Source organism: Zea mays, chromosome 3 (assembly GCF_902167145.1).
Source record: "Zea mays cultivar B73 chromosome 3, Zm-B73-REFERENCE-NAM-5.0, whole genome shotgun sequence".
Lineage (NCBI taxonomy): Eukaryota > Viridiplantae > Streptophyta > Magnoliopsida > Poales > Poaceae > Zea > Zea mays.
The window spans coordinates 110,645,666-110,717,754 of NC_050098.1; the positions used below are offsets into that span (position 1 = coordinate 110,645,666).

At 44.8% G+C, this 72,089-nt stretch overlaps 1 protein-coding gene and 1 pseudogene across 3 annotated transcripts; one reads left to right on the forward strand and one right to left on the reverse strand.

The window, feature by feature from the left end:
• Positions 1 to 26,394: 26,394 nt before the first annotated feature.
• On the forward strand, positions 26,395 to 31,142 carry LOC103650276 (probable serine/threonine protein kinase IRE). Of its 3 annotated transcripts, none has more exons than XR_002268055.3 (12): positions 26,395 to 26,542; positions 26,810 to 26,873; positions 26,949 to 29,168; positions 29,263 to 29,355; positions 29,462 to 29,666; positions 29,748 to 29,833; positions 29,899 to 29,987; positions 30,066 to 30,121; positions 30,202 to 30,258; positions 30,339 to 30,512; positions 30,602 to 30,679; positions 30,789 to 31,142. XR_002268055.3 is itself a non-coding variant. In XM_008675885.2 (12 exons), the coding sequence occupies exons 2-12, from the start codon at positions 26,868 to 26,870 to the stop codon at positions 30,867 to 30,869; spliced, it is 3,141 nt and encodes a 1,046-aa protein (XP_008674107.1). In that variant the 5' UTR covers positions 26,395 to 26,542; positions 26,810 to 26,867; the 3' UTR covers positions 30,870 to 31,142. The 3 variants fall into 3 exon arrangements, 1 of the variants encoding a protein (XP_008674107.1); XR_002268054.3 differs by having other exon boundaries at positions 30,070 to 30,121; positions 30,197 to 30,258; XM_008675885.2 differs by having other exon boundaries at positions 30,070 to 30,121.
• A 12,174-nt stretch (positions 31,143 to 43,316) lies between these two features.
• On the reverse strand, positions 43,317 to 56,869 carry LOC103650277 (uncharacterized; annotated as a pseudogene).
• Between the last annotated feature and the right edge of the window lie 15,220 nt (positions 56,870 to 72,089).

Here is a 72,089-nt window from a genome sequence, read left to right on the forward strand (position 1 = left end):
CAGTTTTGGACTGGGATCTTTATAGAAAAGTTGAAGAGTACATATTGGTGTACAAGTTTACTTAACAATGATTAACTTTGTACCATATAAAATAAATAGTTAAGTACCCTTAAAGTTGCCTTGACAGTCTGCAATTTCTGGGTTCAGTTTCAGAAAACTGAAATGTGGTTTCTGTGTGATCTGCCTTACTTTGGAGATCTATAACTCGAAACCTGTAAGGTATTGACTCTGGAAGTCTACAACAAATTAAAAGACCAATGTTTAGGGAATAAGTTTGATGTGGAGAGGTAGCTCTGTCGTTATAAAGAAATTGGAGAAACGGACGGGACAAGGTGGCTGCTGCTGTCGACTGAACTAGATCAGGCAGTCTGAAAATATCTCAGGAAAAAGATCTGCATCCACTAGCTGTTCCAGATGACTTTGAATAAGTGCAAAACAACAAGAATTTCGTTCTGGTAAAAGGGGGGTCACATTGGATATTTTTACTGCCTAAGGGGAGGAAATGTGGCAGACTTGAAACCTATCTAGAAGGTGGTGACGCAGCTACTTGTGATTTGGTGTCAAAGCCACATTAAACCACCATACGGTGTCCCTCTATTCATGGATCCTGGGTGGAAGATAGCAGTGCAACCACGTGCCATAACCCTGTCTCTGTTGGAATTCCAGAGCCCTCCTTAACCGGCTTTCAGTGAACCCCGTCGTACACACTATGTCTTGCTTGAAGTATTGGGTCCGAAACCATTCCTGCCTCTCTCCCATTACTTCGATTCTGGTCATTTAAAACTGAATAACTGGTGTTCTATGGCCATTCAAACTCTCCACTAAGCATCATCATGGGTGTCTAAGTCCTATCTCGTGGGTTGCCTTGGACGTGGTGACCACGCCGAGCCTTTTCACCCATTCACCGCGGCCAACTGCTTCAAGGGTAAATCTCTTTTACGCTATTTGTGTTCTATAGCCATTAAGTATTTGTGAAGCTCTCTGGCCGGGCCGTTTAAAGTTTCTTGTGGTCTAGTGCTCAGAATGCTATAGAATCTTTGGTGAATGCTATTGTCAGGCATGTCCGCGTCGACCAGCGAAGCCAGTGTTTCCCAAACCAATCAGTGTAAGAATCACATGTTAGATGTATTTTTGATGCTAGTCGTGGCATCGGATTGAACGCTACTGCGTTATGGGAGCGTGCCCGACCTCGCCGGAGTTCAGCTATCCGCCATCGTCGAGGCCAGAGCCGATTTAAAGTGTCTTAGTCTAATTAGTTGAGGAAAGAAGGTGCTTTTTGTCTCGGAGATCATGTTTGTGTGCTCGGTCTCGCCGAAGATGGTCTCCGGTGGCGAGCCCGAAGCACGAAACTAGGTGCTCGACCTATTGCTCGCCGGAGCTGGGTCGGGGCTGAGCTTTTGGGAAAGAGCGAAAGGAGAGGGGGTTTGCGCAAAAATTCCAGCGCGGGGCCGGTTTCCCCTGTGTTTGTGGGCCGAGCGGTTGATTTCAGCCCAATCGCTCTTAGAATTTTGTCTTTTTCTTTTAGCTGCCAACTTGTAAAATGCACAAAACAATGTAGAAAAATGAAAAATTGTGAAACCAATTTTATTGAATCTGCAAAATTCTGTAGTTTCTGCTGGGAGCAGTTTTAGGATTTTTGCAGCAATAATTAATTTTTTGGGTAATTAAAAATGCCTCTGGAATGCCTAAATGAATTTTAGAAATAAAACCAGCACACCAAAAATTATGAAAATTTGCAGAAACATTATATACCCTTACAATAGCTCCTGGTAGAAATTTGAGTCTGTTTAAGTTTAATTCACTTAGAGAACCAGAAACTAGTTTAGTAAACTTTAATCTATTTAGTTCTCTAATTGTTTGAAGTAAGTTTAATTTGATAAGTTTGGGCCACTGCTAAGAAACCTAGAACCATGTGTATAATCACTGTATGCTTAGTTGAAAGTATTTAAAATTTTCTACCTCTCCCCAAGCGAGAGTTTGTATAGCATATCATTACATAAGCATTCATGTACATCGAATTGACTTGTAGAGCACCTTGAAGAAGAATTTGAAGTGGAAGTGGAAGGGGAGCCTATTCCTCCATCGGTACCTTCTCCAACTGAGGTTGTCAGTGAAGGTCCTCCAGAAGGTGCCCCATTTGGATTTGCTGCTAACTGTAATATCCTGGTAGAAGAACACGACTCTCCTCATCACCAAGGCAAGCACCGGTGCATTTGCCACCTCCTTGTTGTTTTAAAACTTTTATCACTTATATGCTGCATTAGGTGATAGGAGTTGAGTGATGAAACAATTGATGCATTACCATTCCTTGGAATTTGATTATCCTCCTTGCTACCAGTTTTATAAAGAGAACTAATGAGGCTTAGCCCTGCCTAGAGAATTAAAACTTGTTTCTGTTTAAAAGAAGGAAAGAATGTTGTGTAACACTGGGTATGGGTTTGTTTTATGAAAAAGGACTTGTAATGGTGAGAGCATCATCTGCAGTGATGAATTCATCATTCAAGTATAGTACCTCTGTCAAGTACATAGTTTTGGGAAGGAAAATAATAAGATGAGACAAGACGTTGAGCAGGAAAGGTCGCCCGTCTCTGTCGATTAAGGACCGTTTCAATTGTTGGCTTGCTGATCTAGGACCCTTTAACTGGACACATGCCTCATCATGGGTAAGCTTAGCCTCAGTCGGACCAATACCAGAATAGCTCGCACGCACTGGGAGTGGAGAGATGGCGAGAGTAACGTGTGCCCACCTGGCAAGTGGCTGGATGGTGGGGTACTGTGCTCTCGGGTCGCGTGAACCCGTTCTGGTCTTGAGAAACCCGGTGGCAAGTTGACATATGCAAGGGTTAAGTGCTACATATGTCGTGTGGCTGGAGATCCCCAGCTGGGTATTAATCGATTCGGATCGCCGAACTTCTCGGATATGACAACTGGATCTTCGACCTTCATCGTAGATAACAAGTGAAACTAAAGTTGTTAAAATGAAGCTAGTGTAGGACAAGTGAATGCTCTAGATTAGGCAAATCTAGATTCAGGAAAAGTACTTAACTTGTGAAGTAAAAGTTTGGCTTAAGGATCCATAACTAGTAAGCTTTTCTACAAAACTGAGTCTATGAAATTTGATAAGCCTTACCTTGATTCCCAACAACTAGCATATCCTTGAGAGTCTTTTTTTAGTCGGGTCAGTCTTGCTGAGTATTTCCATACTCAGGGTTTATCCCATTGTTGATGCAGGAGAAACTATCAACACGTATGAGTTTTGTTAAACTCATAATGGTGACTTTTACTTGTGTGCATTATGTGTGTGCTGCGGGAAGATGGTTTCTTTCCAGTTGATGTAATAAGTTAGCACTTTAACTCTATCTCGGGCATGTAATAATAAATACTTCGTGGTTTGTAAACTTATTAGCTTGTTAATGTATATTATCTTATTGTAAAGACTTCCGCTCAACTCCTGTTTTTAAAGTTTATGTTCTTGACTGGTTATTGTAATATTTGCAACTTTGCGTGAATGGTCCTTGGAAATGAACGAGTTCATCGAAACTCGGCACCTCGAGTAAGTTATCTGATCCACTTACATATCTATCCGAGGCCTTGAGGGCAAGGATTGGTGTACGTGGGCCCGATAACTTGGTTGGGTTGTGATAGGATTGTGATATCCTGGTCCCTGAGATGGTGATATCCTGGCCCAAGGCTTAATAGAAGTAATAGAGTATCCATACCAACAAGGTGCATCTTCTTTTTTGGAAGCCTATCTCGGAAGAACCTCCAAGTTAAGTGTGCTTGGCTCGGAGCAATTTGAGATGGGTGACCGACCAGGATGTTTTCTCGGGTGCGCATGAGTGAGGACAAAGTGCGCACAAAAGACTCGTGTTGGTCTATGGGAACGATATATGATCCTAGAGAGCTTCCAGGAGTATGTACCGCCGGTCCAGGGATTGGACAAGGTGTTACAAGTGGTATCAGAGCCGACCCTTGAGGTTTCACGGGCGTGTGTGGGCTAGGGGGTTCGGGTATATGGCGCATGGCGCATGTGGGTCCGAAGTGGTCACATGGCATGACATATGACAAAACTAGACACACAGACGTGGCTAAGAGGGGAGGTTCCTAGATTGGGGTTGACCGACGAGGACGTCGGTCTTCTTGAGGGTGGATTGTGATATCCTAGCCCCTGAGATGGTGATATCCTGGCCCTAGGCTTAATAGAATTAATAGAGTATCCATACCAATAAGGTGCATCTTCTTTTTTGGAAGTCTATCTCGAAAGAACCTCCAAGTTAAGCAATTTGGGATGGGTGACCGACCGGGAAGTTTTCTCGGGTGCGCATGAGTGAGGACAAAGTACGCACAAAAGACTCGTGTTGGTCTGTGGGAATGATATATGATCCTAGAGAGCTGCCAGGAGTATGTACCGTCGGTCCAGGGATTGGACAGGGTGTTACATTGATCGAGGGTTGAATGGCATAAATTAGATCTGGCATACCCCCCCCTCGCCCGGATGGATCCGCGTCGTTGGATCTCGTTCAGGCACATCTGGGGTGGTGTGCGACATTTTAAATCTATGTCGTCGATCGTGGACCGAAGGGCTACCATAGCATACTGATTCAGATAGTCTTGAACTAATCCGAGTCATCCAAAGTGGATCGGGCAGCTGAGAATAAACAATACCCCTTCGGCCGCGACTCTTTTGCTAAAGACACCCTAGGGAACCAACTAATAAACTCGCAGTCCACCGCACTGAGTTTAGGGAGTTTTGCAGGAATGCCCCCGAACTTTCTGTTTTTATGTGCGTAGTCCAGCAGACAGGGAAATTGAGAAAAACAATATAGAAATTGTTTTTTAATACAAAAATAATTTCAGAAACTTGTGAAATTCATTTTTAACTCCGAATGAATTCATTCCAGTGGCATTAATTTTGTTTTAATATTGTCTATCACCTAGAACCTCTGTTTAGTCATGAAACTTGAATTAGAATTATTCATTTGACATACTCTATTCTAAGTACTAAATAACTTCATAAATTCATAACTAAAGAACTGTAACTCCGAAATTAGTGATTCTTGTTCCTATGATCTCGTTACGACGTATAGAATATTATCATGCATTATGTTCTGTTGTTTGGTGTGATGTTAATTTTTTCTATACCATGTTTGTTTGTATTGCTGCGAGTAGACGAGCAAGCTACTGAGGATCGAGGGGTTCAGCAGGTGGAGACTGCTGAGCAGGAGCTCGTTGAAGGCAAGTTGTGCCCTTGATCACCTCTTTTTACCGAGTCATGTTCTTATTAATCATAATGATCTGCATATGTTGATTTTGATGGGACCCAATAGGTTACCCTAGTTTGGCTATCTTTATACCTTGTTTTACCACTGGATTTTTGGGTAGTACCTGCTATTGCTTTTATGTGGTTTTGGGTATGGAGATATAAATTATTCATGATCACATTTTTATTATCAGCTTATTATTTACTGTTCATGATAAGATCATTATGTTAATTGGAACATGGAGAACAACCTGGAAAAACAGTGCTACCACAAGGGTGGTATGGGACGCCCTTGGCTGACTAACTAGGAAAGCTAGTGGAGGACTACCTTACCCGATAGGGGCAAGAATAGTAGGGGAGTGGTCAGTGTAGGGAGGTCCTTGGGTTGATTTTGCTGCGATGGCAGTCAGGCGAGGGATCCCTGCATTAGAGCTTCCTAGAAATTGTAGCGGGTTTTATGAAGCTAGTGGAACTTTGTAAAGGCCTCGTAGTGGTACCCTGCCTCGCTTCCTTGGTAGAGGTGTATGGGGTTTGATCAACCCTGTGGCAAATGGGTAACACGACTTGTGGGTAAAGATGTGCAACCTCTGCAGAGTGTAAAACTAGTATACTAGTCGTGCTCACGGTCATGAGGGGCTCGGACACTCACTTGATTAATTTATGGAATTAAATTCAATTTGTCATTTGCATCGCATTGGGATTTATTATTAATTTGATTTACTATTACTATGGTTTGGTATTTACTTACATTTAGTAACTGCTAATAAAATTTTGACCAACTTATAAAAGCAATGCTCAGCTTTAACCTTTATTTATTGATCAGCCTTACACTTCACATGAGCTCCCACCTTTGGTGAGTTCATGCACATTATTCCCCAAAACTTGTTGAGCTGTGCTCTTTTGTGAGCTCACTCTTGCGATATATAACCCCCCCCACAGGTGAAGAGCAGGTGGTTGAAGAGAAGTCGTCCTACAATGAAGCTTACGAGTTGATCTAGGTAGCGTCTCCCAGTGAGCTTTGTGGCGCTAGGGAAATAATAATTAGTTCGCTTTATTATTATCATTTATTTCTGTAAGACTTCCGCTATGTAATAATTACATTTATGATATTTATGACATTTACCTCTATACACTTTATTATTATATGTGATGTTCTTCCTTGGCGCACATATGAGACGCACCCGACTTTATCCTTTAAATCTGGGTGTAATAATTATGGAGCCCCAAGGGCTAAGGACTAAGACAAACAGGGAGCCAAGTCATCCCTCAAAGACTCCATGGATCAGCTCGATGAACCAAAAGACGTCGCCCACTACAGTAAAATAACAAACATCCGACGGTCAGCTTATCTCCGACGGCTGCCTACGAGGCCGTCGGACATAAGATTATTTCCGACGGCCACCTCTGGCTCTCGGAAATAGTGTGTTATGTCCGACGGCTACGCTGCCAGTCGTCGGACATAAGCTTACGTCCGACGGCCGAGTCCATAACCGTCGGACATAAGGCGTTTTAACGCGGATCCGACCCCGCGCGCCGTTTCATTTTCACGCGCGCTCCATTCTCTCTGCCCGTCGCCGCCGCCGCCGTCTGCAATCAGCCGCGCCGTCGCCGCCCCGTCGCCCACTGCCCTGCCGCCCACTACCCCGCCGCCGCCCACAGCCCCGTCGCCGCCCCGCCCGCCGTCGACGGCCGCCGCCGGTCGCCACGTCGCACACACCGGTGCTGCCCCGTTCGCCGGCCGCCGCCGCCCTGTGCGCCGGCCGCCGGCCCCGTGCGCCCGCCGCCGTCCGGCTCCCCACGCCCGCTGTCCGGTGTCTCCCGCGCTGCTGCTCCTCGCCAACGGCATAGCCACAACTACCGCTAAGTGAGTATCCTTAACATTGTTTATTAGAATTGTGTGTATTAATGTATTTGATTAGAATTGTATGTATGAATGTATTTGATTGTTTAGTTTGTTATGTCCGAAGGCCAAAATTTGATTACGTAATTAAATTAGCTTGTTTTAGTTTATTTAGTTGTGCTTTAGATAATTTAAATTTTTAATTTCCGAGGGTAATTATTATGCCCTCGGAAATAAGGTCATTTTATATGATTTGTCATCCATAACAATGTTATTTCGTATGTAATATTGTATTGTGGTTTATTAGTTTAATTATTTAATAATGCACGATGATTCTAGTTAATCATAGTGTATCGTAGTGTGAACAAACGAAACCTAGGCGTCACCCGTTTCGGCCCAACACACCTTACAAGCGACGCATGTGAGGTATGTTGGGCCGGAATTGTCCCTTTATTGGACATCCTCGGGGTGACCGACAGAGTCCGTGTTTATGACAAAAGCATGTGCTCCTGCTTAGTTTCGGCAGCATAACCCCTCTGTTCTCCAATTGCACCATTTTTAGGCGTGTGATTGGAGAACAGCGGGGTTATGCTGCCGAAATTTCGCACGACCACATGTCTTGTCATAAACACGGGCTCGTCGGTCACTCCTGGGTGGGTTTAGGACCTATCCTTTCCTACAGATGTAGGGGCGTGATTTCTTCGTAAAAACAGATGGTCCGTGCATTACTTATCTAATTAAGTTAACGTCTCGTATCTAGTATGGAGGAGAATCGTCGATGGATGTATGAAGGTTGGAAGAAAAGAGGTGCTCTATCAAGTGAGTGGGTTGCCAAGACTGATGCTTTTCTCGACCATGCTTTTGCTCGGTCAGAGACTGGAACCGATGTTAGGTGCCTTTGTAGCAAGTTTCAAAACATTAATTTCCTTGACAGGAGGACTATGTCGATACATATTTGCAAGAACGGTTATATGCCAGGCTATGAGGTGTGGGTGCACCACGGTGAGGACCCACCTCCTCGTATTGTATCGGAAGTTCAGTCACATGAAGAGGAGGACTACGATAGGATGGAAGAGATGCTTGACGATGTACGCCATGAGCTTCTAACCATCGATTCGGAGAACCCCGATCAACCCACCGAGTTTGAGGATCCAGCTACACCTGAGGTTCAGAAGTTCTTCGAGCTCCTTAAAGCTGCCGAAGAGCCGTTGCATGAGCACACAAAAGTGACCGTCCTTGTATTTGTGACTCGACTTATGGCTACTAAGTCTAAGTTTGCATTCTCAAACAACTGTTACAAGGAGCTTTTGAACTTGATCAGTGATGTACTTCCGGAGAATCACAAGATGCCAAAGGACATGTATCAGTCTAAAAAGTTGTTATCTGGCCTCGGTATGGACTACGAAAAAATCGATGTCTGTGAAAATAATTGTATGCTTTTCTGGAAGGAGACTGCGGGTGAGAAGAAGTGTACTGTATGTGGTGAGCGTAGATTCGTTGAGGTTGAAAATGACGATGGTTTGACCATGACTACGAAGATTGCACGTAAGCAGCTTCGTTACATGACTCTCATACCTCGGTTGAAACGTTTGTTCATCTCCAAGAATACAGCCAGACACATGAGGTGGCACAAAGAACGGGTACGTGAGAATCCAAATGTCATGGTGCACCCAGCTGATACAGATGCATGGAAGGCACTAGATGCTTTTGATTCCTGCTTTGCTGATGAAGTGCGGAATGTCCGCTTCGATTTGGCAACAGATGGTTTCTCGCCATTCAATCTAACTGCAACGTCCTACTCATGTTGGCCCGTCTTTGCTGTTCCATACAACCTTCCACCAGCTCTTTGCATGAAATATGAATTTATTTTCTTGTGTCTTATAATACCTGGTTCAGATCATCCTGGAACAAAGATCGATGTGATGATGAGACCCCTGATTGAAGAATTGAAAATTTTGTGGGAAGGAGTCGAGGCGTACGATTGTTACAAGAAACAGAAGTTCAACCTGAGAGTCGCGTTTTTATGGTCTATTCATGATTTTATGGCTTATGGTATCTTTGCTGGATGGAGTTGTCATGGGATTTTGACATGTCCGATATGCGTTGAAGACACTTTATGCTTTCGACTAAAGTTTGGTGGAAAGATATGTTACTTCGATTGTCATAGATGTTTTTTGCCAGAGGATCACCCGTTCAGGTTCGATAGGAACGCTTTTAAAAAGGACACGATTGTGATGAGGGGACCACCCAAGCATCTAAGTGGTCCAGAGATTCTCGCGAGACTTAATGATTTGAAACTAAACGAACATGGAAATCGTTTTGAAGGTTATGGAACCGAGCATAATTGGACTCACAAATGTGGTCTATGGGATCTCCCTTATATGAAAGCCTTGATTCTAATGCATAACATTGATGTCATGCACCAGGAACGAAATATGGGTGAAAGCATTATCAACACTTGCATGAATATCACTAACAAAACAAAAGACAACCCTAAGGCAAGGAAAGACTTGGCCTTAATCTGTAGAAGACCAACTATGGAGATAGGAGAGAATCAGAAGAAGTCACGTGCTCCTTTCAGTATTAAACCTAAAAGGAAGAAACAATTGATGAAATGGTTGAAAAACTTAAAGTTCCCAGATGGTTACGCCACGGGCTTTAGAAGGTCTGTGAATTTGAAGACGGGCAAATTTTCTGGGTTGAAGAGTCATGACTACCACATAATAATGGAAAGACTCCTTCCTGTTATGTTTCGTGGTTTTGTAAAAAATGATGTCTGGAAAGCATTAGCGGAGCTAAGCTACTTTTATAGACATCTTTGTGCCAAAGAAATAAAGAAAGAGATGATGGAGAAGCTTGAGCAACAAATACCGATTTTGGTATGCAAACTTGAAAAAAATATTTCCACCAGGTTTCTTCAATCCGATGCAACATCTACTTGTTCACCTACCATATGAAGCTAAGGTAGGAGGTCCTGTGCAATATAGATGGATGTATCACATCGAAAGGACACTAAAGAAGCTATGTGCAATGGTTGGTAATAAGAGACGAGTTGAAGGGTGCATCGCTGAAGAATTCAAATACAAAGAGATAGCATCGTTCACGGACCTGTACTTTGCAGAGGAACACAATATCAATGCACATACGTTGCGGTATCATGTCGACGAGCCCCCTATTAGTGATATTGAAATTTTTCAATGGAGGGGCAAAACTGTAGGACCCAACACAACATACTGTTTCACCAACGACGAATGGAAGACTGCTTTACTCTTCATGTATAACAACATGGAAGAGATGAGTCAGTTTCTCCTGTAAGTGTAAACTTTATTTTAGTCATTGCCGCTAGAATTTTTGTTGTGATACTAAAAGGTTTGTTTCCTTGTACTAACAGGGAATTTGATTCTCAAAATTGCATCTCTGGCTGTGAACGTGACCAGATTCGTCGAGAGGGAAAAGATGGGGGACTTAATTTCTTGTGTTGGTTTCGAGATTATGTAGATAAAAATGACAATATACACCCGGACCTTCGACAATTATCCCTAGGAGCAGTAACTGGCAGACGTTATGGTCGGTATGATGTCAATGGTTTTAGATTTCGTTCCACAAGGTTCGAAGATGATCATCCTCTAGCAGCCACAACAAACTCCGGAGTTGTAACTAGAGCTGTCGATGATGAAGGGAAGGTGACTAATTATTATGGAGTCATTAATGATATAATCGAGTACAAGTTTTTTGGAGATAAACAACTCAAAGTGGTGTTCTTCGATTGTGATTGGTTTTCTCCAAATACTACGCGAGAAAATCAATATGGCATGGTGGAAGTCAAACACAACGATAGATTAAAATGCCACGACACTATAATCCTTGCCCACCAATGCGAGCAGGTGTATTATATGACATATCCATCTAAGAAAAACGGTTTGGTTGATTGGAGGGTAGTGTACAAAGTTAATCCTCGTGAATGACTATATGCTCCTGGTGATGCTGGTTATGTTGAAAGTCAAATCGAGCAGGAAGTGGGGGTGCTGAGATTTTCCAAGACGAAGAACTTACAAGCACGTTTAATGTACAAACTAAAATGTTGGAAGAATCTTTATTAGGCGATCAAAATGATGTAGAGGTTCCTCCAAAAAGAAAACAAGTTGTTGGGGGCCTTCGGCTTCCGAAGGTCCTCAAAAACGTAATTTGACTATGTTTTCCAAGAGAAATATGTGAACAGGTATCTTCGAAGTCAGATTGCGAGTATACAAGAGCATGGTTAAGACGAAGCTTGACTGGGAAGGCGATCACGACGAAGGATAAGACGATCACGAAGCTATGTGCAGAAGAGCTTCGGCATAACGGCGGGAAAGGGAAACCGACTTAAAGATGAAAAACCAAATTAGACCTCGAAGAATTACTATAGAGTTATTGATAAATGTAAAGGGCATTAATGTAATTTTGCATGGGCTGCGACCCGTGCCTATAAATAGGTGAACAGTATTCCCGTACTGGACACGCTGACTGGGCATTCACTTTTGTGTCATGACTGTATTCTCATTCCTTCAAGCCGAAGGTACATTTGTAATTTACTATTGTTTACACAAGTAATATAAATGGAAATAGATTAATAATAATGTTTACACAAATTATGTTACTTTCTGTACTTTGTATGAATATTCTCCATCTTTTATCATGATCGTGGAGGTATGTCCTTCATGACCTTCGTCCTAGATTCATTATATCCGAAGGGAAATAATGATCCGAAGGACGAAGGGCTTTGATATTTAACATTTTATGTTGTCTTGTTCTTGATTCATAGCATTTGAGAACAAGTCCCCAACATTGGCACCCACCTCCGGTGAACTCACTTCCATTTTTTGAGCCTTGAACACCTTCGGCAAGCATCACCTTCGTCATGCCGCCGAAAAAAGCTTCAGCGACAGGGGCTGGTACTCTACAGCCGCTGGATCCCAATCAGGACGTCCTTTCTCTTAGGGAGGCCCGAAGTCAAAAGAGGAAGGCTACTAGTCCAACGCCTCCGGAGGACGACTTGGACCAGGAAATCCAAAACCTGGAAATGCTTCAGCAACAGGTTCAACAGAAGAAGGAGAACATGGCTCGTCTAGCTGACCTTCAGAGGCAGATAGATGAAGCGTCGGAAGAGGTTCGTCATCTTGTTCAAGATGACCAGAGCCGAAGGCCTCAGCGCAGAGAGCTCCATCAGGAGGGTTTCTACAATGAGGAAGACTGGTATGAAGATTTCTATCATGGAAATTTTGCTTTTGATGATGCTTCTCCTTTGTCAACAGAATTACAGGCTACACCATGGCCCCAGTCTTACAAGCCACCTCAGGTCCCCATGTATGACGGTCATTCAGACCCGAAGCAATTCTTGATGAGCTATGAGGCAACCATATCTTCGTATGGTGGCAATACGACAGTCATGGCAAAGTCTTTTGTCATGGCCGTCAAGAGTGTCGCTCAGACTTGGTACTCTTCTCTTCGGCCAGGGACAATCACCTCATGGCAAAAGCTGATGGATATGTTGATAACCAGCTTCCAAGGATTTCAGACAAAGCCAGTCACAGCTCAGGCTCTATTCCAGTGTACCCAGGACCACGAAGAATACCTTCAGGCGTATGTCCGAAGGTTTCTGCGTCTGAGGGCACAGGCGCCAAGAGTGCCCAATGAAATTGTCATTGAGGCCATGATTAAGGGGCTTCAGCCGGGACCTTCAGCGCAATACTTTGCCAGGAAGCCACCACAAACTTTGGAGAAGCTGCTCCAGAAGATGGACGAGTATATTCGAGCTGACAATGACTTCCGCCAAAGAAGGGAGGAAGCATTCAGGTTCTCTGAAATGACCAGGGGCTTCGGAGGAAGATTTCACCCGAGGCACGTTAGGTCAATTCATAACTCTACTCAAAGTGATGATCTAGGGAGCCAGCAGCAAAGGCCACAATACTCTTCACAAGCTTCGGGGCAGCAGCAAAGTTCTTTTCGACCGTCAGCGCCAAGGGGCAGAGGCGCCAGGGGCTTCGGGGGAAGGTTTGGAGATCAGCCAAGAAAAATTTACTGCCTATTCTGTGGTGAAGATAAGGGTCATACCACCAGGATGTGCCACGTTACCATCCAGAAGAAGAAGGAGATAGCAGAAGCAGCAGCGCAACAAAGTCAGCCGAAGCAGGTCATGCATACTGCTTCGATCATTCGCCTTATATTCCAGAATATGTAGGCAACCACCCTGCAGCTTCTGTTGCTTCGGCAAGCCAACCCCAAGCATCTTGGCAGCAGCCTCCACCGCCACCACCAACACAAAGAGGTCAGCAGCCAGAAGGGAGTCAACACATTAACCTTCAGCGGGACTTCAGAGAGGAGTCCGAAGCTCGCACAGTCAATAGCACTGTGCCAGAGTCGAAGCACATTTACTGACAAATATCCTACCTCAGCAGCAGCTCTTTCGCATTTTCATATTCACTATTACTTTCTTTTTAATAAGGAACAATTAAGGGTAGTTTTAATGTCTTTTATCGCCTTTCAATTTTTTGTAATAGTTTCGCTTTTTTCTGTAATAAAAATATATCTTCTCCATAGGCCTAAGCTGCTGAAGCATGAGAATTTATGTTGGCAAGGAGGATTTTCAAAGTTATCAAAAACTTGTTCTAAGGAACAAAGTACAATTTATTCGAAGCAACAAAAAGCCGTTCCTAAGGGAGCGCAGTGTAAGTTTTTTGAGCCTACAGCGAAAAATAAGCGCTGATTCCGCTGAAAGTAAAAGGCGAAGAAGCTCCTAAGGGAGGCTTACAGCGAAAAATAAACGCTGATTCCGCTGAAAGTAAAAGGCGAAGAAGCTCCTAAGGGAGGCTTACAGCGAAAAATAAACGCTGATTCCGCTGAAGTAAAAGGCGAAGAAGCTCCTAAGGGAGGCTTACAGCGAAAAATAAACGCTGATTTCATCAATCTTCGGCAAATATCATTTTGCACAACATTACATCATTCGCATAGCATAACATCATACATCATAGTGCATCAACAATGCAAGAAGGGAGGGTTTTGATATTGATGGCCGAAGATTGTTTTAAAGAATTACTGACAAGGCACAAGAAATAGCCGCTGAAGAGTTATACCTTCGTCAATTACTGAAATGAAATGATCTATTGGTTATTGATTTTACAAGGATTGATTATTGATTTTTACGAAGCATGAAAAGAAGGGAAGGTGTTTTTTCGCCGAAGGCTCAAAAATGGTATGTGTATGATGTTTCATGCATCGTCAAAAATGGAATTATAAACAGCTAATATGTTACACAATGTTACACGATTTTTGACAAACATTACAAACTAAATGTTTTTACAGTAGCATTTAATCTTCTTTTAAGACTACTTCTGCAGCTTCATTTAAAAGTTGATCAACAACTCTATCCATGATTGCTTCTGCCATTTGTCTAATTTCGTCATCCCCCTTTGTCTGAGGGCTTGGAGCTAGCTCAGCAGGTTCTGAGAAAAGAAAAGGTACGGATATAATATTACAAGCCGTGAACAAGTTCAAAATCAAAAGATTACAGCGAAGAGCCAATTATCACTAATTAGTACCTATTTGCCCTTCGGGCTCTGTACTTTTCTTAGCAGCCTCTGCTATTTTTCTAGCATCGTGGATGCCTTTTTCGCTCTTTTGAATAATTTCTTGAGCCATTTCTCGTCCGTCGTTGTCCCAAATATCGGTGAAAATTTTTTCGCCGACCATGCTTGCTTCGGCTGAGGGGTCTTTAATGTCTTCCAAGGACAAAGTAGCTTTGGACTGCACTAAAGATTTTACATGCTCGCAACCTTTCCTCTCCAAAACAGTAGCAATTCCTCTAGCACCCGAAAAAGCACATATGTCTCCGCGGCTATTCAGGATTTCCTCGAAGGCCTCAGCTTCGTGACTGATCCATTCAATCAGACCTTCAGGATTGCCCCTTGAGAAATTCTCTTCACTAGAGAATGCGCCAACGTTGGCGAAGCTGGATTTTATCTTCTTAACACACTCTATGGATTTAACATAGCATCTTCTCTGGGATGCACGAAGCTCTTTAACATTTATTTCTAAATGATTGGCCCATTGATCACTAAGCTCTCGTTTTGTCTCTTCAAGTATACGTTCTTCTTTAGCTCTAGCTAGCTGTTTCTGAAGATCTTTAATTTCGCGTTTTTGGGCTTCAGCCTGGGCCTTTGAGACAGCTTCGTCATCTTTTATCTTGTCCACCAATGTAAGCAGAATTTTATCCTTTTCCAGAGCTTCGTTTCTCAGCTTAATAACCTCTGATCGTAGGTTGTTGAAAGCAATATCATAGCTCTCGTCTTCGGCATTCTTTTGCGCTCTCAACGCGTTGCTTAGTATTAAACCCTATATGTAAAAGAGTTGGTATAAGAATAAAAGAATGATTTGCAAATTATAAAAATTCCAAATACGCAGTTCTCATACCTTCAGGCTATTATATGCAAGACTATCTGCAAGATCGTCCTTCATCATAGCATGGAGTCCAGCTTCAAGCTTCGGAAACCCCATACTTCTAGCCATCTCCCGACAGACGGATAATTCTTTGTTGTCTGGGAGGCAGTATAGGAAGTCATCTTCGTTTGTCCCATTGAACACTAGTGCCCCCTTCGAATATTTCAATTCTTTGGCATAGTGATTAGCTTCAAAAACTTCTTCTTCGGATAATTTTTTCCCCGAAGCGTGTCGCACAATATAATCGTATATTTTGGAAGGTGCTTCGGGGGCAGCAGTATCAATTTCCTCAACCAAAATTGGCTCTGACATTTTCATTTTTTCGGTTGCCTTTGCAATTTTCGTTTCTTCTGTTTCCAAAGGTTTTACCTTGGTTGGCTCTGAAGGCCCGGCTTCAGTTCCAGTCTGTTGCTTCGAAGCTTCAGCAACAGATGCTTCAGCAGACGCTTCAGAAGTTTCAGCAGTCTTCTTTGGAGTTATGCTTGAAGATTTAATTGTCTCCAAAACATCTAACACATTAACCATTCTTTTTCTTTTCGGGGTCACTATTGGCTCCTTTTTAATTTTTGCTACTTCAATTTCTCCTGAAGGACTTCAAATTTCTGATATTTTTACTCCCTCAGTTGATGTTTTTGCTTCTTCAGTCTTTGGTTCTTCCATCTTTTCTGTTACTGGCACTTCGGCCAACTCTTTGATTTCTGGCAGCAGGGTTGGTTCTTTAGCTTCGGTGGCCGAAGAGGTCTCACCGGCGAACTCAGGCACCGTGGCTGGTTCAATATAGCGTGGCCGGTGTGTGAGAACCTTTACCCCCTTTTTCTCTTCGGCGCTAGCTCGCTAGGAGCGGCTGAAGCAGTTTCTTTCGCAGAAGTTGTGCCTTTTCTTTTTTGCCCCCGCGCTGGATAGCGGTAGTCGGGGTAGACAAAACCAATTGCATCAAATACTCGGTTGAGTCTTTTCTTTTTTCGGCCTCCGAAGGCCGCTAACAATGCAGTGTCTTCGGCCTTCGAATATACCCCAAGCAATTCATCACTTACAGTCTCAATGCTCTTTAACCAATCATCATCTGGTTCAACGAACTTGTCTCCATACTTGAATGCATACTTCAGCCTGACTAGCCCACCTTCGTCAGTTTCTTTAACAGTTTCTTTCGGCATTTCCCAGTTATCTGCAAGTGGCCACACTCTGAAGGCAATGTGTTCTTGTATTAAATCCCTTGTCCCAATAAAAGAGCAGACTATGCGCGAAGGCCCGTTGGCATTCTTCGGCTACTTCATCCATTTCTACCTTCGGTTTCCGGAGTCCGAAGCGCTACCAGATAGGGCACATGATGATATCCTTAATATCTTCTCGAACCTTCAAATCATTTTTTACATAGAACCATTCCTTCATCCATTCCCCGGGCCATCTCTTCCGAAAGGTTGGCACGGGACAGCTTGATCCAGAGCGAGCACCGAAGCTGTAACAACCAAAGTTGTTATGATATTGCTCTTTACCCCAGGGCTTTGTCTCATATAATAACTCATGTATATTGCAAAAGCTTTTCGCACTTGGCTCTAGGCCCTGGCTCTTCACGGCCCAGACGAAGACTCCCATTCTTATTATTGCTTCAGGGGTAAGTTGATGAAGGTAAACCTGATATATTTTCAGAACTTCTACCACAAACCTGCTTATAGGGAATCGTAGCCCAGCTTTAAAAAAGCTTCGGAAGATCACGACTTCATTATCTTCGGGAGTCGGCACAGTCCTCTCTCCGTCATCTGCCCTCACGATGGACATATCTCGAAAATATCTTCCCCTCATGTTTTCAAGGTGACTTTGCCCAATAGTTGATTTTTCGAAGACTGAATGGCTTGGTCGCCATGGTCGATCTTCGGAATCCTCACCCCCGCTGTCTGCATCATAACTATCACTTTCACCAGTATCTTCAGATAAGCCTTCCAAAATCTCCCTAGTAATTTTCTCTGTATTTGTTTTTGCTATTGATTCAATGAAGCCCAGATTTTTCTCCTCGGAAAGGCTCAGCTTCACTCCGGCAGCAACTTTCTTTTCCTGAGACATCCCTTCGGAAATCCTGCCTCTCGGCTCCGAAGCTTAAAACTAGGGAGGCAGTCAAATATTTGTGGGCAGAAAGCTATTTGAGCAGGTAAAACAGATGGCAAGAGAGCGTGCCAAATAACTTGTGGTGAGCCCTTATTTATACACCCAGTATGTCGAAAACTGGAGGGTCCCGCTTGTCAATGACTGTTGCTATTCTAGCAAAAGGAAGGTGTTTTTTCGGACCTTCGGCCCATAGCCTTCGTCCATATCGCAATATAAATTTATCTTTACAGCAAATTAATATTGCGAGGGGCTACTGTTGGGGGCCTTCGGCTTCCGAAGGTCCTCAAAAACGTAATTTGACTATGTTTTCCAAGAGAAATATGTGAACAGGTATCTTCGAAGTCAGATTGCGAGTATACAAGAGCATGGTTAAGACGAAGCTTGACTGGGACGGCGATCACGACGAAGGATAAGACGATCACGAAGCTATGTGCAGAAGAGCTTCGGCATAACGGCGGGAAAGGGAAACCGACTTAAAGATGAAAAGACAAATTAGACCTCGAAAAATTACTATAGAGTTATTGATAAATGTAAAGGGCATTAATGTAATTTTGCATGGGCTGCGACCCGTGCCTATAAATAGGTGAACAGTATTCTCGTACTGGACACGCTGACTGGGCATTCACTTTTGTGTCACAATTGTATTCTCATTCCTTCAAGCTGAAGGTACATTTGTAATTTACTATTGTTTACACAAGTAATATAAATGGAAATAGATTAATAATAATGTTTACAAAAATTATGTTACTTTCTGTACTTTGTATGAATATTCTCCATCTTTTATCATGATCGTGAAGGTATGTCCTTCATGACCTTCGTCCTAGATTCATTATATCCGAAGGGAAATAATGATCCGAAGGATGAAGGGCTTTGATATTTAACATTTTATGTTGCCTTGTTCTTGATTCATAGCATTTGAGAACAAGTCCCCAACACGAGTGACGAGAAAGAAGAAAGCTACTTGGCGTTCATTAAATCGACGAAAGCAACTAGATCCTGATTTTGATTACGATTACGATTGACGAGTATGGATCATGATTTTATTGCATATTTTATGATTTTATTGCATATTTTATTATTTTATTGTCGATTTATGTACTAACTTGTTTTTGTTAAAATAGGATGTCAAAGAAAATGAAGTCTTTTGCTCGTAGTTTGCTTGGGACGAGGAGTAGCTCGAGGAGCAGCTCGAGGGGTGAGGATTCAGTTTTTCAGGGCACAGGTTCTACCATGAGCAGACGGAGAGCGCTGGCAGAACATTTGCCTCCACAAGATGTAAGTTAGTTGTTAAATTACATTATTTGAGTTACTTAATATTGTATGATGTAAGTTATTTGTTTCATAGGATGCTGAAATTGAGGAACCAGTGGTAGAGGATCATGCAAGAGATGATGTTGAAGATGATGGTGGAGATAATGTGGGAGATGATGCTGGAGACGACGCTGGTGGGGATTCTGGGGCTGGTGGAGATTCCGCAGCTGGGTCTGGAACTTCTCGAGTTAGGAGAACGAGGAAGCTGCATTTTGTTGGACCACCTCCAGAGCTTCCACCCGAATCTCGGGTTTTGATAAAGCCTACTGGCGAGTCTGTCCCCGCCACCACTTGGGAGCATTATCGCTATGGTGTCTGTAGAACGTTTGGCAACACACATGCACTAGTTTGGGATGCATTCTGGGTATGAATTGTTTATATTATTTTAGTTATTCCATATTGTTTGCTTTTATGATAACACTATTTTTTTTGCAGAAACGGTACAAGTTACCGGATGATGGATCATATGATATGAACGCTCGTTACGTGTTTGAGTATAACGCGAACGATGTCGTTGCAGATGCAATGTACTATGCACGAATTCAGGCTATAAAGGCATGGTACAAAGCAAATGCTGATGATCGACCAATGCCAAATACCAAGGCCGAGTGGTCATCAATTTACTTGACGGAGGAGCAATACCTAGAGGTAAACATGTTGTTGCCTCTCATATCGCACGAAGCCATGTATTTGCTTGCTTTATTTAAAAAATTTCATGTAGGTGTCGGTGCCGTGGATGGCCACCCGATCAGACGGTTATCGGGCATTGTGCAGATGGTGGGCTTCCCCTGAGTTTCGTGCCATTTCCGAAAGGAACATGGGAAACCGTGGGACTGAGTCGTTCCACAACTACGGCGGTGATGGTCATGTGCGCTTGGTTAAGCGAATGGTAAGTCACAGTTTGTCGTAACTTTGAATCACATAGAAATGTGTCATTATAACTTTTATGTACAGGAAGTCAAATCCGGCCGTACGCCCACGGATGTGGAGGTGTATATGCAAGGGCATAGGGGTTCTGATCCTCAGAATCCTGATGTGTTATGCACTCAGACGGCCACCGACCGTCTAGTGAGTTTTTGATACTCTATTATGTGTTTGATATTGTTTGCAAGGGCATAGGGGTTATGCACTTATATTTGATATTGTTTGCCTCTAGGCTTCGTATGGGCAGGAGATGGTTCAACGCCATGGGGAGGAGTACGATTGGAGGAACCAGCCAATCGACCCTCAGGCAGCATATGCTAGTGCAGGAGGACAAGCCCATGGATGGTGAGATTATTTGATTTGGTTTTCAAAATTGTCATCATATGCTTGTGATTCAACTCAGCCATTAGTTACTATACTAAGTGCATGGTTCACTCTTGTAGGTTGGGTATTTTTGATTCTATGATTGATTCCAGAGAGCTGAGACGCCGTGGACGACAATCAACATCGTCGTCTTCACAGTCGTCCTGTTCACAAACATCTGCCCATGAGATAGAGCTTGCAGTGTTGCGTCAACAGGCACAGTACCATCAATCAGTCTTGAGGGAACAATTGGAGTACCAGAGGCAACAATCTGAATACCAGAGACAACAAGCCGAGTATCAGAAGAAGAGGGATGAGTATTATGCAAGCCTGCAGGCCCAAAATCAAGCTCTTCTCTCGGTAAGTTGAAGTAACATTTTGTAGCTTATTTTGCAAAACACATTATGTGTATCTTATTTTCTCAACAATGACTTGTATATAATTTGTAACAACTAGCCCAACAAGCGGGCGTCCCGATGCCGACATATGGGATGCCGCCTCCGGACTTTGCACTGCCAATGCTAATGTTGGCGCCTCCACCTCCGCCTCCACCTCTGTCACAATTCCCTATGGTATGTACACATATGCGTGTGTGACATGTTCATAGATGTCTTATGTGTTTAAATAAACAACTGAGTGGTTACTATTTCATGTGCTTGTGTTATAGGGATTTCAGACACCACCCGCTTCAGTTGCCACACCTGGAGATGGGTCTGGTCAAGACGACACAACACATTCGTGGGTGAACAATCTTTTCAACACGCATAGTCCAGCCGGAGGAGGTGGCGATGGATATGAGTGATAATGATGTAAAACACTTGTTGCAACCTTTCATGTGAAAGACTATCCGTCGAATAATGTTCATTTTGGATTTTGGACAACTATGTTGATGTAAACACTTGTTGCAACCATTTGGAACTATGTCGTTATGTTAAATTTGTGAATGTGAATACTTATGTGATTATATTTGTGAATGTGTATACTTATGTGAGTATATTTGTGATTGTGAATGTGTATATGTGTATGAAATCTGTTTTGTATTTGCAAATGTCAGATTTTTTAAATTTCAGAATTTTGTGCAATTTCTGAAATATGTTATGTCCGACGGCTTATCGTAAGTCGTCGGACATAAGGTATATGTTATGTCCGACGGCTTTAAACCGTCGGACGTAAGGTATATGTTATGTCCGACGGCTTCAAACCGTCGGACATAACAGCAGTGGGCCCCAGGCGACGGGTAAAACGGTTGCCACACCTTACCTCCGACGGTCCGATGGGGCCGTCGGACCTAGCTTATGTCCGACGGCGGCCGTCGGACATAACGCTATTTCCGACGCCTTATCCTCGACGGCTTAAAACCGTCGAAGATAGGTTAATGCCGTCGGACATAACCTACCTCCGACGGTCGGAAGCTTATGTCCGACGGCTTCAGCCGTCGGAAATTCCTTCGTTTACTGTAGTGGCCCTCTTATGGTCAACAAAATACCAACATGCTCTACGTTGATACCACGTCTATCAGGTGCGGGGACGGGCCTTCAACATTGGAGATATGGTACTGTGCCTTGTCCAAAGCAACCTGGATCACCACAAGCTATCACCGGCATGAGAAGGACACTACATCATCATGGCGGTACTTCGATTAGGCACATACAAACTACATACGATCGATGGGCAAGTATTCTCCAATGCATGGAACATTGAACAGCTATGTCGTTTCTATCCATAATACCATTAGTTGTATGCATCACTAGAAGTGTGACTTACCAAAAGTATAAAAAGTCCATCTATCAGCGCCTTGGTTCACACTTAAAAGGAAAGCCAACCCCATCGCCAAAACTTAGTATGATCAAATCAGTTTTTTTCCAACAACGCAGGTCGACTAGAGCATGACATGGCAATGTAAGTTGCTTAGTTTGTTTTGTTGAAGTTGAACCATAGTTCAAAATGTTCTCTTCCATTTTTATCTTGTTTCCTTTATGCATCATTACTGCAGTTTTGCTTTGTCTTTGTTCTTGTTTCTTAGTATGGGGTATTGCATAGCAAATGAACTTCAAGTTAACCACATTGACAAATTGACAAATATGATGCTAGGTATTGATCACAACAGCACTGTGCACCATTTTCGGCGGCCACTGTTATTTTCGGCGGCCAGGGGTTGGCCGCCGAAAATAACTGCTTATTTTCGGCGGCCTGACACAGCCACCGAAAATAACGTTACTTTCGACGGCTTCTGACACAGCCGCCGAAAATAAGCAGTTATTTTCGGCGGCTAGCCCTGGCCGCCGAAAATAAGCAGTTATTTTCGGCGGCTAGCCCTGGCCGCCGAAAACTAAAAGTTTAAAACGGTCCCGGTCGCCCTTCTTCTCTTTCTTTCTGTCTTCGTTCCCTGCCCGCCCGCGCCGCCGCTCTCCTGCCCACCCGCGCCGCTGCTCCCTGCCGCCCCCGCGCTGCCGCTCCCCGGCCGACCACGCGCCGTCGCTGCCCCGCCGGCCCCGCGCCGCCGGTCCCCGGCCGCCCCTGCGCTGGGACGCCCGCCCGAGGCTGCCGTCGCCCTCGCCCCGAGCTGCGCGCCGCCGCCCCGAGCCGCCACCGTCGACCGCCGCCGTTCAAAGCCCCGAGCCGCCGAAGTCGTGGAACCACCCCACCGCCGTCGCCAAGCTCTTCCCCATCGTAAGGTATTTTTTTGCGTTTTTATTCCATATTTTCGTCGGCCGTTATTTAATTGCCGCCGAAATTAGTATATATTTATAATTGTGTTTGTTTGATTAGTTGTGTGATTAGTATGATTGTTTAGTTCGATTTCATTAATGTATTATAGTGGTATATGTGGTTTAGTGATTAGAGGTATAGTGTATTTAGGCATTAATTTCATATTAATATGTGGTAATAATTATATTATTAGTTTTAATAGTACATTATATTGGTACGTATAATAGTTGCATAATTATACGAGCAGGCCCATGAGGAGGATGACGAGGAGGACGAGCAGGCCCATGAGGGCTTAGATGCTGAGGCGGATGACGATACCACCGAGGCTCCTGTCGTTCGACGAAGGGGCACTCGGAAGGGCCACTTTGTCCTACCTCCGTCGGCGCCTGCACAATCTGAAGCTCGAGTACTGATCATTCCGGTTGGTGATAGGTACTCACGTTTGGCCACTTTGTTCTTACTTATTTGTTTATTTTACACTATATATATGACATGACTTTCTTGTTTTTTGTCATGCAGCCAATGGGAAGACACGTCATTTGACGGTCGAGGTCACCATAGACAGGTTAATCAAGTCTTAGGTAACCTCTGTCGTCTACATAACCCAGGAATTGTCACCGACCCGAAAGGTGTGGTGGTTCCTTGCACTAGCTGGTCGCACTTCGCACTGGCTCCACATGCTACATATGGAACAGCTCAAGGCGCCGTCAAGCACGACTTTTGGGTAATTTTTTTCGAACTAACATTTATTAGTTGTTTCAACCTAACATTTATTAGTTGTTTTTGAACTAATTTTATTTTCGATGTTGGACAGAGACGCTATCGTGTGGAACCTGAGGCTCAAGAGCATGCAGACCGAGTATTAGAGAAAAATGCGAAAAAGGTGTGCAGGGATGCATTTTCCAATGCTCGTCTACAGGTTGTGAACGCGTACATGAAGCGCCGAGGTCATTCTATCAACAACTTTCGACAATATTCAGATGTCTACTTGACTGTAGACCAGTACATGGAGGTAAAAATCTAATTTAACAGCTCATTCAGATGTGAATGTAATTTTGAGCTAACGCTTTATATGCAGGTAACTCTTCCATGGATGGAACACCGGCCGCAGGCTTACAAGGCTTTGTGTGAGATATGGGCTTCGCCCGAGTGGATTGAGAAGTCAAACAGAAATCGACATAGACAGCGCCATCAGCAGGACGAGGACGATGATGAGGTCGTAGTCAACCATACCTATGGGGCTGATGGACACATTCGGTTGGCTAAGCGAATGGTGAGTATGTAGTATTCTGTTTTACTCAGAAATGAAACAGGATTGAACTCATATATTTGCAGGAGGCTCAAACTGGAGTTGTCCCGAGCCCAATCGATGTTTATAGGAGAGGGCATCGAGCGAAAAACAGTGAAATCTCCGATGAGCTGTGTAGTCAAGCGGCCGTTGAGCGTATGGTTAGTTATTGTTATGATTAATGTTTTCTTCCCATATAGCTATAAATTACATGTGTGCTGAACCTTCATATTGTATTGCAGGAGACATACGGGCAGGAGATGGTTAAGAAGTATGGAGAAGACTACGATTGGCGAGGAGCGCCTACCATCGACGCTGAGGTTGTGCATTCACTTGGCGGCAAGGCGCATGGACGGTATGAACTTGTGAATTGTTTTCAATAATATTGGAACTACGACCGAATAGCTAATTTTCTTGTTCTTCAAGATATTCTATGTTTACCGGTGTTATCGATTCGACGGAGTTGCGTTCTCGTGGCGGCTCTTCGTCGCAGGCGGGCTGTGGTAGTAGCAGCCGTAGTCGCCGCTCTGTATCTAGCATGGAGGAAGCTATGAGGGAGCAGCAAGAAAAGTTTCGTGAAGAGATGCGGCAACAACAAATGGCATTTCTCCAACAGCAATCAGAGTACATGGCTGCTTACAACGCACAGGCGCAACAAGCAATGAACGTGAGTGTCTTATTTATTCTCAACACGCTCGATATTGGTTCTATAACTAATATATTATATTTGCAACAGTCTTGGTTTCCACAGCAGGCACAGCAGCAACCATTTGTTTTCCCTCAATTTCAGCCGCCGATGCCTCAGTGGGGATTACATGCTCCGCCACCTCCACCTCCACCTCAGGTTATTCAATTTAGTTAAGACTTGTCGTTTGTATCAACCTAATTGTCAAATCTTTACTAAACTTGATTTTGTAGGGATCCGGGGTCATGGGCCACAACACGCCACCACCGGTCATACCAGCACCAGGAGCTTATGCAGGGGAGGGAGCTTATGCAGGGGAGGGAGCTTATGCAGCAGAGGTTAGTTTGAGAAACAATTTGTTTGAATAGTTGTTATACATGTAACCAATGCCGTTATTAATGTCATCTTTTTTTTAGGATCCAACCCCGTTACACGACTTCGTCGACCAGTTATTGGCTTCTGGAGGTAGTGGACACAACTCCAACGACCCCAATGTGTGATTAAGTTAGCTTTGTGTCGCACTGTGTTGTAATGAACTATTTTGTGGACTTTATGTTTGTATGGACTATTTGTGGACTTTATATTTGTATGGACTCAAGTTTTAGGTTGTGAACTCAAGTATAAATTTTCTGTGATTGTATGGAATTTCTGTTATCGTATGAATTTTGTATGAAATTCTGTTATTTTTCGCATTTTTTTCAAAATTTTTTTGCTCTGAAATTAGTAATTTTCGGCGGCCCCTCTGGCCGCCGAAAATAGCTATTTTATTTTCGGTAGTTGTTATTTCTGGCGGCGACTGGCTGGCCGCCGAAAATAATCTGCTATTTTCGGCGGCCAGGAAGCCAGCCGCCGAAAATAAGCTATTTTCGGCGGCCAGCCATTGGCCGCCGAAAATAAAGCCTTATTTTCGGCCAGGTTTTTTTGGCGGCCAGAAGCCGCCGAAAATAAGTCAATTGCCGCCGAAAATAGCCTATTTTCGGCGGCAACTGGCTTATTTTCGGCGGCTTCTGGCCGCCGAAAATGACTGTAGCTGTTGTAGTGGATGTAATATTGAAAAATCCTAACTATGCTCTTGGACAGTCGTCGCTCCTCTTCTAAGGCCGTCGCTTCCAGGAATGTGACGCCGACGCCGAACCCAACCTGTAACCCACCGCCGCCGCCGCCGCCGCCGCTGGCCATCGGTGGTCATGCCGTTGCTTCTGGCTGCCATCACCTAGGGAGTCATGCGGGGAGAGCTAACGGGGTGAGCGGGTGGTGGACATACACTGTATATATAAGCGGGGATTTTTCTCTGGCTGGCGGGTGGGACCCTCTTACGTCACGTACACGAGAAGGAGCGATACGCCACGCGTGTCCGAGGAACACGTTAGACCGCTCCACTCTAGTGGGTAGGCTAACAGGTGGTCCACCTATCTACCCCGTTACCCCTCCGTCCCCTCGTTTTTAGTTCCTCCTTGGCAACACTAAACACCTGATGTTAAAATTAGCACCTCATGATGAAATTACATGGGAAAAAGTGTCCCCGTTATTAGTTTTATATTTACATAGGTAAGTTTTGATCGATCGTCGTCTGTCTTCTCCATCGGGTAGGTACGTTATGACTATCAAATCCGCTCACGTACGTCATATGATTTTCTTCTTGTTCAATCGATTCACCGGTCATCACATTCCCACGAAATTGCTAGAACAATACCTCTTGTCTCCGAACAGTTCTTACAGTGTCTTATTTTGGTCTTGTTGTAGTGTCTCCGAACAATCCCGTGAAAATGAAAATCGTCACCATCACGTCCAAATGCTTACCTGGTCGCGTATTTAAATTGTATAAAAAATGATCAGATTTTATCGATTTGTTTGAAGCATGTAATTAAGATGCTGGAGGGCGAGGAATTTGCTGGCCTGCGCGCACGTTGCGATCATGGAGGTAAACAATTGAGGAATGCGGTGGCCGCGTACGTGCTTTGATATGATGCTATAATACGCCTGATCTGATTCGTAGAAGGACGGCGGCGGCGGGCGCGGGCTGCCGGCGGCGATGGTGGACGGCGGCGGGCGGGAGATGGACTCCCCGCGGTTCCGCGCGATCCTGCGCGCCACCAGCGGGCGCCGGAAGCGCGCACCCGAGGTGAAGAGTTTCTCGCACGAGCTGAGCTCGAGGGGCGGCGGCGGCGGCGTGCCGGCGATGCGCAAGATGGTGCGCGGCGGCGGGCTCGGCAGCACCACCCCGGAGGAGTTCATCGGCGCCATCCGGACCAAGTTCATCCGCCTCAAGGAGGAGGTGGACAGCGAGCTGGGCGTCTTCGCGGGGGACCTCGTCGACATGCTGGCGCGGTCGGGCGACCACCGGGACGACTGTCGCGTCGCGCTGGAGGACCTGCTGGTGGTGGCACAGCGGTGCGCGGAGATGAGCCCCGAGGAGCTGTGGACCCGCTGCGAGGGCGTAGTGCAGGGCCTCGACGACCGCCGGCAGGACCTCCCCGCAGGCCTCCCGAAGCAGGCGCACACGCGCATCCTCTTCATCCTCACGCGCTTCACCCGCCTCCTGCAGTTCCGCAAGGGCGCCGCCGCGGGGTGCCGCTACGCCGCCGACGCCGACGACGACGACAGGCACAACGTGCTCGGCCTGCACAACCTCAGCGACCTCGGCCTCTACCCGATCCACGTCGACGGCGGGGATCTCGGCCCCAAGAGCACCTCCAGCCTCACCGAGCTCAAGGAGCGCCTCATCAGGCGGCGAATGTTGGAGCACAGGCAGCTCACCGTCGACTTCTCCCCGGCTAGGATCTTTTCGCCGTTCGGGGACGGGTCGGCCGTTGACGGCCACTCCCCGAGCAGCAAGATGGCGTCGTGGAAGAAGCTCCCTTCCCCCGCCGAGAAGAACAAGACCGCCGCCGCCGCCGGGGATGCCACGGCCGCCGCCGCCAAGGGAGACGACAGCCCGTCGAAGAAGAAGCCCATCACCCGGCACGGCAAGGCGACGGTGGACGAGATCGTGGAGCGCGTGGACGCGGCGAGCATCCACATCCGCCCGGATGGGCTGGCGTGCTTGGGCGGCGACGAGGCCATTAGCCTGGAGATCCCGTCCCGGTACCCGGAGGCGCAGCAGATCATGGTGGACGGGAAGCCCCGGATGATCTGCCGCATCTGCGACTTCGAGATCCCCATGGCGTGCGCCGAGGGCCACTTCGTGGTGTGCACGCTCGCCGATCGCTGCGACGCCAAAGGGCACAGCGCGGACCAGCGGCTACTGCGCGTGGCCGAGGTGCTCGACCGCGTGCTCGCGTGCTTCGGCCCCCTCGGCGGCGGGAGGGCGAGCACGTCGTCCGAGTCGGACTCCAACGCCGCCGACCACGAAGCCCTGTCCCACCTGCTGACCGTGCCGTCCACGGAGCTCTTCTCGGAGGGCGCGCTGACGCCGGCGTCGGGGAGCCTGCCGCAGTCGCCGCTGCTGACGCCGCGGACGAGCCACGCGGAGTCGCAGCTGACCAAGCACAGGGCGTTCGCGGATCTGGAGAGCTCCCAGCAGATCGAGAGCCTTGTCGCCATCGCCCGTGGCGTGGAGGGCGTGAAGAGCTCCGAGTACAACTCGCTGGAGGACCTCAGCTCGTACCTGGAGGACCTGAACGCCGTGATCGACACGCGCAAGGTGGACGCCCTCGTCGTGGAGACGTTCGGGCGGAGGATCGCCAAGCTCCTGCAGGAGAAGTTCATGCAGCTGTGCGTGCAGATCGACGACACGGGCGGCGCGGCGGAGCAGCAGCAGCTGCTGCTGCAGCACCTGCACCCGATCGACGAGGAGGGCCCGACTACGACGGAGAGCGGCGGCGGGACGACGGCGAGCTCGCGGGCGACGCTGAGCGGCAACAGGTTCAAGGACCGCACGTCCATCGAGGACTTCGAGATCATCAAGCCCATCAGCCGCGGCGCCTTCGGCCGCGTGTTCCTGGCCAAGAAGAGGGTGACCGGCGACCTGTTCGCCATCAAGGTGCTCCGGAAGGCGGACATGATCCGGAAGAACGCGGTGGAGAGCATCCTGGCGGAGCGCGACATCCTCATCTCCGCGCGCAACCCCTTCGTGGTCCGCTTCTTCTACTCCTTCACGTGCAGGGAGAACCTGTACCTGGTCATGGAGTACCTCAACGGGGGAGACCTCTACTCCCTGCTCAGGAACCTCGGCTGCCTCGACGAGGACATGGCCAGGACATACATCGCCGAGCTCGTGAGTCGCCAGCGGTGCCGTTGTTTGTTTCGTCGTCGTCTTTGTTCATGCGTCCCCTTCCCCTCATGCACTCTGGTAGCTGCAATGGAAGCAGGTTCTTGCGCTGGAGTACCTGCACTCCATGAACGTGATCCACCGCGACCTGAAGCCTGACAACCTGTTGATCTCTCGCGACGGCCACATCAAGGTAACGTACGTACCGCGGCGCCGGTGGTGCAGTCAGTGCAGGCCGGCCGCGGATCGATGTTCGTCAGCTAATGCTAATGCTCATGACGTGCATGCAATTAATGCAGCTGACCGATTTCGGGCTCTCCAAAGTGGGCCTGATCAACAGCACGGACGACCTGTCGGGCCCGGACGTGAGCTGCGCCCTCGTCGGCGAGCACCAGCCGGCGGACGCGGAGCAGCGGGAGCAGAAGCGGCGGCAGCGGCAGAAGCAGGCGGCGGTGGGCACGCCGGACTACCTGGCGCCGGAGATCCTGCTGGGCATGGCCCACGGTTCGTCTTCCTCGCTCGTCGCCTGCTGCATCTTGAACGACGGTTAGTTCAGTGACATGGTCGTCTCGTCTTTCCCGGCAGGCCCGACTGCGGATTGGTGGTCGGTTGGCGTCATCCTGTTCGAGCTGCTGGTGGGGATTCCTCCCTTCAACGCTGAGCACCCGCAGGTACGCGCGTCGCTCGCCTGTCAGAAGGAAGAGACTTGATTTGATGGTCAACTTTCTGTGGGTAGATAATATTCGACAACATAATGAACCGAGAGATACCCTGGCCACATGTGCCAGAGGAGCTGAGCTCTGAAGCCTACGATTTGATCGACAGGTGAGAGTCAGAGAACAAAACACATCTGAAAAACTTGTGCTGCAAACTGTACTTGCCATTGATCCGATCGTGTGCTAGCTAGGTTGCTGATGGAGAACCCGGTGCAGAGATTGGGCGCGACAGGTGCCGGAGAGGTACTCCTTTCTCTCGCCGTCTCTCCGTCCAATACCCCCACCCCCTGCGACATTAACTGAAAAATGGGATATTAGAGCAGGTGAAGGCTCATCCGTTCTTCAAGGACATCAACTGGGACATGCTTGCCAGGCAGAAGGTACGTTGTTGGCTATACTGACAAATCACTGTTTCTTTTTCTGTAGGCTAAACAGTGACAGTTTCTTCCTTGTCTTGTAGGTCGCGTTCATCCCTTCCACAGACGACGAGTACGACACGAGCTACTTCGCCTGCCGCCACGCCTGGAGCGGCGCCGGCGAGCATGGCGGCGCGGCCGGCAGCGACTACGACGACCGGAGCGAGGCCAGCAGCATGAGCTGCGGCAGCAGTCCGCGCAGTGACTACGAGGAAGATGTGGGTGGCGTGACCTGCATCATCCATCCCCGATAGATATGATTCTCACCGCATCTCATCTCACGAGTCTGAAATTTAACTGGGAGCAGGGCGATGAGTGTGGCAGCATGGAAGAATTCGGAGCGCCCTTATCGGTGAAATACTCTTTCAGCAACTTCTCGTTCAAGGTGAAGTATATTTCTCATAATATTGTCAGAAGAATCCGTTCCTTGTTGCATTGCATACGAGTTCTCTCTCTCTATATATATTTTTTGTGTGTGTGGCTGTGATGTGCAGAACATCTCTCAGCTGGCATCCATGAACTACGACCTGATGACGAAGCATAACAACCTGGATCCGTTGCAGTCCTCCAGATGATTGCGTCATCGTGTGGCAATGAAGGGTAGCCAAAGCAAAATGCTAGTAAATGTAGCTTGCGCTGAGACCATGCATCATCGATCAGAAGATAGGAGGAGGATGGTATTGGTATCCCCTGATGTAATCTCTGACAACTAGCTAGCTGCAGATACATAGTGCATTATAAACCTTCGATTCTTCATAGAAAGAAAAGATGGTGAATCTCTTTCTTTCTTTCTTGTTTAAGAGAAATGGTTCACAAATTGGTATAATGGTAATCTAAACTTAGCCATAGCTGGCCGCATCGAGCATAAATCAGCGACCACAAATGAAACATGATCCCCACAAAGAGCCACCACTTGACACTTCGCCCTTTGTCGGTCCCACAGCTACAGCTAGTGATGGGAATATGGACCGAGCTTTTTGGGCCACCACGAGCACGGTCCCAAAATTAGAGACCAATACATAATTCGACACAAAATAATATAGGTCGGGCTAGCACGGTCCGAATACGGGTTTGGGCCGGACCTTAAATTCAGGCCCGTCGGGCCCCCGACACGGCCCACATAGATGGGCTAGGCTTAAGCTGGCACAGTCCAATGAAGCCCATATTGCTTAATTTATTTAATTTAGTAAACTACAAATTTTATATTGTTATGATATTTAGACTTTATGTGATCAAATAATGCTAGAATTGTTTAATATCGTTAATTAGTAAGCTATGGACTATATATGGTTGTAATATTTTGATTTTATATAGTCAAATATATGGGTCGGGTTTGGGCTGGCACGGCCTAATGAAGCCACGACATGATTTAGGGTCAGGCTAGCCACTTTTTTTACACTTCGAGTTAGCATGGCACGACCCAAAAATTTTTTAGGCTTTCTTGGTTAAAACTCGTTTGGCACGAAGCACAATAGCCTCGAGGTGGACTGGCCTGGCCCAATTCCCAGCACTACCCACAACAACCGCATGTCTTTGGTACGACAGCTCAAAAGCTCAACGTGCATGCCACGACGCCACGTCACGTGCCGTCCCATGCAAGCTACAGCCACCAGAAACCTAGCGGTGGTCCCGACGGCGCGCGCCAGCGACATGCTATTGTTAGCGCCGGGATCGGAGGCTGGAGGGGGCGGAGAGGCCAACTTTTTTGCAATTTAGCTCTTTTTGGGTTTTATTTTCACAAAAACGTCCTTTGCAGTTTCATTTCAAAATCTGGACCCCTGGCTCGGCACCATCATCATTGGCGCCGAGCTAACGCGTCATGGCGCCAATATTATCGGTGCCTGCTTGGCTGACGTGGACGGCGACATGGCAGGGGGGGTCGGCGCCATAGATCTTGGCGCCGACCCGTGGCACCGACGAACACATGTCAGGGGGTCGGCGCCATAGATCTTGGCATCGACCCCCTTCATACTGCAGGTCACCTTTCTTCCTGATTTTTCTTTACCGACGCCATTTCCAAACCGTGCCCGTCCGTCCACCGGCCGCCGCCACCCCGCGCCTGGCCACGGCACGCCACCCCGCCACCGCCCGCATGGCATCCTAGGTCGCGCCCTCCCACCACCTCCTCCGCCCCCGCACGACTCCCCGGCCGCACGGCTCCCCCGCCCCGACCGCCTCCTCCACCCCCGGTCGCGCCCCCCCGCCACCTCTTCGCCCCCGATCGCGCCCTCCGCCGCCCGTCATCGTCGTCGGCATCCTCCGGCCGGCCGCCCATGCCCTTCTCCTCCGTCGGTCGCCCTCGCCCTTCTCCTCGCGCTCGTCGACGATCTTCGAGCCCGCATTGGTGAACGAGGTATTAAATTATGCTATTACTAATGTAGATAATTGTGTACCTAGTTAGAGTGATTTGAATTGGTAAGTTTTAGTAACCTCCCCGTATACCGGAGGTGCTATCCAGATTGTATACATAGTATTATTGTTGGGAACTTGTTCTCAAATGCTATGAGTTAAGAACAAGGCAACACAAAATGTTAAATGTTAATGTCCTTCGTCCTTCGAAGCATTATTTCCCTTAGGATATAATGATCATCAGACGAAGGTTATGAAGGACATACCTTCATAAATACGACATGTATAAACAGGGGATGAAGCTTATGAAACATAGGAAAACAACACAAACAATTCTATGATATCATAATATAAACATCTATTATTAAATAATCATAAGTACATGAAAGCAATATCAAATTACATTTGTACCTTGAGCTTGACAGAGGGCAAAGGTAAAAGTGAGATGCGAAAGCGTGAACAATACGGTGGTACTGTTCACCTATTTATAGGCACAAGGCGCAACCTGTGTGAATTTACATTCATGTCCCCTACAAATAATTACAATCGTAATACAAGTTATCATGGGCCGATTGGTCATTTCATCTTTAAGTCGGTGCATCTAGAAATACGCTAGGAAGCTCCCTGATTGGAAGCTTCGGCATTATTCATGTTCTGGCCTTCCGAAGGTGTTTCTTCTCACAGTACCTTCGGCGACGAAGCAGACCCCCAACAATTATGTTATTATGTGGTTAGTTTTTAGTTATTAGTAGTTCATTACCAATTTGAATCCATAATAAGTAGTTCATTACCAAATAACATTGTTCGACACTAAATAATATAGAATAAGACATTCATTACTACATAACATCAAATAAGCACCTAGACTACTGAGTGCAACGAGGCCATTTTCCCTTGCGAAATGCATCAGGGTTCTCCTCCATTGCGTCCTTTGCACGACGTGCACGCTCAAGCTTCTTCTCCTTCTCTTCCCTGCATTCAGCAACACGCCTCATTTCCTGCTCGTCTACCCGTTGTTGCTCGGCAGCAAGCTCCTCTCGTATTTTCTCTATCCTTTCTTTGCCCTCTACATCCCACTTTTTAAGATTCTCCAACCACTTCTTATCTTTCTGTGAGATTTCTGTATCAATCCACTGCTCAAAATCACAAAGCGGTGGAGGAGTCTACAAAATATGTAATGATTAGTATGGAAAGAAAACATGCACCACTTCGAGTCTTTAAATTGTTAACATATTAAAAGATTATTCTCACCATTAAATTTATCCGGTGCTAATCAATCGTTGGCTCAAATGCATAGTTAGCACACATCTAATACCTCTATCGATAGGTGTCATGATCATCAGACTTATCAACCTTGCAAGGATCACCAACAAAACACATAGGCACTGGAACATCAGTTGGCAAAGGCAGCGGGTCGAAGGCTATTCCGGTCAAAGGACACTTCCTAAATTTCGGTAAGATCTATAAGAATCACAAATTTAATAGACTCACAAAATATAATTTAATACAACTCTTACCTTTGTTTAGCAGATTTATCGCGCCTAGACATCCTACAAATCGATAATATGACAATAAAAAATGCTTCTGAAAATGATATCCAAAACCTAACCATTAATCATACATAACATAACAGCCTATAAAAAGGAGAGAACTTACTTTGATACAGAGTAACAATGGATCGAAGTCAATAATTTTGGTTGATGTCTGTCGTTTCGAAGAATAGAAATGAGAACAAAAACTGACGGCCGAAGGGGCATACTTATAGGCACGTACCTCGGCGTCGAGGTACGTGCCACGTCAGTTCCGCCCTGGCCCTGAATCTGACATATGCACGCCAAAAAAATTGGCGACTGACGCGTTAGCTTAGCGCCAATGATGATGGCGCCGAGCCAGGGGTCAAGTTTTTGAAATAAAACTGCGAAGGGCGTATTTGTGAAAATAAAACCCAAAAAGGACTAAATTGCAAAAAAGTTGGACGGAGAGGAGAAAGACTAGGAGAACAAGATAGGGGAAGCAACATAGTGCTGAGCGTTTGTCTATTTTCTCATTGTTCTCACGTTCATCGTCCAATACTTAATACTTCTATAGTTAGTTGTCCGTGCTTACTACGGTTTTTATAATCACAATATTTATATATCTATCCTATATATACTATAAAAAATGTGTGTTCTAGTGGTTGGGTGAAAGAGGGTTATGGTTTGAAGCCAGGTTTCCTTGCTTATTTTTTTGAATTTTCTTTCGTGGGAGGGAACAATATAGGTGGATCTTTAGATATTTAGTCAAACATGGTTACATTTTCTTATGTTCCATATATTAGTGTGTACATGTTGTTGAGCACCAAAAGTAGCGGACGGTCCGGCCCTTGGGCCCAGACAGTCCGTGTGCCCCGTGATCAGATTAACTTCGGCGATTATCCTTATCTCATGCGTGGTTATCCATCTAATCACGTGGAGTTTGTTAACTATCGCTTAGGAACGGGTCCAGACCTCCCATATATATATGAAGGGGGACGACCGATTGAGAACCCCCGAAAACATTCCAATCGAACCTATCTACTTTATTTACTTTTCTTACCCTAGGAGTAGATGTAACATAGCATTAGTTGTAGCCTTCCGCATATCCACCCACACCCCTATTCGACTCTACATCATCTAGATCCGTCCTGGGATGACTTGCCGACCCTAGGACCACCCTATGATCTTTACCCCTCCTAAGGGGCAAGATCTACTTCGTCTACTTCAATAAAGATCACTTCTTCGAATTGATCTCTTAATTTCTAGGCGACTCTACGTCATGTGTGGACGTCTCGGGTGACCTGCTGACTCGGAGCACTCTAAGGTCTCTCCTCTAGGGGCGGGATCTAGGTCCTACGAGGAGAAGAAGATGACCCTATGCCATCGCGGACCGTCCGACCCAGAGCGCGGACGGTCCGGACAGCACACAGGAAAGGTGTCGCTCTTGTCACCAAGTCACGGACCGTCCGACCGAAAGCCGTGAACCGTCCGCGCCCCCGCAGCGACCACCGCCAGGCAACCCGGCGACCCATCGAGGACCGCCGCACCGTCCACCTCGCAGAGCCGAACCCAAGGTATTGCTCATCGCGAGAAGGCCCTAGGGTTCATTGCTGTTTGGTCACAAATAGGTGGTGGCCATCATATAGGTGGTGTCCCACCTTCAGGATAACCATCTTAGGTGTTGACCCTCTGTGGGCAAAACCTAGGGATCATCCCAAGGTCCGAACTCACTATGAGGATGACCTAGGGATCGTTAGTGTTTGGTCCAAAAAGGCGCCAACACACTTTTTGGCGACTCCGCTGGGGTCGAAAAATCCGATCTATCAAATCTGATCCATTAAATTAGATCTATTAAATTAGACCTATCAGATCGGTCGCAATGGCCGTTCTCAAAGATTACAACAACATTGTCCTAGACATTAACTCAAGGCTGACTAATTCGTCGGCCGATAAGGATGAGAAATTTGAATACCAAATAAAAAGGCTGGACGCGGAATTCCAACGATAATAGGCCCAGATAAGCAAGGTGGCAGAAAAGTGGTACCTCTCGCACTTCAAGGTAGATCGCCACCAGAAGGTCGTCAAGGAGAGGGAAGTAAAGTACGATTCACTGTCAGCCTTGCTGCATCAGCTCCCCATTGTAAGTCACACCATGCCATTAGCCGATGTTCAATCTTTTAAAATTTCTTTTGATAATCGGATTAGAATTATAATTGAGGATATAGAGAATATGATGCATGTATTAGAAAATACTCATACACCTGATTTTTTGTCACATAAATTAGGCACTAAAATAACTGCGCCAAAAACATCGGCGACAAATGGGGCTTCTCAGTCCCAGCCATATTATGGTATGTCGATGAACTCATATCTGGGGAAAATGTTGTCACCATCCTCACTGCATGGTAAATCGGCTCTGGACATGGCCGGACAGCTCGTGCACGATCACGGACCATCCGGCCTTCCAACGGACCGTCCGGCACCTTACGCCGGACAGTCCGGAGTCGCACCGGGCCTGTCACAAGTCTTGCAGGCAAAGCCTTGCGCGACCAGATGGTCCGGATATAATACCAGGCCGTCTGGTCCCTCTGCGAACCGTCTGATCACTAAGATCGAACTGTCCGGGTGTGCATACGCAGACAAGACACTGCGCGTCAGACACAATCTTCATGCTCCACCACACCTGCAGCGCACCATAGTTGTAGCATGCCATCACCCGCGCATGAGACCAAATGCCTTTCGGCCCCTGCAAAGCCAGAAAAAATACAGGTCGTCGAGCTTGTTTGGCCTGCTAGGGCCAAATCTGCTGCTCGCTCTCCTCTGCATTTGGCACAAAAAAGGAAAGTTAAGTTCACATTTAATGTTGCTATGTGTGATAAAATATTTGATGAGCTACTTAAGAATGGCAATATCAAATTGTCACACACAATTCCTCCGATAGAGGAATTAAAAATTGTGTATATTGTAAATGGCATGGTTCCTTTCTTCATAACACCAATGACTGTAATATCTTCTGTCGACAAATATAATCGGTTGTAGATGAAGGCTGATTGAGATTTCAAGAAATGAAGATTGACAAGCAACTTGTCCCTGTCGATACATTAGGACTAGTAGACAAGAAAGTCTTGGTTCGACCATGTTTGGCCCATAAAGCCAAAGGAAAAATGTTATCATTAATGACCCTCGCGTGCCAAATCTATCACACGGGGTGGTTACTCGGAAGGCTCTAGACAGAAGAAAGGCTAATAAGATCGGAGACACCAGGGGGCATGGTGAACCACGTATGCCCGAATGTAAATGTTTTGGAGGTGAAGCTTGTGATAAACAAAAGGGTAAAAAGCCAAAGGTTACTTTTGAGCAACTTCTGGCTAAATATCGCAAGCAAATCAAGACAAAGGATGTTGATCAAACTGGCATTGCTAAGTCATCTAGAGCACCTTTGAAGCCATCAAAATCACCTCCGAAGCGTAAATCTAGAGATCAGGATTGGCGAGGAGAAGAGTTGCATGCATCAGCAACATATCCTCCTTTTGGGTCGCCAATACCAATGCAATACGGTTAGCTCCTTCGTACTTTCATCCTTATCCATCTTGGGACTGGTATGATTCAAATGCTTATTCTTCTTCATATTTTAGACCACATAACATAGAATATTCAGCTCATTTCAATTCTGATTTTGAGAAACAATAATATGACAAAGACTGTTTTATTTCTAAGAATCGGTCTAGAGCTCAAAATAACAATTGAATGGTCAAGCAAGTTTATGTAGTAAAGAAGGATAATAGAAAAGCCAAAAGTTCAAATCTGAATTCATGCATTACAAAGCCTGAGAAAGTGTTAGATACTTCGGCTAGAAGTGCCCAAACAATAGAGAAATTAGCTAGAGATAGTCCAGATACTAAATCTGAACTTAAGAAGCCTAATGTGCCCAAAAAACCGAGAAGCCCACTCGGATTATCAATCTGGCACAAGAGGCTAGAAAAACTCAGTGCACAAGAGCTAAAGGCGAGAGGCATGACATGGGCCCCTAATGGGAGTTCTCAACATCCAGGTAAGGATGATGCTTTTGGAAGAAGTGGAGTAAAGGCAAACAAAAGGAAGAAAGCAAGTACAAGACGTCTAGGTGAAAGGTATGCCCCAGCTCAACAAAGCTATTGGTCATTGCATCGTCCATATTTTTCAGCTATGCCATATACGTCATCCCAAGGTATGTTCGGTTATCCTTTATGGCATAAGTTTGCTCCATATGTGTCTTTATATTATGGAGGAGTGCAACTAAAGTATTATGCATATGGATAGTTGCGATATGCTACTGCTTACATAAAGCTGAAGTATTTCAGTTGTTGGTAGTAATGATTCTTGCTACAATTTGCTTCGGTCATGTTTATTCATGGAATGAACATGCTTATAATATTTGCTTATCACAATTCAGTTATTGTTTGATTGCAAACTATAGTATTGTCAAATAGTTTCAAGTAAATGATTCATTTATTAGTACAACCAATACTCGAACTTATGCATCATTGAGTTGGCTATTATGTGTTCTTCCATGTGAGCAAGCTCTATAGTTCAAAAAACATCTTTGCTCTCAGTGTCTGATATGGCCGATGAATCCTTTCTAATCATCATGCTAAGTTTATGTCCCCATCCAAAGGGTAGGATGGATGATCGGGGGGCAAGCATGATCAGATACCCGATCATGGTCACCTAGCATGCATATGTCGGACGGTCTAGGGCAGGCGCGGACAGTCCGACCATGAAGGTCGGACGGTCCATGGACAACCAGAAGCAGTAGCGGTCATAGACTATTAGACTACAACGTCTTAAGATAAGTACTAGTGAGCAAAACACTTCGAGAACATTTGGGCGGCTCATCAGAGTTGGCCCAACTTTTAATCAGTTGCTTGCTAAATATATGAAGAAGGTTGTTCCACACGATCGACCAATAAAATGAACAAAGTCAAAAGGGCGATCTGTGTGAAAGTAAAAGCCGACTAAACCAGCCCAAAAAGTGGTACAACCGAGATCGCCTGGCCATCCTCCTCTAGGGATGTCACGGTGCTTTCCAGTTTATTCATCGCTGATGTGTTATCCTACTCAAGTGTGGGTTGGTACAACGATGAATCCATATTACTGGCCCAATCTGTTTGCTTATGCGGGTAGAGGGCACCACAAGTTTTTCCTATTGGCATGTTGATCAGGCAGGCATGGCCTAAAAAGATGCAATCCAAAATGGCCTCTGTACATCAAATATTTATATTATCTGATCACAAGAGCCGATGACTTGCATCGAGCTGAGTCCTTGCTTGGGGAACAATATAACTCATGAGATCTATTGTTTCTGAAGTGCGCTAGTGCTTTTGGTTTGCCAATCTCCACCAAAAGGCAGGGGCATATGTTGAGCATCAAAAGTGGCGGACGGTCTAGCCCTTGGGCCCGGACAGTACGCGCGCCCCACGATCAGATTAACTCAGGCGATTATCCTTATCTCATGTGTGGTTATCCATCTAATCATGTGGGGTTTGTTAGCTATCGCTTACATCCAGACCTCCCCCTGTATATATGAAGGGGTAAGGCCGATTGAGAACCCCCAAACACATTCCAATCGAACCTATCTACTTTATTTACTTTTCCTGCCCTATGAGTAGATGTAACGTAGCTTTAGTTGTAGCCTTCCGCATATCCACCTCCACCCCTATTCGACTCTATGTCGTCTAGATCCGTTTGGGGTGGCCTACCGACCCCAGGACGACCCTATGATCTTTACCCCTCTTGAGGGGCAAGATCTACTTCGTCTACTTCAATCAAGATCTCTTATTTGAATTGATCTTTTAATTTCTAGGCGACTCTACATTGTCTGTGGATGCTCCAGGTGACCTGCTGACCCGAAGCACCCTAAGGTCTCTCCCCCAGGAGGCGTGATCTAGGTTCTATGAGGAGAAGAAGACAACCCTATGCCATAGCGGACCGTCCGGCCCAGAGCGCTGACCGTCTGGACAACACGTAGGAAAGACGTCGCTTTTGTCGCTAGGTCACGGACCGTCTGGCCCAGAGCCGCGGACCATCCGCGCCCCCGCAGCGAGCACCGCCAAGCAACCCGGCGACCCATCGCAGACCACCGCGCCATCCATCTCGCATAGCCGAACCCAAGGTATTGTTCATCGCGAGAAGGTCGTAGGATTCGTTGCTGTTTGGCCATCATATAGGTGGTGTCCCACCTTCAGGATAACCATCTTAGGTATTGACCCTCCGTGGGCAAAACCTAGGGATTATCCCCAAGGTCTGAACTCACTACGAGGATGGCCTAGAGATTGTTGGATCTTTTATGGGCCTGGCCCATTTAATCAATAAACTCTATGGTGTGTAATTGTGGACAATACCAATAGTACCATATTGGAATTCCAAGGGTCGTTGGCTTGACTTATATGGTGGGAATTATTCCACTTAATTTGAGAGGTTAAGAAACGAACAAGTGTGTGCCACACGCGCGCGCTACCGCCGCCGCTGGCCGGGCCGGGCTCGGGGCGTGGCGTGGCGTGGCGAGGCAGGCAGGCGGCGAGCGGGCGAGGCGTGGTGTGGTTGTGTTAATTTTTAGCACTCATTAACCGTGGGAGTTTCAACTCCGGGTTAAACCTTTTAGTTGCTCGTCCCTTGAACAACCGCATGTGAGACCCTTTTTCTTCAGCTTCCCTTCCGTGAAAGGTTAAGAAGGGGAGAACTCATGTCACTTGTCACGAGAGCAGAACCATTTCAGAATCACTGTCCAGCCGCAAGTGTGGGTATTTCCATCTCGTAACTCTACGCGCACAGAGGAGCGAGAGGGCAGGTGCCTCCGAATCCCTTGCCGTTCGAGACCTTGCACGGGGGATCGACAATTAGGTTTTTGGGGAGCGTCTACGCGACTGCCCGAACATCCGTCGTTTTATTCATCACTGGTAAACATCTTCTTCTTCCTGGCGGAATGACAAGAGAAGTTGGACAAGGATCTGGATCCTCAGAACGCATGTGAGGGTATGATCGTTTCATCTCCTTACTGTTTTACGTTCTCTAGATTATATATGTTTCATATGTTCATGTCTACTGTTTCGCATGAAACCATGAATTTATCACATTTGTTCTGTCATATCATATCATGACATGTATGATGCCTGTTCATGATAGTAATATGCCATATCTGTTTGTTTTAATTTTACAGTCATGTTGTTTATGTTGCTATATATTTATTTCCAATTGTTCTGTCATGATACATGTACCATGTTTATATGCTTATATGCTTATTAAATTTATATGATTTATATGATTCATATGCTTTATGTTCTCATGTTCCATATTTTCATGGATATATTTGACATCATGATTTCCATGATTAATTATCTTTTATATGTCATCATCATAATGTTAATTTATGGAATTAAAATAATATGGAAAATGCCTATATTTCTAACTATCCAAAAACCTAATGTTAGGCATTTTTCTGTCAGAGGTTTTGTTGCTGTGTTAAAGCCTTATCCTTTTGATGGTAAAAACTTCTTGATTTGGAAAACTGAGATGGAATTGTGGCTTACTGCAATGTCTTGTTATCATGCCGTTGTGGGCAAGCCTGTCAACTTACCTCCTGAGGATGAGGCTAAGTTTAAGGATGATGACAACCTCTTTCGAGGAGCAGTGATTAGCACACTTGATACAAAATTCCAGAAAAGCTATATCATCCTTCCTACAGGGAAAGAGCTGTGGGATGCACTTGTTGGAAACACTACAACACATGTGACCTTCTATGACATTTAGATTGTGTCACAAACAATGGTATTTTTGTCATAGCATAAGTGTTTGTGACGACTTTATGACAAAAACACTGTTGTCACAAAAGTGTCGTGTTAAAGCAACTTCTATGACGAACGATTAAGAAACGTCATAGGTTGAATGACGATCATCGTTTTCGTCATTAAATCTATGACGCTCCAAATCATCATAAATAAGGCGAAAACGTCATTAAGTGTAGCAATTGATCGGTTGCCACGTGGCTAATGACGTGGAGATATGATATGGCAAGTGACGTGGCAAAGTTTTATGACAGATATATTCATCATAAATACGTTTACGTGGATGCTGATGTGGCCATAACTTCGTGACAATAAATTTCGTCATAAAATGGATGATGTGGCAGATGACATGTCAAATAAACTATGACAAAATTTATTGTCACAAAAACACTTGTGTGGCAGATGGCGTGGCAATCATATTATGATATTTTGATTCATCACTAAATATATTGAGGCCCACAACCATCCAAAACATAATGCATATATTTCACAATCATACAAAGTGACAACTTTTTCCAACATCCACATATATTTCAAACATAATACGTCCAACACATAAAAGAACATGATTCATAATCCTTTAAGCTAACAAGTACTAAGAGAACACATAATATCCAGAAGTTGCATGTTGGAGACTTGTTCTTGAATGCTATGAGTCAGGAACAAGGCAACATAGAAAATGTTAATCGGTAAAGTCCTTCGCCCTTCGAAGCATTATTCCTCTCAGGATATAATGGTTTTCGGACGAAGGTTATGAAGGGCATACCTTCATGGATACATTATATAATGACGAAGGATTAATTATAAGGAATATAATGAACAGCATAAACAATTATGTTCTATTATCACGTATAAACAGAAATAATCGTTAAACTACAAAAATGTACCTTTTAACTTGAAGGAAATGAAGGTACAAGTGTGACGCAAAAGTGAATGCCAAATCAGCGTGAACAGTACGGGGGTACTGTTCACTTATTTATAGGCACAGGACACAGCCTATGCAAAATTAAATTCATGCCCTTTACATTTGATAATAATTCTATTGTAATCTATCGAGGTCTGTATAGCCTTTTCATCTTTAAGTCGGTTTCATTTTGTTGATATCACGCCGAAGCTTTCCTGCTCACACCTTCGGCGTTGTATCGACCTTCGTATTATTCTGGTCAGCTGTGATACCAACTTGAGTCCGAAGATACCTGTTCACACATTAAACTCCAGAAATACTGTTAAATCCTGTTTTTGAGGACCTTCGTAAGCCGAAGGCCCCCAACATTGCAATTCCATACAGCAAGCATAAGGATAAAAACAGCTGCAAAGTTCTGGGAGATGGATCTTCGGGATGGTTGATACCAACACCTTGGCAAGCATACTTAAGGAGCCATCTAACTACGATTGATGCTTATTATTTGTCGAAGGAGATTGGTATTTTCTGCTAAGGACTTCTTCAAATCCGCAATTTCAGTTGATTGATTAGCAATGGTTGCCTCGGATGCTTGTGACTTGGCCTTAAGTGTTTCCATTTCTTCATGAAGTCCATCTTTTTCTTGTCTCTCAGTGTCCAATTGAGACTGAATCTCTTGCATCCTTGCTGAAACTGTCCCAGTGTTGCTTCTCTTGGAGGACACAAGACCAGCATTGCGAAGAAATTTACTTGAATCCGGCAGCACATTGGAAACAACTTCTATAGAAGACTTTGCGCACTCTCCATCTTCAACTGGTGCTACCACCATTGCTTCCATATCACCCTAGCATAAAGATTAAAACTTAATATAGTGTAATGCATGTTCAGGAGTCATAACAAATAGAAAAACAAGTACTCACTATAGCTTTCTGAGCGGCTTCACTAAATCCTTTCTTCTTGCTGCAATGCATCTCCTTAAAAAGATCAATTGTACTAGGTTCAACATCTTTATATTTTTCTTGCCTCTGAAATGATGTCAAATAAATTGTGTCAGTATGGAGATCAAAACATAAGCTAATAATTCATCACTTGAAAAAGCATGTCACCTTTCTACTTGCCCCAGAACAAGGAAAAGACAATTGAGAGCATTCAACAAGGTTTTATCATGGGTTATTAAATGATATAAACAATATACATCAGCTAATACAAATATCTTACAGGTATTTGGCTGCAACAACAAATAATACACATATCATATAGCTAATACAAATGACTGCAATAGTTGTGTTGGTCTGCTATAGCTACAATGCTCGTATTTGGCATGTTTTAGCAGCAGCAACTAATACAAATATCTTACAGCTAACACAAATGGTTGCAGCATGAAGAACTGGCCTATTGTTGCTGCAGTGCTGGTTAGTATGTTGACTACAACAGGTAATACAAATGACTGCATGAACCAAATTTGATGCATACATAACATAATTAGTTTCTTACAACTACATAAGCTTTTGCAATGTATGATTGAGATCATGTGCACTGTGCAAACTGCACTTTCTCATGATTAAGTTTGTTCTTGACACAATTGTTCTGTATGGAAAACACAACCGTTAGGTAGAGAAATAGAGATAACTAGAAGCAAAGTGCGACACCGCTCCCATGTGGCTGCGTATAGGGCACAAGACATCAGCAACAGGCATAACAATTTATGTATCAAAATATGCAGGCTCATGTTACAAGATTGTTTAGTTTGAAATATTAAATGCAGAAACCAAGTCAAAAAGCATTTGATAGTGAAAAAAATAAAATTCTCAACAAATCAAGTGCAAAGGAAAATGGTTAACTCATCCATTTATTTAAAGCACAAATGCTTTACTACATTTTCATCACAAAGGCTGAAAGGGAATGACATCTTTTTCCTGTGTCCTTCAACTTATCGATATTTTTTTCATAGTTTAGCACATGAGATTATTAGTGAACAAAAAGCATTTTCCCCTCAAATGCAGCAAACACAACGCCTATCATAGGATTGGATTTACTGCCTACACAATATCGTGGATATGGCATTTACTCCCAAAAGATAGTACATGGATACATTTTACTAATTTTCTAGAAAGTAATAGTACACATCAATTGTAACAGCAGGAACAATATATTAGCTTGAGATTATGCTATTTTTCTCTATCCTAAGGACTAAGGTGCCATTCCTATGAGCCAAGTGAAGCAGCATTTCAGATGCTCCACAGTGCCATTTTTCTGGCCAGCACTAGCACTATCAAAGAAGTGCTTGCTATTAATCAGAAGACTGAGATTTCCTTAAGTTATAGTCGTTTTGCCATGACATATGTTCAGATCTTAGGAAATGGTAAAAAAGAAGATGGGTCTAATCTGGAAGAATTATAGCTTCAACAATTTCCCATTATTCCAAATATTGGAAGAATTATAATGAAGGTCTAATCTGGTTTATTCAAAATATACATGTGTCCTGACTTAAATAGTATTTGCTAGGTAATATTACCATGGCTATAAATACTAATCTTATAAGTGAGAAGGATCAAATAAATAATATTTATGAAGTTATTGACTCAGATTTTTAACAAATATATTGAACGGAAATACGATGAACATATTATCACCAGATATGTATGTAGCTTATTTGATCGTGATATCATCAAAAATATCTTTATGCCTATTGTGTAGGGGAAATCCAAATTTAGCACAACTATTGATTTGATGGGAAAGATGGAATGGTATATGGTAGTAGAAGAATTAATAAGTATTACCAAAGAATGTTACAATTTCTGGGAATCTGAATATAAAGCTATGAAGTGGAGCTCGATCTCAAATACCTTGTGGTTTGGGGTAGACCACAGTTGTTGTTGGAACTTGCTCTCCGGCGCAAGTTGATCCAGCGACATAAGTTGATCCAACGGCGCAAGTTGGTCAGGGAGCGGTCCGACACGACGAGGGGTCAGGTAATGTTTGACTCTTGTTTAGTGTTGCTGAATGTGGGTTATATGTGGGCTTGCTAAATCTGTGTGCTGTGTCTCAGGCGGCGCGTAACGAGAAAGTGGAGGACTTCGGGGCTTTGAACAGTGCGCAGCCTGATTCGGAGTCGAACCCGGCGGCGGCTGTGTCGGAGGTCGCCCCGGCGCCGCCCCCAGAAACTGTCGAAGGCGCCCCTGATGCCCCCGCAGCTACTGCGGCCGGCGGTGGCTCGTCGCCAACTGCTGCGCCGAGGGCTGAGGATCCTGTGAAGATGGCAGCGGAGCCGGCAGCGGAGGATCCCGCGACGGCTGGGTCTTCGCAGGTGGCTTAGTGGGTGTGGGTAGTTAGGGAATTTTGCATATGTTGTTGAACCTTGGTTGCTGCGCAGGTTCAAGATTTTGGGCCTGCGCACGCAACTGCTACTGCTAATTTTTTGGCGGCTTCGACCGTGGATGATGGGAATGAATCGGATGAATCTGCGTCTAAGTTTTCTGATTTTGGTGACTCTAGGAGTTCGGTTGAGTGGACTGAAGAGTCGTCGGATGAGGACCTGGATTACTTTGCGGCCTTGGATGTGGCAGCGGCGGAGTCTTCGCCGCGTGCTGTGGATGCTGAAGTTGTGCCTAGTCCAAGTGCGGGGCGTAGGCGACGAAGGGCGGTTGCGAAGCGTAGAGTGAGTGAGGCGGACGGCGGTCGGCTTCGTGTGGGCAGGGCTGGCAGGCAGGAACTGTTGTCCTTGCCGGCCGCTGCGAGTGTAGGTGAGGGGGAGCTACGAGGTCTTTTTGCGGGTGAGGAGCTGAGGATAATGCTATTTAACTATAGGGAGATGGGAATTATTCCGAAGGTTGAGCCGATGTAAAGTGTGATGCCCTCGTTGTACATATGTAATGTCTTGTATGATGAGGTTGTGTGCCTTTGCACATTCGGCTATGCTCACAAAGGCGTTGCGCGCTTGGTCTGGTGTATTTGTTATGTCTGTCTGGCGTGCATGTAGTAGGTCTTTGCGCGGATAGTTTAGTGTAGTCTTTTTCACACTTGTTGTGCTTGGTCCGTCTGCACCCTTTGGCGACTTTTGCACGGATACTCTTCGCGGAAGACTTCGATTTTTCGCACTTGTTGTGCTAGTCCGGCTGCACCCTTAGGCGACTTTTGCACGGAAAGTCTTTTTTGAGGAAGACTTCGATTTTTCGCACTTGTTGTGCTAGTCCGGCTGCACCCTTAGGCGACTTTTGCACGGATAGTCTTTTTTGAGGAAGACTTCGATTTTTCGCACTTGTTGTGCTAGTCCGGCTGCACCCTTAGGCGACTTCTGCACGGATAGTCTTTTTTGAGGAAGACTTCGATTTTTCGCACTTGTTGTGCTAGTCCGGCTGCACCCTTATGCGACTTTTGCGCGGAGTGTCGCACGCGAGGGTAGCTAGCGCTGGGCCTCGCTGTGACTTTGTATTGGTCGAATGTCGAAGACCGTCGGCGCGGTCTTTTTTCGACGTAGATTTTTGCGGGGGATTTTTCACTTGTATATTACATGACTCCGCCTCGTTAAAAACCTCACCCCCCGGGAGGAAAAGAGTGCGGGCCAGAATAAAATTGTTTTTGCGAATTACAAGGGCGAGCTGGCCTTGATGAGTCAAACAAAAAATTTGCGAAGATTATCAATGTTCCAGGAATGCTCCAAGTCTTCGCCGTTTGGCGTTGCGAGCCTGTATGCGCTGGGGGATGCCTTCGTCTTGACAATGAAAGGGCCCTCCCACTTGGGCTCCAGCTTGCCCCTGGACTCTGTCCGAGCTGTTCGGACGAGTACGAGGTCCCCTTCGCTGAATTCCCTCGGGATGACTGCGTGGTCGCGCCATGCTTTTGTCTGGGCTTGGTATTTATTTAGAGCCTGTAGAGCGAAGACGCGGTCTCCATCGATAAGATCCTTTGAAGTGGGTTCGTCCACGTCGGGGACAGCTGACAAAACTATTCGCGGGGACCCATGTTTTATTTCTTGTGGGGTCATGGCCTCCGAACCATATAGAAGGCAGAAAGGGGTGAACCCGGTCGCCCTGCACTCAGTCGTGTTTAGTGCCCAGACCGCTTCAGGTAACAAATCGGCCCACCTGCCCTTTTTTCATCGAGGAACATCTTCTTGACAGCTGTGAAAATTTTTCCATTGGCACGTTCCACAACTCTGTTGGACTGCGGGTGATATACTGAGGCGAAGGCAAGCTTGGTGCCAATGGAGAAGCAGAAATCCTTGAAGTCTTGGCTGTCAAACTGCTTGCGGTTGTCAACTGTGAGTTCGGACGGTACTCCGAAGCGGCAAACAATGTTTTGCCAGAAGAATTTCTGTGCAGTCTTTGATGTTATTGTGGAAACAGCCCTCGCCTCGATCCATTTAGTAAAATACTCGACAACGATGAAGGTGAACTTGAGGTTCACCTGAGCCGTGGGCAGGGGCCCGACGATGTCCAGGCCCCAGCGCTGGAGAGGCCATGTGTGGGCGATCAGTTTTGTGAATTGCGAAGGGCTGCCTGATCGAGGAGAAAACTTCTGGCAGGCTTCGCAGGACCTTGTGACCTGATTTGCGGCGCAGATCATTGCGGGCCAGTAGAAACCTTGGCGGATCACCTTTGCGGCTAGGGCCCTTGGCCCTGCGTGAGAGCCGCAAGTACCACTGTGGACTTCGCACAGGATTTGGATGCCTTCGGTCTCGGTGACACATTTAAGCATTGGCTGACTGACCCCCTTCTTGTAGAGCTGGCCCTCAATCAGTGCGAAGTCCCGACTTCGATGTTTGAGGCGCTTGGCCTCGTTGATGTCGGTTGGGTGGTAGTACCCCTGTAGGAACAGGGTTATTGGTGCCCGCTAGTCTTCGGTCATAATAAGGTTGACTATGCGGTGGCCCTCACTGTCATTGGTTATTTGGAGCCCTTCGGGGCTCCGGACGCTGGCGCGTCGATAACGTGGTAGAACACGTCGGAGGGCAGGGACTCGCCTCTGGCGGCAGCCTTGGCCAATGCGTCGGCTTCTTCATTCTTGGCCCGGTCCACATGCTGCAAGGTGAATCCCTTGAATTGTCTCTCGAGACTTCGGATGGTCGCGAGGTATTGCATAAGTGCGGGGTCCTTTGCTGCACAGTCTTTCTCGACTTGGCCGGCGACTACCTTGGAGTCTGTTCTGACAATGCAGGTGGTGACACCAAGGGCCCTTAGCTTGCGGAGGCCGAGGATGACGGCTTCGTATTCTGCTATATTGTTTGTGCATCTGTCAGATTCCAGAGCGAAGCTTAAGCGTGTCGCGTATCTGTGCTTGACCCCGGCGAGTGAGGTGATGACTGCAGCAGCGCCTGCCCCCGCATGGCACCATGCGCCGTCGCAGTGGATTGTCCAAACTTTCTCTGCGGACAGGTCCGACTGTGTTATTGGCCCAGTCCAGTCGACGACGAAGTCTTCTAGAACTTGTGACTTGATGGCTGTCCTGGGCTCGAAAGTGATGTGGTAACCGGAGAGTTCGGCCGCCCATTTGGCGATCCGTACCGATGCCTCCGGGTTTCTGAACAGTTCGCCGAGTCCCCTATCTGAGGTGACTCGGACCTTCAATGCTTCAAAATAGTGGCGCAATTTGTGCGAGGACATAACGAATGCATAGGCAATCTTTTCCAGTTCCGTCATGTTACATTTTGACGGTGTGAGCACTTCGGAGACGTAATAAACTGGACACTGCCTGATCATGCCCTCTACTGTCTGCTCCTGCACCAGTGCCGTGCTGACCGCGTGCGGCGAGGCCGCAACATAAAGCAACAGGGGTAGCAAAGAGTCGGGGCTTGTAAGAACCACCAATTCTGACAGGTACTGTTTCAATGAGGCGAAGGCCGCCGCCTGCTCTGGTCCCCAAGCGAAGTCTTTTGTGCCGCAGAGAGTTTTGAGGAAGGGTAGACTTCGCTCAGCGGATTTGGTGATGAATCTGTTGAGGGCGGCCAATCTGCCCGTCAGGCGCTGGACGTCTCTGGCTGACTGCGGGGGCGTCATGTTGATGATGGCTTGAATTTTGGTTGGGTTGGCCTCGATGCCGCGGTGTGATACCAGGTAACCCAATATTTTCCCCTGGCGAACGCTGAAGACGCACTTTTTAGGGTTTAGGCGGAGTCGTGCGTCCCGCATGTTCGCAAATGTCTCGGCGAGGTCAGCAAGATGGTCCTCTTTGCTCCTGCTGGCGACGACGATGTCGTCCACATATGTGAATATATTTCTGCCGACTTGCCCCTCGAGCACCGTTTTGGTGAGCCGGGAGAAAGTGGACCCGGCGTTCTTGAGTCCCTCCGACATTCTGATGAAGCAATATGTGCCGAAGGGTATGATGAAGCTGGTGCTGGCTTTGTCCTCCTCCTTCATATATATTTGATGGTAACCGGAGAAGCAGTCGAGGAGTGACATGACTTCGCACCCAGCCGCGCTATCGGCTATTTTGTCGATCCGAGGAAGCGGGAAGTTGTCCTTTGGGCAGGCCTTGTTGAGACTGGTGAAGTCGATGCACATCCGCCATTTGCCGCTCTTTTTCTGCACCATCACAACGTTGGCGAGCCACGTGGGGTAAGCCACTGGCTCGATAAATTTTGCCTCCAGGAGGCGATGTACCTCGGCCTTGGCAGCTTCTGTCTTCTCATCAGACATTTTGCGGAGCCGCTGTTTTTCGGTCTCACCGAAGGGTCGATTCCCAAGCTGTGCTCAATTATGGATCGGCTGACCCCGACCAGGTCGAGGGCGGACCAGGCGAAGATGTCTTTGTTCTTGGACAAGCAGCAGAGGAGTTTCTCCTCGTCATGCGAAGTGAGGTCTTCGTTGATGGTGACTGTCTGCTTGGGCGTGGCATGGTCAAGGGGAATAGTCTTGGTCCCGTCATTGCTCTGTAGTTGTGCTTTGTCGTGTTCTTTATCTGTTGGGCTGGCGGACGCAGGGACCTCGCGCTGGGCCGTGAGGCAGTGCACGTTTCTTTGGCCGGGGACGAAGTCCCGTTCTATGTTGCGCGCGGTCTGCTGGTTGCCGTAGACTGTGATGGCGCCTAACGGACCTGGTATCTTCATGCACAGGTAAAGTCCGTGAATGGCTGCCTCAAACTTGTTGATGGAGCCCCGGCCCATAATGGTGTTGTACGGATACACCATATCGACGATATCGAAGGTCACTTGCTCACTTCGGGCATTGGGTGCTACACCGAAGGAGAGAGGCCACTCTATTTTGCCGACGGAAAATGTGCCCTTGCCGCCGAAACCATACAACGGGTTGTCTGAAGGCTTGAGCAGGCTGTGGCTTATGCCCATGCGGTCGAAGGCATGGAGGAAAATGATGTCTGCTTGACTGCCATTGTCGACTAGGACTTTGTGCAGGTCCCAGCCTGCCACGCTGCAGTTGATAACCATGGCGTCGATGTGGGGGGCGCTGCGTAGATCGACGTCTCGAGCGTCGAAGGTTAGTGGCACATGGGACCACTTCGTCTGCACGACCGGACCGGTGATGGCGACGTGGTTGATGCTGCAGTAGTGGTCCCGCTTCTGCCGCTTCGTGTCGAAGTCGGTGCTTGACCCCCCAGTGATCATATGAATGACTCCGCGATATGGCTGATCGGCGAAGTCCTCTTGTTTTGGGGCATGGGGGTGGTGGATGTTTTGTTGTTGCTGATGTGGAGGTAGGGGTGGGGGAGGTACGATTTGTACTTCCTGGTGGTGTTGGTATGCGTGGTGCGGTGGATGCGGCGCGGGGGCGTGGATGTATGGTGGAGTGGGCTGCTGATATGTGTGCGCGACAACTCTAGGGTTGTCGGCTGGTTGCGCCCGTGCCATCCAGTCTCTGGTGGCCTTCGTCTCTGGGCAGTCTCTGGTTTGATGGGCGCAGTCTTCGCCGTGAAACAGGCAGTAAAATCGGCGCGGCGGTTGCGCACGTCCCCGGCCCCGTCCGCGAGTTCCGTTTCCGCGGCCCTGGGGGGGATATTCCTGGCGGCGAGGGGCCTCACCAGCGGGGTGCTGGTTGGCGATGTTGTGCACCTGCTGCTGATTGCTGCCGTCCCGACCGAAGTCTGGCTGCGGAGTCCTCGTCCACGTGCGGCTAGACTGTGGAGCGTCTTTGGGTTTCCTCTAAGACTCAACTTTGAGCTGGTGGAGCTCTTCGGATTTGGCGTATTTTTCAAATAGCTGATATAACTCCTGGAGGTTCTTGGGCGGATCTCTGATGCAGTGGCTGTAAAGGACGCCGGCTCGAAGGCCACTGATGGCGTAGTGGATGGCGATCTGGTCATCGACCGAGGGCAGTTGTGACTTGAGTGTCAGAAACTTGCGGTAGTACTCCCGCAGAGTCTCTTTTTCCAGCTGCTTGCAGAGTGAGAGTTCGGCCAGGCGTCGGTATCTAGGCGGTACCCTTGGAAGTTGAGCAGGAATTTGCCCCGGAGGCTTCTTTAGGAGTCAATGGACAACAGGGGCAACCTGGTGAACCAGGTGAGAGCTGGGCCCTCGAGGGCGATGATGAAAGACTTGGCCATCGTGGCATCGTCCCCTCCGGAAGATGCAATGGCGACCTGATAACTCATGATGTACTGTGCTGGGTCAGTGATGCCGTTGTACTTGGGATAGGTCCCTGCCCGGAAGTTGGCAGGCCAGGGTGTCACTTGCAGGTGTGGCACCAGGGGACTTCGCTCGTCGAGGTAGTTGACACCTTGGAATGCCGCGACATGTGGGATGGCGTGGTCGCGGTGTGGAAAGTGCAGGTCTTCAACTTGTGCGCGCTGTTGCAGGGGTGGCCCTTGTTGCAGGCCAAAGTGGCCTTCGCGCTGCATTAGCGCGATCTCTTGCTCGAGCTCCTGGGCCTTCTGCTCTTCGTCTCGTATCATTTGCCGCACCTTGGCTTGTGCAGACACACGTTGGCGCTTGGCCTCAAGTATCTCTTTTTGCTTCTAGAGATTGCAGTTCTTGATGCGCAGGGCGCGCAGCTGTAGCTGTTCTTCTACGGAGACACCGATGACTTCGCCGTCCTCGGTGAAGTTCGTGCCCTCTGGTGGAGCGAAGCCTGGGGGAGGTTGCGGCTGTCCTTCAGGGCCGCAGGTGCGGTGAGCGTCGTCTTCGCAGGTGCGGAGAACGTCTTCTTCAGTAGCCTCTTGGTGGGTGGAGTGGGTGAGGGCGAGGGCCTTGCCCTTTTTTGCGGCCAGCAGTGCTGCCTTCGCAGCTTCGTTAGCCTTCGAGCTAGCTTTATTGGGTGCCATCGCGGGTGGTTTTTTTCGTAGCACGAACGGTGGGCGCCAAATGTTGGAACTTGCTCTCCGGCGCAAGTTGATCCAACGGGGGTGTGTAGTAACGTAAACAGGGTTTTCGCACGAGATGGCAATAGCTCTATTAATCTAGCCTCTCAAGGGCACTGTGCGGGGGTATTTATAGGTATCTGAGTGCCCAGCGTCCCGTGTTAAGGACGCATGTGCCCTCAGACACCTAGGTTATCCCCGGAATATTCCCATAAAGCGGGGTTACAGACCGTAATTACAGGGAGGCCTTTACAAATTAGGCCCGTAATGCGCAATGGCCACACAGGGCCTGTTACAATGGGCCGGATCACACGCGGGCCTCCATTCTGGACGAGGTCGCAAGATGAGATGACCTCATCACCGGTCTTCGTTCGGTGGCGTATGAGATGAAGGGTAAGTCTGCCCGTTGTCTTGTCACCGTTGGTGCAGCGAGTACGGCGAAGGCCTCGAGCGAAGGGTGGCGTCTTCGCCTTCGCCCCAACAATTGTACCAACTCCCTCCATTGATCATCAGTCATACATGAAATGGGCGATGTAGTCCTCACTTGATTTGCAGGAACTCGAGTGAAGTACTTTTTTTCAGCCTATACCTCAATTGGCGTTGTCCACCTTTTAGCATATCAACACACGCATCTTTGACTGCCCTACTGTTAACATCCATAGTGAATTGACCCTAGCAAAGAAGTGGTGTCTTTAGGATACTCGATTGAAAACAACAATGAACTGTAATTGAACAAATGAAGGAAAAAATTGACTTACAACAAGCTTGCCAATGTAGTCTATAATTTTACCCTCATTCTCTTTCTTCTTGTACTCCTTCCAGTGTGAAAATATTGGAATATGTTGCCTCAGTACGATCCCACCCTCTGATGCAAACTTTGCAGCTTGAATAGGTGGCTTTGGCCTTCGCTTCCCATCAGATATTTGGATTAGAATCTTAAAGCCTAACCCTCTGCTCAAGGATTCAAGTTGTTTGCCCCTACTTCTTTGCCTTGGTACCAATTCTGGTGATTAACATCATAACGGGCAAAAAGATATTAAATTACGAAACTAGCAAAAAAATCTTGTGAATGACAAAGATCGGATGGGTTCTGAAGCATGTGTGCATTTTCCTTAGACAGAGCGGAACATATAATAATTTCTGGACAAATATACAACTTCATTACTCTAGCCTCGTTCTATGTTTAACAACTCAATAATCAAAAACCAAGTATTAGTTGCATCTGTTACCTACATAGGCATTCTAGAATTGAAAAGTTGCATATACAAGACCTATTACCTACATAGGCACTCTGTTACATGAAGATCTTTGTACTTAGGCTTTTTAACAATATTATAGATAACTACTACAAATCATGAGATTGACAGAATAATTTATTTGAGAAATTGTAGATTATTTGATACACTAATAAATGCATTGAATAACAATCAAATAGAAACTATATATATAAAAATCACTTGCCTTCATCTGTGATGTGGTCATTGACCTCATCTTGTATAGGAGAGCTAGGTTGTGCAACATCAGTCATGACTTGGGTGTAATCTTGCTCAGTGGCAACACTTGAAGTAAACTGTGTTGGAGCAGTCAAGTTTTGGAGGGATTCTTGGTTTGTGGTGGCTCTTGAACCGGTATGTGTAGTAGTAGTTAGGCTTAGAGAAGATTGTTGGTTTATGGCAGCACTCCTTTGCCTAGTGAATCTAATTTGTTGCCCATGAACATCAGGGGCCACAACCCTTTTAGATCCTCGTGTTCCTTGTGTAGGTTTGTCAGCAACATCAGTGGAGTTATGGCTACATACACCTTTTGCAACATGGGAATCCTGTAGGAATAACACAATAATCATGTGCATATCAATTTGTTGGCAAATGCAAGTGTAATGATATATTTATATATAACATAAGAAAACAAATAGATGAATTACAAACTTGCTTACCTCCTCTTTCTCGGAGTCGTTGCTCTCCTCGCCGTCAAACAAAGACCCAGATTCCTCTGGACCATCATTTTTGCTCCTTACTCTTGTACCAGTCATCAGTGTGCATAACTGATTAATCCCAAGCCTTTGGAACATCTGATTATTCCTCATCACATTTGCTGCCCTCTGTTTCTCATATTCGGTAGGAGTGATTTCTGTATATTGATGACATGATTTCATAAATAATAAATCACAGAAAACCAGAAAAGAGATATGCGTGTACTAACCCATAGAAGCACAGTAGCAAAAAAGAAAAACTCTAAAAACATTACGGAAGAAGTAATGAATCCAAATTTGAAAATGGATGGAATAAGCCCTACATATTTTATTAGTAACGTATACTATACAGAAATATCTTTGGTATGTTATTATTACTTGTGGCAAGGCAACAACTATTCGTTGACAACTTGACATTTGAAGCGTTTACAAAAAAAACTGGCATGAATGGAAAATTTATGGCTGCTAGTATGTACAATACAAAACAAAGAAACCACATTTAAACTAGGTAAAAAATCTTGAAGGGATGCACTTAATAACATTAGGTTTCTTGCTGGTTTTTCATTAAAAAAATCTTTGGCAGTGTAATAATTGGGTTTGCAGTGTAATAAGTGGGTTTGCAAACCTTGCTAGCCGATCAAGTATAATAGAATCTCAACTAGACTTACAAACATTATGTGCTAAATTGAAAGCATTAAATACATGTCATTTTAGACCCAGCGATCCCATCATACAAAATAGATCATAAAAACTACAAATGCTGAAGGAGTAAAGGATGATAAAAAGTGAGGCTCTGATGAATAATCAAATGTTGTAATGTACATAGAAATACTGCAAATATAAAGCATGCCATCAAGTGCACTTTTATGGCTGCAAATCTGTAAGGGAGACTTTGCCACAGTTGACATATTGCATCACACAAACAAGGAGCAAAGCTTGCTGGGACTGTGATCAGATGTCGGTTAAAGTATTGACCAGTTACAAATAGTCATAAGGAAATGATGTTTTTTGGAGAGTTGGAGGAGGTGCTAGAGTTGACAGACATGGCTGAATTTCAGATGTACACGGTTCACTTATTCCAGAAGATTGCTAGTTGCCTAAATAGCTCTTATTTTCAAGTGAGATTCACTCTTTATTTTTGGGCTTAAGTTTAGTTGGTGGTCACTTTCCTATATGAGGCTTTAGGCCATACGACATTCATTTTTACCATAGAATTGCAAATGCCCTACGATCTGCCTCATATCAGTGTTATTATGCCGCAGATGCAGTCAAAAGTATGTTTCTCTAGTAAGTTGAAAATTAATCTGCTACAGACGCAACCATAAATAATAAATCTGATACAAACACATCTAAAAAACAGAAATCTGCTACAAATGCAGCCATAAATAAAAAATATGCAACAGACACATCCAAAAATCTGCTATAGACGCAGTTTTGGTCGATGAGATAGAAAAGGGAGGAGACTTACTGAGTTGAGTTGTCGAATCCGAGATTGTTTGTAATTTACCTGCTGGCGATTCCCTTGTGCATCGTAGTCCCTTCCTCCCTGGAGGCATCTTCGTTTTCGGATGGAGAAGCTGAAGGATTGAGAGGCTACGAAGCCTCCTGTGCCAAGGATGAGGAGGTAATTAGTCAGGGAAGTTGGGAGGAAATAAGCCAACTGATTTGCTGCAGGTGATGGGAGCAAACGCCGCCAGCCGCGCGCGTGGGGGTGGGGCTGCGGCTAGGCCGCCGCCGCTGGACGTGACTGTCGTCGCCGCCTGGAGTACTGGACGACTCAGGTCAGGGGTTCGCTATTCTGGATCGGGAGTCAGGGCTGTCGGGTGGTAGCTGGGATGGGGATTGGGTGATTGGTGAAGGGATTATGAATTAGATAATAGGTGGTTACCGAATGTGGCGCGGCGGGAAAGTGAAAAAATGCCGCCAAATCCCACGGATAAGACCAAAATTAACAAAATGACATGATTATAGAACTCACTATTGGAGTAAAACAAATTTGTTGGATCCTAAATAAATTAAACCAGGTCCTATTTTACCTTTCAGGACCTATTTTTAGGACTCTTTCTTGGAGATGCTCTAATGTAATAAAAAACCAATTGAACAACTTCACATAATTGACGGATACCCACGGGCGAGAGGTAAATCTCGTACCTAACTTATTTTATCATGGGTCAGGTATGCGTGAGACTCGTGGGTTAAATTTTGTGCCCAAACCCAACGCGTCAGATATCCGACGGATATGTGAACCCGCGTGTAAAAGTGTCATCCCTAATCACGCTCGCACTCGACGACGACCTTCTCGTAGGCACGTGCATTAGTGCCAGGAAGAGACGCATGGCGTGCAAGTGGGCCAACTCGATGGCACGAGATCGACAACGCTTTAGGCCACACGGAGCCCGATGGTGAAGCGCGCGGACTATGATGTCATCAAGGACAAAGGGCTTGCGTCGGTGGTGGCGAGCCTATCGTTTACTTGAACTCTGAAGGACAAGATATTGTATTTACCTATATAGTACCTTACACACGCCTTCACAAGAGTTGTGGCGAAGCTTATCACCGCCCACGTTGACGCGGTGTCAGGGGGGCTTCCACGACGAGGCCTGAGGTCGTGCTCGCACTTAACGTCGACCTTCTCGTAGGCATGGGCATTGCTGCCATCTTCGAAGAGCAGCATGTGTGCAAGTGGGACAACTCGATGGCATGAGATGGCAACACTTTAGACCATGCAGAGCGATGTCCGATGGTCAGGCAAGCGGACAATGAGGTCGTCGAGGACGGAGGGGCTTGCGTCGGTGGTGGCGAGCTTATCGTTTACCGCAACTGTACATGACAAGACACTGTATTTACCTATAGTAGTACCTTATGCACTCCTTCACACGCGCTGTGGGCCAACTCGCTGGCACGAGATTGACAATGCTAGCTTTAAGCCACGCGGAGCGATGCCCGATGGTGACGCGCGTTGACTGTGAGGTCGTCGATGACGGAGGGGCTTGCGTCGGTGGCGGCGAGCTTATCGTTTACCTAAACTCTACAAGACATGGCATTATATTTACCTATAATTGTACTTTACACACGCCTTCACGCTGGTGTGGACCATGCGCATCTACGAGCAAATCTGTCCACATCGTTGTTCCCCATCTGGATGCTGCTAGCTTGTCCCTCGGGCGCCGGTTGAATGCTGCGCTTATTCAGTTAACCACTTTTACAGGAATTATCTTCCTCTTCCAAAGTTCAGCTAAAAATAGTACTCCGTTTAGTCAAGAACATTTATAATTATGTACTCTTTTAACATGTGCTAATCATAGTCACTTAATTTCCATTGTTCGATGCCACTTTAATGTTGTCCAGCAAAGTATGTATTTTTACAGAAAGGTGTTTACCTTCATGCACTATTTTATTTGTAGAGATATGTTTTGGTTAACAAACAAAAAAATTACTCAAATTTGTTATATCTCTTTACATCAGGCATTTCCATAGAGCTATGTTGTACGTAAAAAAAATATGCATATTAAAAATATGCTGTCTGTAGGTGGCCCACACGTAAGTGAGTCTGGAAACTTTAGGAACTTTCTTCTTCCCTGAGTTTGGCACGAGTAGTTCCCCAAAATCGCTGGTGCGCACCGTTTACCTCGATACAGTAGTCACCGTCTTACAGCCACCACCCACCAGGAAGGCCTTCCATTCCCCCTCGGTGCTCAATCGCCGCACGCACCGGCTCCACTCCTTCTCCCTTGCCTCTCCCTACCCAGGCTCCACCTCCCAGTGCTGACATCGCTATTCTCCATTGGCAACCACATCACAGTCCACTCCACAGCGCAGTCCAATCCGCGTCGGGGTGTGGGCGCTGCGGCGGAGGAGGGGTCAGACGAGGCGGTGAAGCTGGTGCGCTCGCTGCTGCGGAGGACAGCCGACGGCAAGGAGCGATTGGTGTCGGTGCTGGACAGCCTCCATGAACCCGCTTGAATATAGTTGCTCCAATCGGTCACATCTCAAGTCTATGCAATGTTCAAGGTAAGAAGTGCTTGCTATTAATCAGAAGATTGAGATTTTCTTAAGTTATTAGCAAGTCATCCGACTAACAATGTTTCGTTTCTGCTGCTATTGCTTTATTTAAGTTCCAATTTCATAGTTTCATTTCTGCTGCTTGTATAGTTTAGATTCTGACTTATATAGTTTAGATTCAGACTTATATAGATCAGATTCAGTCTTTCAGTTCAGATTCAAACTAATTTGAGACCAATATTGTGTGTAATTTGGACAGACTTATTTCCCCTTGACATTTTTCCTTATTGTGGACATGTAATATATTTTGGAGCTGCTTCTTATCGTGACATTATTAGGAAGTACGAGTTTTACTACCCAAAAGAGAAATTGAAGAAGTTGTAGAAAAAGAAATCATCAACATCTACTGAAGAAAAGAAGTTGTCAAGGATAAGATTTGATGGTGTGCTCTGTAACTCTTCATCAAGGTACACTATGTAACTCTTCATCAATTTACTCTTCAAAACGTTTTAGTAGAGATGGACCTGACAAATACTCATCGTCGCTATCATCATCTTCGCCGCTATGGATTGTTCTTTCTCCATTATCACTAGCATATTGGAGGAATGTTTCATCTTCAAATAGATCTTCCGGTTCATCTTCCCCTTGTCTCTGAAGGTCTTCAACTATACTTGCGTGAACAGTAAAAGAATTTTCACCGACCAACGCGTCAATGTCCATGTTGACATCATAATCTTGAATCTGAAAATCAACACACTCATCATCTTGGTATGACAGCTCCACACCCTTTGATATTTCATTGCTTGAAATTTCAGCCACATTCCACAAATGCCTATGTGAGAATTTTTGAACAACTCGCCAGTCTCCACGATATTTGGTGTCTTCCAATTAAAATACCTTTGTCGCCTGTGTGGATAGAATAAAAGGATCATCCTTGTAGCAAATACATGCTTGGTTGATGCTTCTAAAAAATCTGTCATCTTTCATCCTTGCCCTGTTACTACATGTATCAATCCAATCACAACGAAATAGAACCACTGACCGATGTCGCTAGAGTCTGCATTGTACTGCAGCTGAATTATTTCTTTCAAACGGCCATAAAATTCAATATCTTCTCCATTATGTGTGCCATCAACCATAACTCCACTATTCTGTGTCCTTCTATTTTTCTCACGCTCGATAGTGTGGAACCTTACACCACCAACAATACATGCTGAAAATATTCTTACTCGCAGATCTGGTTGACATGACAAAGCATATAGGTCACCACTTACATCTTCACCATTCACAAACCGTAGGGTTGCAATCTGTACACGTAATTCCCCAATATGGTTAAAACATCATCAACCACTACAAATGGTTAAAGAAAATATGCAACACCAACTCATATGGTTCTTAAACCAGGTAGTAAATTGTTTCTCAACGGTTTTTTCAATATCTTGAATTCCTTCATTCTCTAGCTCTTTTCTATATAACCTGAAAAGCGGTTTTAAATAAACCATTAGCACATAAAATTAGTAGGTTTTATAGACAAATGAAGAAAAATTGTGGATACGAAGACATACTCTATATATTGTTCAACCTCCGAACAATTGTTTAACACATACCAAACCATCTTGTCATACATATTTTCTTGGTATGAAATCCTATGAGCTCCGAGTAAATCGACTCCATGTTGGAAAACTGATAAATCACCCTTGCTCATATCAACACGCTCTCTGTTCCTTCCCTCCTGATTATGTCTTGTGTTGAGATCATCAAAATACCGTGAACATGCAGTCAAGCATTCATTAGCAACATATGCTTCAACAATTGAGCCTTCAGGTCGTGCCATGTTTCTCACAGAATGCTTCAAAGTGTATAACCGTCTTTCGACTGGGTACATCCAACCATATTGCACTGGGCCTCTTAGGATAGCTTCTTCAGGTAAATGGACAGTCAAGTGAACAATGACATCAAAAAATGCAGGAGGAAATATTTTCTCAAGCTTGCACAGAATAATTGGGATTTCAGATTTCATCTTGTGCAAAATATTTAACTTCAATGTCCTAGCACATAATTGCTGAAAGAAGTTACCAAGTTCAGCAATTGCTATGTACATGTCATTATCCATGATTCCTCGGAGAGCGGCAGGTAAAATCTGTTATAGTATTATATGGCAATCATGAGTTTTTAACCCTTGGAGGTTACATCCATCAGCAGTAATGCATGTCACTAGGTTAGAAGCATATCCATCTGGAAACTTTACACTTCTTAGAAAGTCATAGAAAGCAAGCTTCTATTTTTTATCCATCGTGTATGGAGCAGGAGGAGCGCTATATGAATCTCCATCACGCTTCAAGTGCAAAGGTTTTCGTATGCCCATGTCTTCCATGTCAAGCCTAGCATTAATACTATCCTTTGTCTTCCCAGGAATACCTAGTAATGTACCAAGAATTGACTCACATATATTTTTTCGATATGCATGACATCAAGGTTATGTTGTAGCTTCAAACTTGTCCAGTAAGGCAAATCCCACAAACATGACCTTTTCTTCCAACATTGGCCATCATTTGCATCCCGCTTTCTCTTCTTGTTTTGAGGATGCTTTCCTGGTTTAACATCCTTGACCCTGTCCAACTGCTGCTTCAACTCAGCTTCACTAAATGCCTTTGGCTTGTCACAGTTTTCAACTTTCCCATCAAAGTCTTTCTTTTTTCTCCATTGGTGATCCTTTTCAAGGAATCGTCGATGCCCAATATAGCAAATCTTATTCAGTATTCTTCTAGAGCATGGATTTTTGTCATAATGCAAACAAGCATAATACCCTCTGGTGACTCTACCAGACAATGTGCTTAGCGCTGGATAATCGTGTATGCACCATAGCAATGCCGCATGTAGAATAAACTATTTTCCAGCTCTTGCATCAATAGTATCGATACCCAACCAAAGATCCTGCAACTCGTCAATTAATGGCTCTAAAAAGACATCAAAATCCTTTCCTGGGCATTCTTTGCCAGGGATTAGTAGACACATCATGAAGTTTGATTGCTCAACACATACCCATGGAGGAAAATTGTAAGGGATAACAAAAACAGGCCACATACTATAAGAGGAGCTCATTTTCCCAAATGGATTGAAACCATCTGTTGCAAAACCAAGCCTAATATTCCTAGGATCTTCTGCAAACCAATCATGCTGCTTATCAAAGTCCTTCCATGCCTTACCATCTGCTGGATGGTTGAGCTCATTTTCCACAACTTTCCTCTTCAACTTATGCCATTGTGCCTCCTTAGATATTTTTTTCGAGGAAAACATCCTTTTCAACCTAGGAATCAAAGGAAAATGTTGCAGTACCTTTTGAGGACTCTTATTTTTACCTTCACAATCTTTCCATCTAGATTCTCCACACACTGGGCATTCATCTATTTTTGCATAATCCTTCCGAAACACAACACAATTATTCAGGCACACATGGATTGACTCATATCCGAGTCCTAATACATGAATAAGTTTCTTTGCTTCATTATAAGATGATGGAAGGCAACATTGTGGGAACAACAATGATAATAACTTTAAAATTTCATTGAACGCCACATTGCTGATCCGATAAAATGACTTGATATGAAGTAACTTAACCACAAAAGCTAATTTTGTGAAAGGTGAACCTGGGTGAAGTGCCTGCTTCATCTCATCTAAGACAACTAAAAACATGGACTTCCGTGCACCTTCTTCAGATGTGAATAACTCATGCACCATATCTGGTAATCTATCATCAGGGTTATCCTGTTCAAACATATTCATACTACCATCCTCATTCAAACTAGGTTGTTCACCTAAATGGTTAGCATTTTCATTTAATCTACCAGTCAATAGTGGCTCCCCATGATGTATCCATGTTGTGTATGTGCTCGCCATCCCATTAATATATAAGTGATCCTGTACTTGTGATTTCTGTAGAGAAAATTGATTCAAACACTGTCGACATGGACATAGTATCTCCTCAATCTCAGGAAATCGATCTTCAACAAACTTCATGAAGTCATCCACCCTGACTACGTACTTCTTGCTGAAAAGCCTAGTATTGATCCAAGATCTGTCCATCTGCCATACATTGAAATGATAAAACATTATAGGTTAAACACATAAAATATCTTAAAACTCATTCGTTTGAATTTGAAAAAAAACATTGTATGCACTATCCTTGCTCTTCTTAATGATAGTTTGAAATATTTATTTGATGTTGTTGCTGATTGTAACTTGGAGACATTGCATTTGAATAACAGAATATTCCACTTCTATTTTACTAATATTGCCATGATACATTTATGTAGTCTAGAATGAATATTGACCTTTATGTTTTTTCATTTTCTTTGTTGCTTTGCAAAATATTATACTTGTACCTTTAATTAGCACTTAGTAGAACCTATTGCAAAATCTTACATTGATATAACATATACATGACAGGTTAGTGGATTCAAAAAGGTAATAAACACCACTAAAAAGAGTTCTGATGATATAGTAAGTTTGACTGTTGATATACACTGTCCATTATCATTTTGTACTTTAATATGAGACCAAATGCTGGGAAATAGGTGACTGTTTGAAGTAGTTTCCCAGAATTAAGGGTATTTAGGGCTTCAGATTATTTATCGTTAATGAATGCTCTAGTGTGACTCACGTTTGAGTTATTTCCAAGCATAATTACCTAGTTGCGATTATGTGATGTCATTTTGTTTGCCTTTGTGTTCTTAATTTCCTGCATTATTTACCATAAGGTCTGGACTGTTGCCAATGTAGATTACGCTATCTGCATTAATTTTATTTGTTTCAAATTTTAAATGTTAAAGTTTATTTCTTGATTTGGCCCTTCCATAAATATATTAATGAACATTTGCTTCATTTTCCTAGGGGATCTTGCTTCTATTGACTCATACATGAACCTTTAGGTACTACCTTTGGTCTTTGACAGTTTGCCTGTTGTATTGTTAGACCTCACATGTTTGTCCTTTATTGTTTTTCAAGATCATCATTTGTTGAATGTGGAAGAACATGCAAAAGAAAAAGTGATTACTATCTTTTATACTGGTTACAGATTGCTAACACAAATGAGTACATTGATGGACAACTCTGGAAATCTGGTTGAGATTCTGATCAAGTAATGATTCACGATCCTTTTCTTCGCTTGTGTATACATGTGTGTTAATCTATATATAACCCAATAAAATGTGTTTGCTGTCAAATCTGGTTATGTGGATCAGAAAAGATTGAATGTAAGTGGTCTTGAAAGCTAGGGGTAATTATAGCATTGGATGTTTAGGCTACAATTTTCACAGAATAAGTTTTTGATAATTTTTAGTAAAAATAGTCTTCTATTGTTATTTGATTAGTTTGGTTTTCTGAATACTTTGATCTAATTGTTTGAAATCTTTATTGGATGTTGTTGCTGATGGTCACTTGGAAACATATTGCATTTGATTAACAAAATATTTATGTTCATTGACTTGTTATTACCATACCAGCTGCAATATGTCTATGTTTTTTTTGACAATGCAACGGGGGCACCTGATTCTTATAAAAAGAGAAAAGGATAAGTTCTAATACAAATACATGTTGGGAGAGGGGGAGATATGAGTAGGGAAAAAAGGGGAGGGGAAAGAAAAGAAAGAAGATTACATGGAGTGATTACATATTGCTGAAGAAATTACACCATATCTCTATGTTTAGATGCAAGTGAGTTACAAGAAATTGAAGGGATTACTCAATCATGCCTCGTTATGTTCATTGAATGTATTTATATACAAGTTGGAGACAGATGATACTTACGATCCACTAATCTTTGGATGGTTTTTTCTCCCTTGTCGATAGGCAACACCTTGCTGCAGTGAAGGTGCTAGAACAGTCGTCGATGACTTGACCTAGATATGCGTGTATCCAGCAGATCCTGCATGTGTGCGCGTGTATCTTCGGCCAGCAGCTCCTACGTGCGTGCTGTAGAAATGGATGGCACATGTATCCGGCAGCAGCTCCTACCTGCGTGTGAAATATGTGGACGGCTGGACTTGAAGTTTCCAGGGAGCATGACAATATAACCTAGACATTGTATACATGGATGTAGGCCTCGATGTACATGAATGTTATTTTTGGGCTATTTCATTTTGGGCTATTTCATGGATGTAGGCCCATATATGTACGTCTAGACTATTTCATTTTAGGCTGAATCAAAACCGAATACACTTGATAGATACATATGCACCAAAAATGAATTAGTCTTGATAGATACATATTACTAGTGATGTGAAGTGGACGTGTCCAGCCTCCAGCATGGCAGATTAGCAGTGGCTCGTTTTCTCTCCCTCGTCCCAGCGTGCATAGCAGATTAGCAGTGGCTCGTTTTCTCTCCCCCATGGACCACGCGTCAACACCTTCGTGGCGAAAAGGTCCGTGAAACGCGGTGGACGTGGCAATCTCCACCGGGTTTTAATAAGAAAGATATGCACCAAAAATAATTTATGCATATTTTCTGCTGGAATGTATTTATATTCGATTTTATTTTTAAATCAAGATACACGACTGAATCAATTTTTGGTGCATTATAATTTATGCATAACATGGTTTTATTTCAATTGCGTGCGATAGATACATAACAGGGTCTTGATAGATACATATGCAGAAACCATTTAGCCTTGATGGACCAGTTGTTACATCAATTATATGTTCTTTCATTATATATATATATATATATATATATATATATATATATATATATATATATATATATATATATATATATATATCAACGACGAATGAGCTTGTCACACATTTGTCATAATTATGATGTATAGCAAGTTATGACAATTTATTCTTATGACAGTCCCATATCGTCATAGATCATCGTCACAAAAAACATGTTAACATGAGTTACGACAACTTTAATGACGACTATTAAATTTTTGTCATTAAACTTCGATGTCTCATCAAAATCGTCATAAACAGAGCAATATAATGACGATTCCCACTAGTGTCATCACATATTCGTAGGGCTGGACGAAATGCTCGTGGCTCGCTGGCTCGCTCGATTCATGGCCAGCTCAGCTCGACTCGGATCGGCTTGTTTGAATTTTTTCACGAGCTGAGCTGACATCCTAGCTCGGTTCGTTAACGAGCCAGCTCGGTTCGTTAACGAGCCAGCTCGCGAGCTAAACGAGCTACCATATTCCAGCAAAACGAAACTATATGTATATCATTTACAGATTAATTGATTAACATGTTATATATATGTGAGGTGTCTATGGACTATGAATTAAACTAATGATTAATGAACTATGTTTATGTGTTAATTTAGTCTATGCAAATATAATTATGGATTAAACTGATGAACATGTATGTGGATTGTGAACTAATGAGTGATGAATTGTGCTAATTTGGTGTTATATTGACGTGGTTTGTGAAACTATGAGTATAATTACTATTTTCTATTGTTAAATTAGTTTAAAATTAACTAAAAAATAATTATTATGTATATTTTATTTTTTCCTGCTCTGGCTCGCGAGCTAAACGAGCCAGCTCGAGCTCGTAAACGAGTCGAGCCGAGCTGGCTCTATGGCTCGTTACCTTAACGATCCGAGCCGAGCTGGCTCGTTAGCTTAACGAGCCAGCTCAAACTCGAACGAGCCGAGCCGAGCTGGCTCGTTATCCACCCCTACATATTCGTCATAGAAGGTCACATTTGTTGTAGTGAAAGTTTGGAGTAACTGACGCTGGTAGCGAGCTGTATCTCATGGAGCAGCTGTATGACTACAAGATGGTTGAGAATCGATCTGTAGTGGAACAGGCTCATGAGTTTCAGGCACTAGCTAAGGAACTTGAGCTTTTTCCTTGTCCTTTGCCTGACAAGTTTGTGGCTGGCGGTATAATCGCCAAGTTGTCACCTCCTTGGAAGGACTTTGCTACCTCTCTCAAACATAAGAGACAAGAGTTCAATGTGGAAGAGCTCATTGGTACTCTTGATGTTGAGGAAAGGGCTAGAACAAAGGACAGTGGTAAAGGTGTTGAGACCTCTACTGCTAATGTGGTGCAAAAGAGAAACTTCCGCAAGTTTATCAAGAGGAAAAATCAGAACAAACAAGAGAACACAAATAAACCTGTTCAAAAAGCACAATTTAAAAAGAAGAACAACAACAATAACAAGGGAAAGGGAGAATGTTTTTTTTGTGGCAGTGATCAACATTGGGCTAGAGAGTGCCCACATCGCAAGTTCACACATGACAAGAAATCAGGTAATGTTGTAACCACTGAAACTGGAGATGGAACATCTGGGTATGGTAATTCTTTACCATTTGTTCTTTCAGTTTGTAATTCACCTGAGTGGTGGATGGATAGTGGTGCAAATATTCATGTGTGTGCTGATGCCTCTATGTTCTCCTACAAGGTCGAGAGGTCTGGCGCCTTGTTAATGGGAAATGGGTCGCGTGCTCATGTTCTTGGTGTTGGTACGGTCATTCTAAAGTTTACTTCGGGAAAGACGGTGCCATTGAAGAGCGTGCAACATGTGCCCTCTATCAAGAAGAATCTCGTTAGTGCTTCTATGCTATGTCGAGATGGGTACAAAGTTGTTCTTGAGTCAAATAAATGTGTTGTGTCTAAACATGGTACTTTTGTTGGTAAAGGATATGACTGCGGAGGCTTGTTCCGCTTATCACTGCATGATGTGTGTAATAAAACAGTGAATTCTATTAATTTTTCTGATGAGTCAGATTTATGGCATTCATGTTTTTGTCATGCAAGCTTTGGCTGTCTTATGCGGTTAGCAAATCTAAATCTAATTCCTAAATTTAACTTGGTCAAAAAGTCTAAGTGCCATGTGTGTGTTGAATCAAAACATCCCCGCAAGCCTCACAAGGCTGCTGAGGCGAAGAATTTGGCACCTCTAGAACTTGTTCATTCTGATCTGTGCGAGATGAATGGAATTTTGACAAAAGGTGGTAAAAGATACTTTCTCACTTTTATAGATGACTCCACCAGATTTTGCTATGTGTATCTCTTAAAAACAAAAGATGAAGCGTTTAATTATTCTAAGACCTATAAAGCTGAAGTTGAGAACCAACTTGAGAGGAAAATAAAACGGTTAAGGTCCGATCGAGGTGGACAATATTTCTCTAATGTTTTCGATGAGTTCTGCGTGGAACATGGTATTATTAATGAAAGGACACCGCCATTCTCACCACAATCCAATGGGATTGCTGAAAGGAAAAACCACACTCTAACAGATTTGGTGAATGCCATGTTGAGTACAGCGGGATTATCCAAGGCATGGTGGGGTGAGGCAATTTTGATGGTGTGTCATGTCCTGAACAGAGTTCCAACAAAGAACAAAGAGATCACACCATTTGAGGAATGGGAAAGAGAAGATTAAATCTCTCATATTTGCGCACTTGGGGTTGCTTGGATAAAGTGAATGTGCCAATCAACAAAAAGCGTAAACTTGGGCCTAAAACTGTTGATTGTATATTCCTTGGGTACTCTTTTCACAGCACTGGGTATAGGTTCTTAATTATAAAATCTGATGTGCCTGATATGTATGTTGATACTATCATGGAATCAAGAGATGCAACATTTTTGAGAATGAGTTTCCCATGAAGAATACACCTGGTGATACAAGTCATGAGACTATAATTCCCCATGAGCACGAACTGTCTATTCCTATAGATCATACTGAGGATCCTCACGTGCACATCCCTGAGGAGGATGACACTATAGTCACTCAAAAGAGCAAGATACAGAGGTTTGGAAAATCCTTTGGTAATGACTTTATAGTGTACCTTGTGGAAGACACACCAACTACCATTAGTGAGGCATATTCCTCTCCTGATGCTGACTTATGGAAGGAAGCAGTAAGGAGTGAGATGGAATCTATTATGTCTAATGGAACTTGGGAGGTCGTTGACCGTCCTTATGGTTGTCAACCTATAGGCTGCAAATGGATCTTCAAGAAAAAGCTGAGGCCTGATAGTACAAGGCAAGGCTTGTGGCCAAAGGATATACCCAAAAAAAGGGTGAAGATTTCTTTGATACCTACTCACCGGTTGCTCGATTGACTACAATTCGCACATTAATAGTTGTGGCAGCCTCTTATGTTCTTATCATTCATCAGATGGATGTTAAGACAGCTTTCCTAAATGGAGAGTTGGATGAGGAGATCTACATGGATCAACCAGAAGGGTTCATTTGCAGATGGTCAACAGAACAAGGTGTGCAGGTTGATAAAAATCATTGTATGGCCTAAAACAAGCACTTAAGCAATGGCATGAAAAGTTTGATAATACTCTTACAGCTGTTGGTTTTGCTGTAAATGAAGCTGACACATGTGTATATTATCGGTATGGTGGGGTGAGTCTGTTATGCTGTGCCTTTATGTTGATGACATCTTGATCTTTGGATCAAATCTCAATGTGATTGAGGAAGTTAAAAATCTTCTATCGAGCAACTTCGAAATGAAAGATTTGGGAGAAGCTGATGTCATTCTAAACATCAAGCTTGTTAGAGAAGGTGATAGTAGGGTAACTTTGTTACAATCTCACTATGTGGAAAAGGTATTGAGTCGCTTTGGTTTCAGTGACTGTGATCCTGCTCCAACACCTTATGACCCTAGCATGCTATTGAGAAAGAATTGGAGAATAGCAAGGGATCAATTGACATACTCCCAGATCATTGTCTCGCTCATGTACCTTGCAAGTGCAACAAGACCAGACATCTCATATGTTGTGAGTAAGCTGAGTCAGTTTGTGTCAAAACCAGGAGGTGATCACTAGCGTGCTCTTGAGAGAGTGTTGCAGTATTTGAAAGGTACTATAACATATGATATTCATTATATTGGAAACCCAAAAGTGCTGAAAGGCTATTGTGATGCCAACTGGATTTTTGATGCTGATGAGCTTTATGCCACAAGCGGATATGTGTTTCTGTTTGGAGGTGGCGCTGTTTCCTAGAACCTTACAAGCAGACTATCTTAAAGAAGTCTACAATGGAAGCAGAACTCGTAGCATTAGACACTGCTGGGGCTGAGGCTGAGTGGCTCCGTGATTTCCTATTGGATTTATCGGTAGTTGAAAAACCGATACCGGCTATTTCCATGAACTGTGACAACCAAACGGTGATTACAAAGGTTAACAGTTCTAGGAATAACATGAAGTCTACAAGGCATGTTAAGAGGAGATTAAAATCTGTTAGAAAGCTGAAAAACTCTAGAGTTATAACGGTGGATTATGTCCACACATCTAATAATCTGGCAGATCAATTCACTAAGGGTCTGTCACGCAATGTGATAGAAAGTGCATCGAGAGAAATGGGTATGAGACCATGTGAAATCTACTATAGTGGTAACATGCTCTATGTGATCGGAGATCCCGTGAACTAGAGTGGAGAAACAAGCTAGGAGTAGGCTGTGAGGAAAGATCCCTTCCTTAACTCATTTCTGATGCACATCTTTCCTATATGTAAGGTAGGATGGTATTTACCTTAATGTATTCCAAGAGTCTTATAAAGGTGAGATGTTGTCCTACAGAACATCTTCTGAGGAATACACCTATATGAGTCAGACTGCTGGTCACAGTCTATGGGACTTGGGTAATCCCTAAATACTCATGAAAGGCACTGAAGTGTGCCTTATATGCTTCTAAACAGCGGGGATGCCCTTTTGCGGCCTAGTATCAGCAAAGGTTTTGAGCTAATCTCATTTCGCACAAAGCTGTCAATTCAAGGCTTAGTCCATAGTTCAGTTGTGAAGGGGTGAAACTCTTATTCTAGATGAATGTTCAACTTAACAATCTCCATTCAAACACTGGTATATCAAAGGATTGTGATTCTGATACTTCATCATTACAAACCCTAGAGTTTGGTGGGGATTGTTGGATCTTTTATGGGCTTGGTCCATTTAATCAATAAACTCTATGGTGTGTAATTGTGGACAATACCAATAGTACCATATTGGAATTCCAAGGGTCGTTGGCTTGACTTATATGGTAGGAATTATTCCACTTAATTTGAGAAGTTAAGAAACGAACAAGGGCGTGCCACACGCGCGCGCGCCGCCGCCGGCCGGGTCGCGCCGGGCTCGTGGCATGGTGTGGTGTGGCGAGGCAGGCAGGCAGGCGACGAGCAGGCGAGGTGTGGTGTGGTTGTGTTAATTTTTAGCACTCATTAACCGCGGGAGTTTCAACTCCGGGTTAAACCATTCAGTTGCCCGTCCCTTGAACAGCCGCATGCAAGACCCTTCTTCTTCAGCTTCCCTTCCACGAAGGGTTAAGAAGGGGAGAACTCCTGTTGCTTGGCACGAGAGCAGAACCATTTCAGAATCACTGTCCAGCCGCAAGTGTGGGTATTTCCATCTTGTAACTCTGCGCGCACAGAGGAGCGAGAGGTCAGGTGCCTCTGAATCCCTTGCCGTTCGAGACCTTGCATGGGGGATCGACAATTAGGTTTTTGGGGAGCGTCTACGCGACTGCCCGAACATCCGTCGTTGTCTTCATCACTATTAAACATCTTCTTCTTCCTGGCAGAATGACAAGAGAAGTTGGACAAGGATCTGGATCCTCAGAACGCATGGGGGGTATGATCGTTTCATCTCCTTACTGTTTTACGTTCTCCATATTATATATGTTTCATATGTTCATGTCTACTGTTTCGCATGTAACCATGAATTTATTACATTTGTTCTGTCATATCATATCATGACATGTATGATGCCTGTTCATGCTAGTAATATGCCATGTCTGTTTATTTTAATTTTAAAGTCATGTTGTTTATGTTGCTATATATTTATTTTCAATTGTTCCGTTATAATACATGTACCATGTTTATATGCTTATTATATTTATATGATTTATATGATTTATATGTTTTATGTTCTCATGTTCCATATTTTCATGGATATATTTGACATCATGATTTCCATGATTAAAATTATATTTTATATGTCATCATAATAATATTAATTTATGGAATTAAAATAATAT

Coding starts and splice junctions, on each gene's coding strand:
- LOC103650276 (XM_008675885.2), top strand. Junction 30,259..30,338: donor ACATGCTTGCCAGGCAGAAG/GTACGTTGTTGG, acceptor CTTGTCTTGTAG/GTCGCGTTCATCCCTTCCAC. Junction 30,513..30,601: donor GCAGTGACTACGAGGAAGAT/GTGGGTGGCGTG, acceptor AACTGGGAGCAG/GGCGATGAGTGTGGCAGCAT.